The sequence below is a fragment of the Rana temporaria genome, chromosome 4 (genome assembly GCF_905171775.1).
Source record: "Rana temporaria chromosome 4, aRanTem1.1, whole genome shotgun sequence".
Taxonomy (NCBI): domain Eukaryota; kingdom Metazoa; phylum Chordata; class Amphibia; order Anura; family Ranidae; genus Rana; species Rana temporaria.
In genome coordinates this window covers 39,319,654-39,373,380 of record NC_053492.1, presented here as the reverse complement: position 1 = coordinate 39,373,380, position 53,727 = coordinate 39,319,654, and the positions used below count along the sequence as shown (strand labels likewise).

General features: G+C 42.0%; 1 protein-coding gene across 1 annotated transcript; it reads left to right on the top strand.

Annotated features, from left to right (window-relative positions):
• Positions 1-11,037: 11,037 nt before the first annotated feature.
• Positions 11,038-52,273, top strand: LOC120936142 (cytochrome P450 2B1-like). The gene is made up of 9 exons (XM_040348280.1): positions 11,038-11,511; positions 33,540-33,699; positions 36,420-36,569; positions 38,501-38,661; positions 40,836-41,012; positions 43,621-43,762; positions 45,255-45,439; positions 51,695-51,836; positions 51,977-52,273. The coding sequence occupies exons 1-9, from the start codon at positions 11,275-11,277 to the stop codon at positions 52,153-52,155; spliced, it is 1,533 nt and encodes a 510-aa protein (XP_040204214.1). The 5' UTR covers positions 11,038-11,274; the 3' UTR covers positions 52,156-52,273.
• Positions 52,274-53,727: the final 1,454 nt, after the last annotated feature.

The following is a 53,727-nucleotide window of genomic DNA, read 5'->3' as shown; positions in this document are numbered from 1 at the left end:
CGCGAATCTGGACCTCAATGCGCATGTGCAGAACTTTGGTCAGCGCAATCAGTGAGATAGGTAAAAGGCCAAGCGTACTTAGTTTGAAGATCGCCCTGTGTCTAAATAGCCCCAGTCAAACACACTTCAATTGCAAAAGTATTTCCCTGTGTTCCCTTCCTAAAGCAAGTTGCTTCTGCTTTGAACGTTTGTCAGTGTTTGTTGGTAAGATTGTTTTGTGAGAAAAGTGTTTGTGGAGTTGGAGGTTATAGTTGGTGTTTGTTTTTGATAATTTGTTTTTTGTTTTGATTGTTTGCCTGTTTGTTTTTCCTATTAGTATTTTTTTGGTTTTGTTTATATTTTTTGTTTTCCTTTTTTGCCTGTTTGTTTTCGAATTAATAGTAGCTGTCTGTCTATTTTTTATTTTGGCTTGTTTGTATTTTCTTTGGTGTGTGTGTGTATTGTTGTTTGTTTGTTGGCTGAGTTCCCTGTTGCTGGGTGTTGTCTGTCATGGCTCCCAAGCGCAGGAAGCTAAATTTTTCACCGGCAGAGAAGCATATACTTGCTCAGGGCGTCATTAAATTTGGGCGATTTCTCCATGGCCCTGAGAGCCACACCACCACCCCGGCCAGGAGGAAGGAGATCCTTCAAAAGATCACCGATCGGATCAATGCGGCGGGGGGGGGGGAGACCAGGACCATCGCTGGAGTTCAAAAAAAAATGACTTGAGGAGCGTGTCCCGGAACAAGCTGGCAACGCTGCATGCCCATACCAGGGGCACTGGAGGAGGGGGACCCTGCCCAGTCAGGATGAGTGAGGAGGAATGGGCAGTGGCCCAGTGTTTCCACCCACAGCAGGTGGTGGGCCTGCCTGGCTTTGACAATGATCCTCTTATGAGGACAGGTAATTTTTTGGAATTTCTATCTGGTGATTAGCATGTGTGGGTGGGGGAAGGGAAGATGTGCCAAGTGTATGGATCCAACAACCTGTGATTGTTTTGTGTCCTCCCCAGATGGCCAGGAGGTGGCAGCCCCATCAGCCCAGGAGGTGCCAGCCCCATCAGCCCAGGAGGTGCCAGCCCCATCAGCCCAGGAGGTGCCAGCCCCATCAGCCCAGGAGGTGGCAGCCCCATCAGGTCAGGAGGTTGCAGGCCCATCAGCCCAGGAGGTGGCAGCCCCATCAGGTCAGGAGGTTGCTGGCCCATCAGGTCAGGAGGTTGCAGGCCCATCAGGGCAGGCTGCTGCACCACCCCCAAGACAGGCTCATGCAGAGTCCCAAGAAGGGCAGGATTCGCCATGGGAGGGGAGTGCCCACAACTCCCCTAATTTGGATGTTGAGTGGGAGGAGGATGAGGGGGAGGAAGATGACAATATTCTGATTGGGCAGGAAATAATGATGGGCCAAGATATGACTTTTGAATCATCCCCTGAGGGAACCCCACAGGCGCCCAGAAGTCAGGCCACCATCATGGGTCGCCCCTTCCAACCCTCCTCCAACATGCAGCAGCACCCATGGCTCACTCCAACTCCTCCTCCAAGGCCACAAGCCTCAGGGGCAAGTAGGATGCCGACCCCTGAAAACAGGGGGGGGTTGGTGCGTCTGCCGGTCAGTCTGTTGAGGGACAATGTCCGGCAGACCCGCAGTCTGTCTGCAATATAAAAAACTATCAGCAAGGTGGAGCGCAGCCTGGGTGCAATGAGGGAGTCACTGGGTGACGTGGCCACCAACTCCGTGGGGGTCATCACCTGTTTGTGGGACCTGAGGAACGCCACAACAGGTGTGGCCCAGGAGGTGACTGCCCTCACCCAGGCTGTGCAGGCCAATACCCGGGCTGTGCAGGCCAATACGGCTGCCATAACTTCCTGTCTGACAAGGATAGCCGTTGCCTTGGAGGGAAGGCCAGCAGGAGGACAGACACCAGGGGAGGCTGCTTCCTCCCCTGTACAGTCCCCCCGCCCTCAAAATACTCCCTCCCCTGCACAGTCCCCCCCCCTGAAAATACTCCCTCCCCTGCACAGTCCCCCCCCCCTGAAAATACTCCCTCCCCTGCACAGACCCCCCCCCGTGAAGATCCCCCAGTTGGCCGTGGCCGTCCCCGTGGCCGTCCCCGTGCCCGTCCCCGTGACCGTGCCCGTGCCCGTGGGCAGCCCAGAAGGAGCACTCGGCAACATCCTTAAGTTGCAGGGGTACTTTTTTTTTTTTTTTTTTTTTACACTGTACTTATGATTTGGTATATGTGTGTGAATGATGTGTGAATGTGGGGGGATGGCATTCCTGAAAACATAAGGGTGTCACCCTCAGTTTTGGTGGAGTAGGGATCCCCAGGACCAGGGAGAAGTCATCCTAGGTTCCTGAATGGTGTATGAATGCACAGTGACATAATTGGAGCCGTGGCGGGGCGTTACTGCTCCCAAGTACCAAAGGGGGGGGGGTACTTGGATCTAATCCAATTCTATGTGCATGTGATGTGTCTGTGCTAGGGACCACAGTGACGTGCATTCATGCATTCTCATTGTGAGATAATTAATGTGCGTTTTGTAAATCAAAATAAACATTCTGTTTGGCATATAAGTAATGTGCATTTATTTAGCAAAATAAAGATTTAAAGGTCACATAATCTCTGTGATTTGGTCTTGGCAAATCAAAAACAAAAATTGTATTAGGATGCATTTACTGGGCAAAGATGCCTTCAGACAGTTGTGTCCTGATAGCCTGGCCCTCAGCAGACCGGGTAGAGGGGTTTGGGGGGGGGGGTTGCCTGGGTGGGGGGTTAGGTCATGAGATATCTCCACATGCATGCCCCTTCTTAATGCAAAATTGTGCAGTATGCAACATGCACCAATAATTTTGCACACAAAGTCTGGGGAATACAATAGTGTACCCCCAGTCTTGTCCAGGCATCTGAATCGTGACTTTAGCATGCCAAAAGTCCGCTCAACTATAGCCCGGGTCTGGACGTGCACCTCATTGTATTTTCGTTCTCCGGGTGTTTGGGGGTTCCGAAAGGGGGTCATCAGGTGGGGTCCCAATGCATATCCTGAGTCACCTGTAAGGGAAAAGACAGGAGAATATTAGTCATGCATGTGCCCCTTGTGATGTCTCCATCATGGGGGGGGCATACCTGACACCAATGTCACTCACCAATCAGCCAGCTGTCTCCATACACGTTCATCTCCAAGTCTCTGTAGATCTTGGTCTGCCTTAGTATGAAACTATCATGGCACGAGCCGGGAAACTTGGCACAAACGTGCCAGATGAGGCCATGTGCATCGACAATCATCTGGACATTGATTGAATGCCAGCCTTTCCTGTTTCTGAACAGGTGTTCAGTATCATGGGGGGGCTGGAGTGCCACATGGGTGCAGTCAATCGCCCCGATGATCTTAGGAAAGCCAGCAATATTATAAAAGTCTGTCATTGCTTGCACACGCTGGTCCTCCTGGGTGGGCATGACAAACTGATGGCTCATGCGCCGCAGTATGGCAGGGACCACCTGATGTAGGCATTTACTCATGGTTGACTGCACCATCCCAGCCACACCTCCAGATGCTCGCTGGAAGGAGCCACTCGCTAGAAAATGCAGTGTTGCCATAACTTTTTCCAGAGGTGTCAGGGCATGGGAACGTAGGGTTGGGGCGATTAGATCCTCATGAAGGAGTTGGGTAATCTCCAGGATGGCCTCCCTATCAAATCGGTAGTTGCCAATGACCTCATAAACTGGCATTTGCCAAATATCACGGCGTGGCCGATAAACACGCGCCTGTGCCCTCATCCTCCTCCTCTGTGCCCTCCTCCTCCTTTGTGCCTGTAAGGCAGCAAGTGCCGTCAAAATCATTGCTGGTCCTGGCATTTTTCAACAACAAACTTCACAACTAGAGCTGTAACTCCCTTCTGCAAACCCTTCCACAGCATGTGTAAAATTAGGGCTGGTTTTATAATGTGGAAATTTAGTCAGAAAAACTAACAGGTGCGCACAGGGCGGAAAATACGGCACACACACTTAATTCTGAGAATCGCCCTAACTCCCTCATTTGCATCTTTGCCTATCAAAAACAGCGGCGAGCCTAGCGTAATTTGCGCCCGGGAATGCGCAGGTGTAACTACTTTAAGTACGGCTGAAAATACGGAAATCTTTGCTTAAGTCATTTTGACGATCGCGCGCAAATATACGCGCCGTGTAAAATTAGAAAAATGGAGTTAAGTCTGCGTATCTCTTTTGAGAATTTGGCCCTAAGTGCTTGTGGGCTTCACAATGCCCACAAGCAAAATGACAACGGTGTGGACATAGATTTATAAACTATCTTTTTTGAATAACTATGTGGAGCGGCGGCGGATTGTAAAATAGTAAGTGACCGGATTTATATTATAAAAACGCATAATGAAAGGACATACATTTAACAATGCTAATTGTGGTTGGAACCCCGCTTTAAAAATTTAGAACATGCTCTAAATTTTCACGTAGTTTTTAATGTTGTAAAAAATGGTCGTGTGTGGGCTTTAACGACATGAAAAAAACGTGCATGCTCAGAAGCAAGTTATGAGATGGGAGCGCTCGTTCTGGTAAAACTAGCATTCGTAATGGAGATAGCACATCCATCACGCTGTAACAGACTGAAAAGCGCGAATCGTCTCTCACCAAAGTTTTACTAACACAAAATCAGCAAAAGCAGCCCCAAGGGTGGCGCCATCCGAATGGTACTTCCCCTTTATAGTGCCGTTGTACGTGTTGTACGTCACCGCGTACAACACGTACTCGAGCATTTTTTTTTCACGATCGTGTGTAGGCAAGGCCAGCTTAACAATAATCGGGTTGAAAAAAACGTTGTTTTTTCTAGACCATTAAAAACAGTCGTGTGTACGCGGCATAAGGGTTTACAACCACTTTAAATATCCTTGGAGGATTCAATGTAATTTTTTTATGTGTGCTCTGTAATCTACTTTGTGGTCTTATGCATAGAATAAAGTGTTTTCGTTTGATAACCCCAGACTGAAGTCCAGTTTTATATCTAAACTCTGTGGGCCAGATTCTCAAAGGCGTTACGACGGCGCAACACCATTAGCGCCGTCGTAACTCCTCATCTGGCCCCAGGTATCTATGCGACTGATTCTTAGAATCAGTTGCGCATAGATACCCATTAGATCTGACATGCGTAAGGCTGTTACGCTGTCAGATCTTAAAAGTAATTTTTTTTCCCGCCGCTAGGTGTCGCATCGTCGTTTTCCCCGTCGTCTATGCAAATGAGGTAAGTACGCGAGATTCCCGAACCTACGCGCCTCCGACGCTGAGAATTTACGTTGTTTCCGTAGCGTACGCGACGCGTAAGGTTGCCCCTGCTATTAGCAGGGGCAACCAATGTTAACTATGGCCGTCGTTCCCGCGTCGAAGTTTAAAAAAAATACGTCGTTTGCGTAAGACGTCCGTGAATGGCGCTGGACGCCATTTACGTAAACCTCTAAGCAAATGACGTCGGGGCGACGTCATTTAGCGCAATGCACGTTGGGTAATTTACCCGACGGAGCATGCGCAGTAAGCTCGGCGTGGGAGCGCGCCTAATTTAAATGGTGCCCGCCCCATTTGAATTGGGCGGGCTTGTGCCGAGCGAATTAACGATACACCGCCGCAAGTTTACAGGTAAGTGTTCTGAGAATCAGGATGTAAACCTGTAAACCTGCGGCGGTGTAGCGTACAGCACATACATTACGCTGCCCAGGAGCAACGTTAATGTATGAGAATCTGGCCCTGTGTCTGCTTTAGATTCTTATCAGACCTGCATTCACAATCTCATTTACATGTGAAAAGGGCTGCTCATTGCAGTCCAGGAGCCAGCGAATAAAAAAAGTTCTAAGGGCCAAATGTCGAGCAACATCGGGCGGTTAAAAAAAACAAAACATTTAGTCTGTGTGTATGCTAGCCGGCCCGACAAAAAAACTGACAGCTCTGGTCAGAGCTGCTGTACTAACAATCCAATGTTAGTATATCAATCTCCCCTGCTGTTCTCTTGCGTTCTGACAATGCTGATCGGGAGCCGGTTGGCTGCTGGTTTTCCAGCATGCTCGTTCAACAGAAGCCAGCCAAATTTCTGACGGATCAGTTGACATACACACGGGCCAAATGTTGGCCAGTATTTAATGAGCCAGTCGATGTGGTCTGACATTTGGCCTGTGTGTACTAGGCTTTATATAGGCTCAAAACTACCGGGGTTCTGGGGGTACCTAATTTGTGGAACTACTACTTGGCTTCCAGATTAACCCAATGGCACATATCCTCTAACCCAGTTCCCTGGCTTAATTTTGAACGTGCTTCTATTATCCCTTACTATCTCCAAGATCTGTTGTGATCAAACTTCTTACGCCCTTCCAAATTTAAATGACTTCATTTAGTTGTTACCCACTGTTTACTCGTATGGACCTGCTAAAGCCATATTTACCAGTGGTCTTTCCCTGACTTCCTTCCCCTGTTCCTTTCCTGGGCGACCCTCATTTCCCCCCAACCTTCCAGTCCAGAAATGTATTTTATTACTGGATCCACTTGAGTATACAACGATAAGAACTTTCCAAATGGATTTGGGTTTCGTCCTCTTAGGCCCCGTACACACGAGGAGACATGCCCGATGAAAACGGTCCGCGGACCGTTTTCATCGGACATGTCTCCTGGGAGCTTTTGGTCTGATGTGTGTACACACCATCAGACCAAAAAAATCCCCGCGGACAGAGAACGCAGTGGCGTAGAAGACACCGACATTCTCAAACACGGAAGTGCAATGCTTCCAGGCATGCGTCGAATCAATTTGAGGCATGCGCGGGATTTCGGGACACTGGTTACACGTCATAACCAGCGGACATGTCCGATTAGGTGTACTAACCATCGGACATGTCCGAAGGACATGTTTCCAGCGGACACGTTTCTTAGCTTGCTAAGAAACTTTTGTCTGCTGGAAACCTGTCCACTAGGCCGTACACACGGTCGGACATGTCCGCGGAAACTGGTCTGCGGACCAGTTTCAGCAGACATGTTCGACCGTGTGTACGCAGCCTTAGATTTCTTGGGACAGCATTCCACCCTGCTCTTCTTAGATAGATACATATAATTATTAAAAGAGAAATATGGGATTTTTTTTATTGCAGAATCATACTTACCTAGGTTGATGCAGCATTGGTCTGATGCTTCATCTGTCCCCGGCTTGAATACTGAGAACCAACCGATCAAACACAGCGACCCAACGCAAAATGGTAATCTTCCTTAAAAATGTTGATATTTTTTAGGGGGGATTTTTTTGTTAAAATGTGATTACACTTTGGTCAAAGAAAACATTTAGTGTCTTTACTGGAGTTTTATACGTTTTATCTTTCCAAGGAAACCCCCCCCCCCCTTTTTAACAATCACACCTTTTTCAGGTCATCAGTTTTCAAAAGCACCTATATTTTTAAAAGTGGTTGTAAAGGTTTCGTGTTTTTTCACCTTAATGCATCCTATGCATGTTCAGGGCAAGAGGATGTTCGGACCACTCTGTGCAAAATAAACTGCGCAGTGGAGGTAAGTATGATATGTTTGTTATTTGAAAAAAAAAAAAACTGAACCTTTTAGTACCACTTTAAGGATGAAGCACATGAAGGGCAAAATTAGAACCAAAATATGTGATGATCACCTGGAGAATTCATTGAGAATTGCTACTACGTCCATCCAACCAGATATTGATGCATTAATTTATTCAAAACCGTGTCCAATATTGCGTTTCTTTTATGTTGCACTTTTTAGACTTTTATAATAAAAAAATATTACAAAAAAAAATAAAAATTATTACTTGGATATGTACATTATCTATATCAGTGATCTGCCCGATTTTCTGCTCATCAGTTATCATTAATGTTGATGAATTTTACGTGTGGCCCAAGACAATTCCTCTTCCATTCAAGTGGCCCAGGAAGGTCAAAAGGCTGGACACCCCCGCTGTTAGACATTGTATGGTGAGTGTTTATTGTAACGGGGGAGGAAAGGTTGTGTAGCCTGTGGCTTTGGGGAGTCGAATATCAACAGATTCTGTTAATATACAGCTTCACCCAGGTATACTAAGCAGGATAACAGAGAGGAACTACTAAGAGAAGACCAACCAGTTTCCAGACCACTGCTTGTGAAGGTTAGAACATCTATAATTGTTGCTTTTATTTACGTATGTATGTCTTTTCTATTTAACTTGTACAAAGTTTTTGTACTTTTTTTAACTTTTTTTATTAGGAATTTCACAAACAAAAGATATCACTTTTCTATATAGTCACTTTCCTTTACGATGCATTTTTCTCAGCATTGTACCAACTTTTTAATGTCATGAGCAAAACTCCTTCTGCCCTCACAGCTTCCAACAAAAATATAAAAAAGTGCGGAAACTTTTTGAAGACCCCTCATAGATATCTAATACTGTCCAATGCATATGTACTATGACTTTCGTTGTCTAGAACAGCCTCTCTAAACCAGGGAGGAACCCTTGAAATAACTTTCCAACCTCAGGGATCTCTTGCTAAGGTCTACAGCCCCACAGCACAATATTGTGAAGGTCTCTGGGGCTAATGCTCCTTCCATTTGTGGTCACTGGGAATAACCCCCCCCCCCCATAGATGGCTAAAAATAGCATTGGTGTCAATGGTTACTATCCTGAGAGGTAGAAGTTGCTCACTGCTCAAGGAACTCCTAGAATTCTCTTGAGGAACCCTAGGATTTCACCAAACCCTGATTGAGAAACGTTGACCTAGAAGATGGCTCTATTCAGCTATGGAGAGTTCTGATATTTGGGTAAAGTTTTGTTAGTAGAAGTGTTTTTTTTTTTTTGTTCCATCTTAAGTTACTTAGTATTGTAAATTTGTAATGGGGATAAGGGAGGAGATGGCTGGAAAAACCGGTTATGCAGGAAAAGCCTGTAGTGTTGAAGGCTACACAGGACATGAGTTTTATAAGGGAAATCAAAGCTGGATCTGGGAACAGATGTCTTACAACTGCAAAAAAAATAATGGGAGGGTGTTTTTAGTAAATAAAAGGTGTTGTGCTCTTTGTTAATACCACCCTGTCCTGGAATGTCTGTCTGTAACTGTAAATAACATAGCAAGCATTTTAGAAAGTAGCAGAACCCCAAGGAAACCTGGTATTTATTATATAGATACATTGTATAATGCCGCGTACACACGGTCGTTTTTTGTGATGAAAAAAAACGACTTTTTAAAAAACGTCATTTAAAATGATCGTGTGTGGGCAAAACTTAGTTTTATGTCTTCAAAAAACGACAAAAAAAACATTCGAACTGTAGTGCATGTTCATATCTCAGTACTATAAATAACATATTACATTTTTCACTCCAGCAGTATATAATGGGGTATTTCACGTAGGGCGCGCAATGATACGGCGGCGCAGCGTATCGTATTTACGCTACGCCGCCGTAACTTACAGGAGCAAGTGCTGTATTCACAAAGCACTTGCTCCGTAAGTCGGGGCGACGTAGTGTAAATGGGGCTGGCGTATGCGCATGCGCCGTCCGTGTACATATCCCAGTGTGCATTGCTTCCAAGTACGGCGCAACGACGTATTGGTTTTGACGTGAACGTAAATTACGTCCAGCCCTATTCGCGAACTACTTACGCAAACGACGTAAAAAATTCAAATTTCGAAGCGGGAACGACATCCATACTTAACATTGGCTGCGCCTCCTAATAGCAGGAACAACCTTAAGCCGAAAAAGCCTAACGTAAACGACGTAAATACATTGCGACGGGCGTATGTACGTTTGTGAATCGGCGTATCTAGGTAATTAGCATATTCTACGCCGACAACAACGGAAGCGCCCCTAGCGGCCAACGTAATATTGCACACAATTCTACGCCGCCGCAATCAAGTTACGTCGGTGGAGGAAGCCTATTTTTTAAGCGTATCTGCCTTTGAGAATCGGCATAACGATACGCGGGCGCGGATTTCAAATTACGGCGGCGTATCTGGAGATACGCCGCCGTAAAAGGTACGCGAATCTACACCAATGAGTTTGGAAATTGTAGACAGATGCTCAAATAATGCATTACAATTTAACTACATCCATTAGATTTTAGATGACTAAAATGAGTAAAACATTTTAGTCGACTAAAATGTCCTGGAGATTTAGTAGACTAAAAAAGACTAAAACTAAAAATTGCAGAAGACTAAAATGGGACTAAAACTAAAATGCCATTTTAGTCCTAAGACTACACACGATCATTTTTCGGGTTCTAAAAAATTACGTTTTTTTTAATGTCATTAAAAACGATGGTGTGTGGGCTTCAGAGCATTTTTCAGGTTCTGAAAAACGGGCAAATTTTTTTTGAACATGCTCTATTTTTTTTCACAACGTTTTTAACGTTGTTGTTTTTAAGGTTGTAAAAAATGGTCGTGTGTGGGCTTTAACGACGTGAAAAATCTGCGCATTCTCAGAAGCAAGTTATGAGAGGGGAGCGCTCGTTCTGGTAAAACTACCGTTCGTAATGGAGATAGCACATTCATCACGCTGTAACAGACAGAAAAGCGCGAATTGTCTTTTAGCCCTGGTTCACACTGGGTACGATTTGAGATGCGATTTGACATGTCAAATCGCATCTCAAATCGGCGGCAATTGTCGGCAATGGCACTGTCCTAATCAGTGCGACGCCGCATCTGCGATTTCAAAAAGTAGTTCCTGTACTACTTTTTGCGATTTCGGGCCGCGATTTACATTAAATTGCGGCCGAAATCGCGGCAAAATCGCAGGGAAATCGCATTTTACCGCGATTTTGAATTCGCAGCAGTGTGAACCTAGGCTCACTAACACAAAATCAGCAAAATCAGCCTCAAGGGTGGCGCCATCCGCATGGAACTTCCCCTTTATAGTGCCGTTGTACGTGTTGTACGTCACCGCGCTTTGCTAGAGCATTTTTTTTTCCACGATCCTGTGTAGGCAAGGCCGTTTAATGATCAAGTTGAAAAAAACATATTTTTTTCTAGAGCCTGAAAAACGTAATTTTTTAGAACCCGAAAAAAAGATTGTGTGTACGCGGCATAAGACTAAAACTAAATCGAAATTTGCTGCCAAAATAAACACTGATGACCGCGCACTTTCCAGTTCCAGTAGCGCAGTGCTGAATAGCAAAAAATGGAAGGGGTAAAACCTTCTGGAGCTCAAGTGGTTAATGGGACACAAATAGCCTTATAAACATGGGAGCTTCAAAGATTTTGTCGCTTTAACCTAATTTTTTGTTGAGTGAGCTTGAAAAGGCAAACAAGTAAACAGTTGTTGTCAATTCCAAGGTGCAATGCTTCATGTTAACTCTCTCTGTTGTTTCCCGATTTCCTCTAGAATTGAAGACACATCTGCCATGGATCTTGTGACAATTATTCTGTCCATCATACTCATCCTGCTTTTAGTCAAAATCTATTATGACCAAAAACCACAATATGATGACAACTACCCTCCAGGGCCAAAGCCTCTACCATTCATTGGAAACTTACATTTGATCCTCTTCCGAAAACGTCACTGTGTCTTTATGAAGGTAATTAAGCACTTATTCTGCTGTTTTTGTAAAACTTATGAAACTTTTTTAAAAGACTAGTGAAAATAAATAGCAAACTTGGTTTTGTTAAGAGGTATTAATAAAAATTTAAATATATTGAGTGTGGTGGAAGCAACTGACAATACAAGAGTTTGCACGCAAACCAGATATATTTTAATCCAGATCAGTGGTGTTGAACAGGGAATACTATGGCCATTATACAGTAAATGGCACAATAGATCAGTCACCAAATGTTCAGTATAAGTACTATGCTATACAAAGATGCTTGGGACACACCCCATGTAGAAGTTGGTGGGCAGGTAAACCCTGAACTGTCCATACTCCGCTATCCCACTGAATACCATCTTCTGTCTTAACAGGAGAACCACTTCAAATGGGCTTGATCTATCTAGGACTCCCCAAATACCAAATCACCCATCTGCAAGTCGTTCAAAATACGGCCGCTCGACTAGTGACTGGGAAAAAACCATGGGAATCAATCTCACCTTCACTGAGATCCCTTCATTGGTTGCCAGTAAAAGACAGAATCACTTTCAAGGCACTCTGTCTAATACATAAGTGTATTCAAGGCAACGCCCCCCAATATCTATGCGAAAAAATAAAAGCCCATAACCCCAATCGCATTCTGCGATCCACTAATCAAAACCTCCTCCAGATACCCAAAGCAAGATACAAGTCCAAAGGAGATCGAAGATTTGCAGTCCAGGGACCTCGCCTGTGGAATGCACTACCAACCACCATCCGACTGGAGTCAGACCACTTGGCCTTCAGGAGAAAGATTAAAACTAGGGCTGTTACTGATCAAAATGTTTCTGTTCGATTAATCGTTTTTTTTTTTTTAATCGATTAATCGACCAATTTCGATTAATTATAATGCACATACAGATCCAACTACTTTTAACTGATCTCCTTGCAGGCTGATTCCCAGCACAGCTACCAACCACTGGGAAAATGGATAGCAGGATACACAAAACACACAAAGGCAGCGCTCGATGGGAATAGCATTAAAACTTTTATAGTCTTCAAGTAGGAAACAAAATAAATATTGCACTAGAGATAAAATCGATGTAGCTACATAAACTGTAAAAATGGTGCGAGTAATAATAAACGGTACCAAAAGCAGTCATAAAAACATGTAGCTAAGTATGATATTGGTATAAAAAAATGTGTACAACGATACCACTGCTGAATCCAGATGAGGAGAGGTTAACATCAGTCCGTCGGCATGTAGATGTCCCATGAACGGAACTATCACAACTCTCAGTGGATGGTTGTAGAATCCCAGGTTGATAGAGGGAAGTGATAGATGGAAGTGTAACAGCCCTTGCGTGTGGCAGATAGGAAGGTCCCGCTGGCATGCAGATATATCAAGGCATAGCAAAGGAGCCCTTCAGATGGACACGGCAAGCCCCGCCGGTGTCCTTGACGTTACTGGATCTCCGACGGAACTCCCTGAAGGCCCAGAAGCCGGCGGGGAGGTGAGTACCAATCAAAAGAAATTTAACTGATCAAAAAGATTTTGATCGATCAAAAAAATTAAAGATTATTCGATTAATTAAAAGTTAATTTGCACAGCCCTAATTAAAACCCATCTCTTCTGAGGTCAAGGGGTTCCCTACCCATGAAATGGATACAGCGCCCAGAGGCGATTCAGTTTGCATGCGTTGAGCTTTACAAGTTTCTCACTCACTCACTCACTCACTCACTCACTCACTCACTCATTGGTTCCTTGAAGGCCCTCTTAGCCTGTCATTTTGGATTCAATGCCCCACACCCATTCCAAATTAACTACAACTGCTAGAGCCTCTTCCCTGATCTCTAGTACCTGCTGCAAAAAGGGGGTGATGGAGCAGAGGGTTGGGGATCAACACTTCAGTTGTAGACTGGATAACACAAAAGCCTTATGCCGCGTACACACTATCGGGTTTCTCGGCGGTGAAAACACTGCCGAGAAACCCGACGGGAAAACCGAGGACCGGCTTGGTGCCTTTTCCTCATGTACACGGCCGGTCGAGAAAACCAGCCGTGTGTATGCTCCACCGCAGTATTTCCCTATGGGAAAACTGCAGAGGAAAAAACGCTGCGATTCGCAACGAGAAAAATTAAAACATGTTCTAAATTTTCTCGTCGTGATTCTCTGTGGTTTTCTCGTCTGGAAAACTGCTGGAGAGCCTACACACGGCCGGTTTTCTTGTCCAAGAGAAAACATGACAGTTTTCCCGACGAGAAAACTGATCGTGTGTACGCGGCATTACAGTATTGCTCAGGCACTGTTCTGTACCCAGTCAAATTATAGAGCGACATGGCTATCTTCTTTCTGAAAGTTGCATAGAGAGTACAGATTGCCATAATACAGCTCACTGACCCCCTACAGGTGTTCTGAGAAATTAATTAAACTCCGTACAACACATCTGACTTATCATTTAGCGGGTTCTTATCAATGGTCCAAGAAACAAACAAACAACCAATCTTACTGCCAAGTACAGTCCAAACATTAACTACTTCCCACCCGGTCACTGTACATATTCGACCAGGTGGGAACTCTCTCCTTCTGAGTGGACGTTCAGGAACATCCCTCAGATGGAGGGGGATCACGTTTGCGCATGCCCACGCAGCGGCACGATCCCGATGCGCTCATGTCACCCGGACACGGCGCATCTCCGATCAGCAGGAGGGCTCTGTGATTGACCCTCCTGATCACATGATGGCCGCGTCCAATCACAGCCATCATGTGATGTAAATAGAGAGCCGGTTGCTAGGTGATCGGCTCTCCTCTCCTCACACAGAAGTTGTCGGTGAGGAGAGCAGATCACTGCAGACGACTGGTGATCAGTGAGTATGAGCTGTTTTATATAGCTTTGTACTCACTGATCACCAGTCTAGTGTCCCCACAGTGTAAACACATATGTTCCCAAAACAGATGTCCCCCACATATGTAACAGTAAAATCACATGTCCCAATGATCTTCTGCACACATATGTCCGTGATCACCTGCGCACATATGTACATGATCATCTGTGTACATCAGTCCGTGATCACACAAACCAATTATTATACAAGTAACAGGATTTTTTTTTACCAAAAACATGTAGCAGAATACATGTTGCCTTAAATTTATAACAAAATTAGATTTTCATTGGATTTCTTTTCAAATAGAAAGAAGAAAAATATATTTTTTCCAAATTTCCGCAATTTTTTTGCTTATATCGCAAAAAATAAAAACGGAGTCATGAATAAATACCACCAAAATAAAGCTCTATTTGTGTGAACAAAATTATAACAATTTAATTTGGGTACTGTGTAGCATGACAGCGCAATTATCTTTGAAATTGCGAGAGCGCTGAAAGCTGAAAATTGGTCTGGGAAGGAAGAGGGCGAAACTGTCCAGTAATGATGTGGTTAAAGACAGATGGCATCAATCTCTTCCGCTACTACTCTTTTGTCCTGTTTTGCCAGTTCAGTTATTATTGCTATTTGTACACAGGATTTATAGGGCACCATCAGTTTGCACAGCAAAATGAAGACAGGTAATAAAGTTACAATACAATTCAACACAGGAGGAATCAGAGGGCCCTACTCATTAGGCCTTGTACAGACGACCGGATCTATCCGCTGGGATTGATCCGCGGATCAGTTCCAGCAGATAGATCCGGTCGCCTGTACGTCCGAGCGGACATTTCCCGGCGGATAAAAATCCAGCCGACGGATTCCCAGCGGATAAAATTTTTGTAGCATGCTACAAAATCTATCCGCTGGAATCCAGTCCAGCGGACTGATCCGGTCGTCTGTACAGACTCACCGGATCAGTCCATCCGCTCCCCTCCCTCGCATGCGTCGTAATGATTCGACGCATGCGTGGAAGTATTTACCTTCCAGCGTCGCCGCGTCATCGTCACGGCGGCGGCGCGACACCTCACTGCAGATGTATTCCTCGCGGATTTCGATCTGATGGTGTGTACAGCCATCAGATCCAAATCCGCCAGAGGATTTATCCGCTGGAAACGGTCCGGCGGACCGTTTCCAGCGGATATCCTCTCGTGTGTACGGGGCCTTAGAGCTTACAATCTAAAAACGAAGGTCAAGTGATATAAAATAATTTAATAGACAAAAAGACAGCACTTCTGAATCCCCTTTTCTCTTTTATGGAGAAGACAGCACTTAATCTTGCATGTATACAAATACCTAGCTCCAGTGGCGGCTGGTGCTCAAAATTTGTGGGGGGGTGCAAACAAATGAAAAAAAAACCATCAATTGCAGCCTCACTGTGCCCATCAATTGCCGCCACTGTGTCCATCAATTGCCACCACTGTTCCCATCAAACGCAGCCACTGTGCCATAAAATTGTCACCACTGTGCCATAATATTTTCGTCACTGTGCCATGCCAACAAACGCAGTCACTGTGCCATGCCATGCCATCAAACGCAGCCACTGTGCCCATCAATTGTCACCGCTGTGCCTTGCCATCAAACGCAGCTACTGTGCCATCAATTTTTGCCACTGTGCCCATCATTTGTCGCCACTGTGCCATGCCATCAATTGTCGCCACTGTGCCATGCCATTGTCGCCACTGTGCCATGCCAAACGCAGCCACTGTGCCATCAATTGTCGCCACTGTGCCATGCCATTGTCGCCACTTTGCCCATCAATTTAAAACAAGGGGGGAACTAATGCGCAAACCAGCCTAACCCGGGAAAAAATATATATAGTGGTACAAATAAATTAAAAGTTACAATCAAGCAGCAGCCACAACTAATAGTGCTCACGCACTGACAGCATATGATAGACAGGGGGATGTAGTGGCGCTTGCAAATACTAAAAACCGACAATAATTTAAAACAATAAAATATTCTAAACAATGATTCCTAAAGTATGAGAGTGAGTCCGTCCTCTACTGGGGTAAAAATGTGTAACACTCGAGGTCTATGTCCAAAGAATACCATCCAACATCAATAATTAGATGTGGACGAACACAGGAGGAGGGAGGAGTCTAGAGATGGCGCAGTCAGTGTGGAGGAGTAGCTAGACGGGATGCCTGCTCCCCAGCCACGCTCCGAGATCACGCTGAAATGATCAAGAACCTGACCCCCCGCTCCCTCCGCTCCACATCCACTAGGGCGCACGGTCCCCCCCCCCCCCCCCCGCTACCTACCTCCCTCCTCGGACTTAGCTTCCCGCTGGCTGGAGCGGACCTGTACGGGTATCCTCCGTCTGTGCATCTGTCACGTGGGCGATCACGTGGCGGCTTCCCCGTCTCCCTCGACTCTCCCGGCTGACTAGGCCTGTCGCGGCGCTGCATCTGCCTTGTCTCCCCTGATTGTCCGGGCTGACAGGCAGCGTGCCTGCTCCTCGGTGTAGCTTCTCCCTGGTCTGCCCGGGTCCCTGGAGCGTGCGAGCGGATGCGCCGTGCAGGCGTGTCGAGCGGCTCTGGGAGGGGGGCTCGGTGGGGGGGGAGTCACGGAGTGCTGGGTGGCTATCTGGCTCTGTGGCCCTGAAGTCCAGGCAAAGGGGGTACAAGCCTAGATTAACCCCAAGAGGATCCAGTCTGCGCCAGGCATCTTTTATCACTTCACAAGCTACAATAGTAGGTGGGGAAAACCCTGGAACATATTACAGCAGTGGGTAAGCTCCTCTCATGCAGACAATTATTGGACTGGTGAGTACATCCCACAGTGCACTCTAACCATCGAAGTGGTGAGTACAAACGCCTTATTTTTTTTCTCAACTAAGAAAATTGAATTAAATAAATGGGACACCCCTCTCCGAGGAGACTGATAAATGATTGGGACTGATTTTAAAACAAGGAAAAAAAAAAAGGTGATACAAGAGATATTAGATCAGCACTGTCTTTTTGGGTCTCTGTATGGAGGTTGGCAACCTCATAGTTTCTCTGGAGGTTCCCTTTTTTGGATACTTTCTTTGTTTTTTTTCTTATGGAGATTAATTGATGTACAAGACATACGGAAATCGTTGTGCACTGTATCTGATAGACTGACACTGTGGTCGGATAGAAGAAGGGAGTAATCGACTACAGAGCCAGGAAAACCCATAGAAGGAGGTCCTAGAGATACACGGTGTCGGAGACGGGCAGGAGAGGGGAGGCCAGTACATGAGCCGGTGCCCCAAATAGCTCTAAGTCAAAGCCAAAGAGAAGCCAAAAGAGAAGAAACATTATAACAACTTTAGACTGTGATATAAGAAACATTAAAAAGTTTCCTTTTTCTTGTGCAGTACACACCTATCACACGTGTAAACGGTTCTCTTTCAGAACCTCTCTAAAGGTGACGTAGTTACAATTCAGGCGCAAGGATGACTACAAGAGGAAGAAATAGTAAAGGGTGGGCAATCCCAAAGGTACCCCGTTTAAGTCAAAGGCCAGGCCCAATGTGTAAATTTGTGACACAAGGGATATACGGGGATAACCAGCACATAGAAAAACCATCGACTGGACAGAGCAGGCCAAGCAGAAAAAGAAAAGAAAAAAGATAGAAAAAAGGGCCAGCTTACACCTTGGCGGACTCAGAAACACTTGCAGATCTCTCCTTAGAGAGCAGAACAGACCAAGATAGTGAAACAGATAAAGAAACAGATTTAGATCAGAGAAATAAGGGAGAAACGCAGGATATGACACTTTTGCCAACTAAAAGAGAAATGGAAGGAATGTTCGCTGCTTTAGAAAGATCTCTTAAAACGCAAATGGAAAAAAATGGAGAGAAATATGGGCATATATTGGAAAGAGTGGAAGAAGTGAGAAAAAAGTTGACCACAATGTAACCTCACTTAAAAGCTAGAAGATGAAATAAAAGCATTAAAAATAAACCAACGAGAACAGGCGTATAAATTAGAAGATCAAGAGAACAGGGACAGAAGAAAGAACATTAGAATACGCGGAGTTTCCAGAAACGACACAGGTTGAGACTCCCAGAAATAATAAGAAAAATCTGTAACCCAATATTAGAGAGAGAAACAACTTCCCCGCTCAGAATAGAACGAGCACACAGGATAAGACGTCCTAGGGAGAGAGTACAGGACTACCCAAGAGACCATTATTGTGCGTTTTGAAAGCTGGGAAGAGAAAAACAGCTATGGAGAAAACTGAGAGGGAAGCCGCCGTTAGAATATGATCAACATATTATTCAAATTTATCAAGATTTGTCACAAGAGACGTTTAAACGAAGAAGAAGCTTAAAACCATTGTTAGGTGTCTTGCAGGAGCACGATATCAGTATAACTGGGGATTCCCAGCGTGGCCTAATAGGCAGGAAAAATGGTGTTTCTGCAAGACTGAGGTTTCTGGAGGAAACACCAGAATTTGTCAAAGTTTAGCATTCCCAACACCAAAGATTATGAGTGTGACCGGTAGAGGAGGGGGGGAATGGTGGGGGGGGTCGTAGGTGGGGGGAGAGAGGGGGAGGGTCAAGATAGTAAAATACGAGTGGAACCCGGTGAGAGAGGAGACCCAGAGAGTGCTTCTTCACCAGTTCCCCAGTATAGGGGGATAGGAGACCGGGCTAAAACAGAACTCCACCTCAGCCCGAGGAGCAAAAGAGCGCCAGGAGCGCCAAATTGAAAAAAAGCTCTAAATATGACCAGAAGGTCAGGGATTGAGTGGGGGGGGGGGGGGGAGGGAGAGAAGCCCAATAGAAGAACAAGGGCAAGGTACAAAATGGAAGGGAGGGGGGGAGGGAGAAGGGAGGGAGGGAGGTGACTGGGCGGGAAGGGAGAGGGAAGATTAGAGAGGGGGGGAAAGGGACTCAGATCTGTGTGTCATGCAGCAGGAAAGAACATATATACCCAAGACAGAGGGAAAAAAAAAAAAAAAATATGACAAACATAACATTTTTAACATATAATGTAAGAGGTCTCAGCTGCCCCGAAAAAAGGCATATGGGTACTAAGAGAAGTTGAAAGGTATTCCGCTGAAATAGTTTTCCTGCAAGAGACACACATAACGCTGGACTCTAATGTCAGATTGTATTTCTCGGGCAGTTCCTAGTTGGTACTACGGGGACTCCCCAAAGAAGAGAGCAAAAGGGTCGCCATAGGAATAGGGAAGAATACTCCTTTACAGTAGAAGATAGGAAAGTAGACCCGGAAGGTCGTTATTTGTTCCTAAAGGAGTACTCCAAGGGAAAAAATACACGTGGCAAATATTTACTGCCCAAACAGCCAACCACATAATATCTGAGGGGGATTTTGAATGCCTTAATGGACTTTAAATTAGGACATGTAATACTAGCAGGAGACTTTAATCTCTCAATGGACTATCAACTAGATAGTACATCCGGAGCTCAGAGGCGAAATATTAAACAGCTTAGAATATTGAAAAAAAAAATGCATAGCTTCTATTTAATAGATCCCTGGAGGATTACATATCCAAATAAAAGAGACTATACTTACTATTCCTCCGTGCACGAACATACTCAAGACTGGACTATATATTGGTAGACCATGAGTTATTGGAAGAGGTAGTTAAAACTTCGATAGGGATATCTACAATCTCAGATCACGCTCCTGTAATAGCGGAAATTAGATTCAAAGAAATAGAGCAAAGAAAAGGATCATGGAACCTAAATGAAGAACTTATAGAGGATATAGAGGTAAACAACATAGTGAGAACGGAATTGGATCAATATTTCACCCTTAACAACACACCTGAAGTAAGGGTAGCTACCGTTTGGGAGGCCCATAAGGCATACATCAGAGGGAAATTAATCTCAATAGGAGCAGGGAAAAAAAAGATAAGGAAACTAAACATGAAAAAATTAACAACTGAGCTATTTGAACTTGAGCAAACACATAAAGAACGAGGAGAAAATGAAATATATCATGAAATTATTGTAAAGAGGACCCAGCTTAGAGATCTGATGAAGGTTGAAACAAGAGACATATTCAAAAATGTTAGAAAAGAGAGGTATAAATGGGGGAACAAACCAGGGAAACACTTAGCCAAAATATCCAGGGAAAAAAAAAAAAAAAACTACATCGAAAAAATAAAGAATCAAGACGGCCTTATGAAATATAAGACGTCTGAAATAGCGGAATCCTTTCGGACTTTCTATAGTTCATTATATTCGATAAGAACCAAGGAAACACAAGAGCAAGAAAAGATGAGAAAAAGGAAAATCAGGGAATACTTAGAAGAAACAAAATTACCTAAAATTTCTCAAAACGACATTAAATCCCTAGAGGGCCCCAATAACTCAAGAAGAGGTACATAGAGCCTTCAGGGAAACCCCGTGCGGGAAAAGTCCAGGCCCCGATGGCTTGCCGATCAAATATTATAAAATATTTAGCGAACTTCTGGTCCCAGAGATGTGTAACTATTTTAACAAAATAGGAGAGGAAGAAGAAATAAGAAAAGAATCTCTTTTGGCAAATATTTCTATCATCCATAAAACGGGAAAAGATGGAACGTTGTGTTCCTCCTATCGTCCAATAGCACTGTTAAACGCAGATCTGAAAGTATACGCGAAAATATTAGCAACCAGGATAAAAGGTTTAATGCCGCAATTAATAAACTCAGATCAGGCGGGCTTTGTAGCAGGCAGAGAAGGAAGAGACAATAGTATAAGGACCCTGTTACTGTTACAACAAGACCCAAAAAAGAAACCCCCAGTCGTACTCATGTCTTTAGACGCCGAAAAAGCATTTGACAGAGTCGACTGGGGGTTTATGATGGAAACTTTACAAAAAATAGGCCTGGGCCCAAGGTTCATGAAATGGGTAAAAAACCTGTACAGCCACCCGACGGCAAGGGTGAAGGTCAATGGGAGTGTGTCATCTGTGTTCAACATGGAAAACGGAACCAGACAAGGGTGCCCGCCTCTCACCTCTCTTATATGTAATAGCCTTGGAACCGTTGTTAGCAAAAATCCGGGAAAATCCGGGGATAGGAGGGGTGAGAGTGGGAGATGAAGAAACACAAGGTGGCGGCGTATGCGGATGACATACTCCTATATCTGACCAAGCCTAGAGTATCCCTCCCTAATGTTATAAAGGAAATAAAAAGATATGGAGAACTTTCAAATTTTAAAATAAACCTGATAAAAACGGTAATCTTGAATCTGGGGATAGAAAAAAAATAAGCAGAAGAACTACAGAAAGAGTTTCCATTTACATGGGAAAAAGAAGCTATAACGTACTTGGGTATAAAAATTACATCTAAAGTGGAAAAACTATACTCGGCCAATTTTGTCCCTTTAATTAATGACATTAACCAAGACTTGAAAAACTTAGCAAAAAAACATATCTCCTGGATAGGCAAGATTAACGCGTTTAAAATGATGATTTTACCAAAGATAACATACAAACTTCAAATGCTCCCAATAAAAATACCGCAAAGCTTCTTTAAAGTAATCAAAACAGTAATTTTGAAATATATATGGGCAGGTAAAAAGGCTAGACTAAGCTATTCATTGTTGAGCATGAAAAAAAAAGGAGGGGGGTTGGGGCTCCCCGACATAAAAAGATATTATTTTGCTGTAAACCTAGCCAGGCTGGTAGAATGGACAAACGCACATACACAAAAAAAATGGGGTACGTATGGAAGAAATATTAAGTGGGACACTATTAAAAAGAAATGTATGGATACCACCGGAACATGAGGGAAATGAGCACGAATACACACAACATAACAAGGAACGTATTTAGGATATGGGACACAATATTGAGACGGGAAAAATGGGAGTATAACTCCCCATTAATCCCATTAGCAGGCACAAATTTTTTCCCACCAGGGTAACGGAACACGTTTTGGAAAACACTTAGGGGAGAAAAAATTAAAAGATATTGTTACACGGGGAAAAATTAAACTTAGACAAGAGATAAAAATAGGGGAAGGGGAACAAAGCATGAGTGAATGGGAGTATATGCAGTTAAAACATTTCGTGAGCACACTACCACAACCAATTAGGGAAGATAAGACACTATACCCAATAGAAAAAATATGCAGCATGGACAAGCCCCTGATACACGGTATATCAAAGGTATACGGGATACTAACAGAACTTGAGACCCAGGAAGCATTGCCTTTTTTGGGAAAATGGGAGAGCGACATTGGTAAAAAAATTGATAAAACACAAATGATAGGTGCAGTTTATAACCATGCTGCGGATATTACCACCATAGAAGCAAACTATAAATGTATGGTGCGATGGCACATGACCCCATCAAGAATGAATAAGATCCACCCTAGAAATTCAGAGCTATGTTGGAGAAACTGTAAACAAAAAGGAACAACGATACATATATGGTGGGACTGCCCGAGAATGCAGGAATTTTGGAAAGAAATTTTGAAATACATCGTAGAAATAACAGGAGAAACGATTCTATGTAGCCCGCTGACCTGTTTGTTTCACGGAACTGAAAAAACAAAAAAACAATATGGAACAACTCTGGTCCCAGTGTTGTTTAAACGCAGCTAAGGCTCTGATCCCTAAAAATTGGTTACACCCAAAGAGGCCATCAATTAAAGAATGGATAGAAAGGGGTGGAATATATAGAAGAGATGGAGTATCTTGCATGCAGAGGAGTCAGGAGAAGAGGACAAAAACAGGATGGTTTGGGAAAAGTGGAAAGTGTTCAAATCCACAGAGAAGTTCGTCCAGGGAATGATAGAAACAGAGAGCTGAGAGATCGCGGAGAGGATTGCATGGCACACAGATCCGGGGGGGGGGGGGGGGGGGAGGGAAAAGGGGGGGAGAAAAAAGGGGGGGGGAAAAAAAAAAAAAAAAAAAAAAAAAAAAAAAAAAAAAAAGAGGGATTAATTAATATAAGCTAATTATGATACGCTATCAAAGAATGTAGTCAGATTCGTCAAGCGGGAAAATATTAACTTAACAGCTTAAAAATGTAAAATTCGTAATGTCAAAAAAAACAAAAAAAAAAAAAACAAAACCCACGAATGATGCGAAGCCGCAAGAGAGATGCTAAGGGCGGGCGAACCGTGAGCTAGCCTCTCGGCTATATGTGAGCAGAGTCTGACGTGAAAAAAAAAAAAAAAAAAAAAAAAAAATAAAAAAATAATTAGATGTGGAAGGAACTGCGAGTGAATAAATAATGAAATCCAATGGATAAAAGTGCCTGACTGGCCGCACAGTGTACATGGGATAATAATCCTTTTTTAAAAAATATGTGTCATAAATCCTTAAAGTGCTTGATGAAAAACAAGTGCAAAGTGCTAATAATTAAAACAATAATAGCAGTGAATGAAAGCTCCAGCTCTCCTGGAAAGTAGTGGTTAATTACTAATTAGCAAACACATGCAGGAAAAAGCAACAACTGAAAAGAAGTCCAAAAATGCAAGTGTCCTAAAAACCTAAACGGTTCAATCATAAAACTGTTGTTTTTCTGTGCAATGAAAAAGATATAATAATATAATAATAAAATAAAAAATAAAATATAAAATAAAAAAATAAAAAAATCATAAATAATAGTCCAAAAACAGATAGTACAATATCACTGCAGGATTAGTGATAGTGAATAAAACTATATCCAGTGCACAATCAAGTGATAATGAAAATATTAAAAATAAAGTCCAAAGTGCAAAGTGCATCTGTGCTCCATTCAACAATTCAGATGATCAGTGGTTAATTCAGTGAAGACTTGTTACATTGTGCTCATTCAATGAAGACTTGTTACATTGTGCTCATATGTCTGTGAATCAAACCAGCCCGATTTTCCTCAGTGTGGGGATTATTTTTACCAGCCTCTTACCTTCTTGAGGCTTTTACCAAGCCTGTAACAGGAGCTGCTCTGCAGTCACATAAATACAATCCAGGATCCAAAGACGGCTCACACTCCTCCCCATTCAGGCTCTCAAAAAGAAACACAGGAATGCCTCCATAGCATAAAACCACAGGATATCAGTTTAATAAAGAAAAACAAATACACTCACAAACATTGCTGTGTTAAACAGCGTGTGTACAATCGAGTGTCACCGCTCTGCGGCCGCAAAGCAGGTGACTTCACCAGCAAGCCCTCTGTGTCCTCCTCACGCGTATCGCGACAGCCCTACGTCGCTTAATCATAGGATAGAGGGCAGCTGGTGTGGACATGATTTTTATAGCGCCGGCATCACAAGTAAAGAGCTATGCAATTAGATAGCAATCATAAAATAAAAGTACATCTACATCATTGCGATCAATCTAGACATATAGTGTTTCTACAGTGATGTTAGATAAAATATGAATATATATAAAAAAACACATAATTCAGACACAGCGATCCTCTGAGTTAAGTGCTCCCTCTAGTGGTAGAGAAGGAATAGTATAAGTAAGATATAGGTGGACTGTTAAATGTCGCCACCTGCTGGAAATGTAAGGTGCATATTTCAAATGCCCAGCCATCCACCTCATTGTCGTGCTGAACATTTAGATTAATCCAATTATATTCAGAGAGACAGAACATAATAAGAAAAAAGGCAGTGCGGAACCCAGGTAGGCAATCTTCTACTAATTTATGAAATAATTCATAAGTGTAAAAACCCTGATCAAGGCTAAAATATATGTGGTGGGGAGATATAAAGCCACAATAAAATAAAATTAAAATGAATAATCCAATGTAAAAAACCCCTTATGTGGCAATATTAACCATAAAGTGACTCATATGTATAAAACAATGGCCAAGGCTAATAAATATATGGTAAAAAATTCCAGAGCCACAATAAGAAATATAATAAGGAATAAATGTTAAAAATGTCAATATAAAATGGCAATAAAAAGGAAAATCCAATACTGTAAGACCAATACATGGTTGCGCTAATCAAATAACCAGGACCAGTAAATAAGTACGGTGATGTAACCCTAAAACCACAGCAGTACCTATTTAAAATTATTGGTAAAATAATTATAAAATCACTAGTAAAAGAATCAGGCAAATAGGTAGTTAAAAGTTGGATATAAAACAATTCAAATCAAACTCGACATTGTGCCCCTGTGGCGTGAGGTGCATAACTCGTGTATCCAACGAGATTCTGCCTGACTAATTTTCTGCACTTTATTGTCTCCTCTCCAATGCGGTTTGTATTTCTCTATACCCACACCATCAATGACGAGGGGTCTCTATTGTGGCACTGGTCATAGTGGCGGGATAGACTATGCTTGGGGAACCCATTGATTATGTTTTGTGTGTGTTCCCGAAGTCTTTTCCGCAATTTCCTTTTTGTTCTGCCCACATATTGAATCTTGCATGGACATTCCAACAAGTACACTACCCCCTCCGTCTCACAGGAGATAAATTCTTTGATTTATATTGTTTCCCTGTAAAACAGGAATTGAAAGTCTCTTTCTTCTTTTTGCTCTCTTTGGTGCGTTTGCAAGTAAAGCATTTTTTACACGGATAGTACCCTTTCTCATTAAAAAATGAAAAACTTTTTTCTCTGGTGGATCTAGTACGTTTTTAGCAATAATATCTCTCAGCGTTGGGGCCCTCCTATATGTGAATAGGGGTTTTTCAGGAAGTACCTGTGCCAAATGTCGGTCGGCCTTCACAATATGCCAATATTTTTTTACAGATCGCCTCTATTTGCTTGTGTTGTACACTATAATCCATTATTAATGGTATTTTTCCAGTGAAGGAGCTGTTTCTCACAGAGTCCTGGATCAGCGTGTCTCTATCCAAAGTGACTACATCTTTGATTTTTTTCTCAATAAAATCTGGTTTGTAACCTTTTTCTATAAATCTTTTGCCAATAAAATCAGCCTGTTCCAGGAATACGTTGGTTTTCGTACAGTTTCTCCTCAATCTCAAGAGCTGACCCTTCGGTATATTCTCTAACCAGGGATTGTGGTGGCAGCTGTCCAGAGGCAGATAACTATTTCTGTCCACAGTTTTAAAATGAGTTTGAGTTACTAGTTTCGTCCCTTCTTTAGTAATCTCAAGGTCCAGAAAGTTGATTTTTTCATCACTCAGCTCCCAGGTTAATTTAATATTCTTGTCATTTGAGTTAAGATAAAAACCGAAGTCAATAAGACTCTCCTTATCCCCATCCCATATAATTAAAATATCATCAATAAAACGCCTGTATAAAAGTAACTGCTGTGGTTTCCTATTATATAAAACCTCTGCTTCCCACTCTGCCATGTAGAGATTCGCAACACTTGGTGCATATTTTGCGCCCATGGCAATTCCACAAATTTGCTTGTAATACTCATGCCCGTACCAAAAATAATTATGATCCAAACTATATTCCAAACAAATAGAGATAAACTTTTTTTGTGCATTTTTTAAGTCACTTAAAGTGTTCAGTGCCCAATTGGTGGCCTGTACTGCTTCCTTGTGGTTGATGATTGTGTAAAGTGATGATACATCTGCAGTAGCCAAATACACTGTATTTCCATCTAGTGAGATAGTATCTAATAGCTGAATCAAGTGTTTTGTGTCTCGGAGATAGGATTCAGTTTTTTTCACTAAGGGTTGTAGGAACCAGTCTATGTATTCTCCTATTCTCGCACCTACGGAATTTATTCCATTCACAATGGGTCTTCCTGGAGGTTCATCTCTTGATTTGTGTATTTTTGGGAGTGTGTACAGAACTGGGATTTTGCATCCTACAGGTTGTAAATATTTCGCTTCTTTCTTGTTTAGTAGGTCTTTCTTGGTCCCTCTTTCTACAAGTTTCGCTAGATCATCTTTATACCGGATTATGGGGTTCCCTGGCAGTTTTAAATATGTTGTGTTATCACTCAATTGGCGATCAATCTCCTTTTTGTAGGCCACTTTGGACTGGACAACAATAGCCCCCCCCTTATCGGCTGGTCTTACAACTACATCATTTCTTTCTTCTAATTTTCGTATGCCATTCTTAATGTCCCCTGGATCAGATATTCTCTTGATTTTCATGTCATACAAGTCTTTTAGTACCATCCGTCTGAAGGCTTCAATATGTCCATCATTACTTATGGGCGGCTTGAAAACTGATTTATTTCTAAGATTACTGTATACAACATCTGTTTCTTCAGTAATATTTCTGGTTATACCTTCTCCAGGTTTATTCATCATATATTTCTTTATGTGGAGACTTCTTGCAAATTTATTAATGTCCACATATGCATCAAACTTATTGAAGTTTTTCTTTGGGGCATATTTCAGGCCTTGTATGACATGAAAATCAAGAAAATCAAGAGAATATCTGATCCAGGGGACATTAAGAATGGCATACGAAAATTAGAAGAAAGAAATGATGTAGTTGTAAGACCAGCCGATAAGGGGGGGGCTATTGTTGTCCAGTCCAAAGTGGCCTACAAAAAGGAGATTGATCGCCAATTGAGTGATAACACAACATATTTAAAACTGCCAGGGAACCCCATAATCCGGTATAAAGATGATCTAGCGAAACTTGTAGAAAGAGGGACCAAGAAAGACCTACTAAACAAGAAAGAAGCGAAATATTGACAACCTGTAGGATGCAAAATCCCAGTTCTGTACACACTCCCAAAAATACACAAATCAAGAGATGAACCTCCAGGAAGACCCATTGTGAATGGAATAAATTCCGTAGGTGCGAGAATAGGAGAATACATAGACTGGTTCCTACAACCCTTAGTGAAAAAAAACCGAATCCTATCTCCGAGACACAAAACACTTGATTCAGCTATTAGATACTATCTCACTAGATGGAAATACAGTGTATTTGGCTACTGCAGATGTATCATCACTTTACACAATCATCAACCACAAGGAAGCAGTACAGGCCACCAATTGGGCACTGAACACTTTAAGTGACTTAAAAAATGCACAAAAAAAGTTTATCTCTATTTGTTTGGAATATAGTTTGGATCATAATTATTTTTGGTACGGGCATGAGTATTACAAGCAAATTTGTGGAATTGCCATGGGCGCAAAATATGCACCAAGTGTTGCGAATCTCTACATGGCAGAGTGGGAAGCAGAGGTTTTATATAATAGGAAACCACAGCAGTTACTTTTATACAGGCGTTTTATTGATGATATTTTAATTATATGGGATGGGGATAAGGAGAGTCTTATTGACTTCGGTTTTTATCTTAACTCAAATGACAAGAATATTAAATTAACCTGGGAGCTGAGTGATGAAAAAATCAACTTTCTGGACCTTGAGATTACTAAAGAAGGGACGAAACTAGTAACTCAAACTCATTTTAAAACTGTGGACAGAAATAGTTATCTGCCTCTGGACAGCTGCCACCACAATCCCTGGTTAGAGAATATACCGAAGGGTCAGCTCTTGAGATTGAGGAGAAACTGTACGAAAACCAACGTATTCCTGGAACAGGCTGATTTTATTGGCAAAAGATTTATAGAAAAAGGTTACAAACCAGATTTTATTGAGAAAAAAATCAAAGATGTAGTCACTTTGGATAGAGACACGCTGATCCAGGACTCTGTGAGAAACAGCTCCTTCACTGGAAAAATACCATTAATAATGGATTATAGTGTACAACACAAGCAAATAGAGGCGATCTGTAAAAAATATTGGCATATTGTGAAGGCCGACCGACATTTGGCACAGGTACTTCCTGAAAAACCCCTATTCACATATAGGAGGGCCCCAACGCTGAGAGATATTATTGCTAAAAACGTACTAGATCCACCAGAGAAAAAAAGTTTTTCATTTTTTAATGAGAAAGGGTACTATCCGTGTAAAAAATGCTTTACTTGCAAACGCACCAAAGAGAGCAAAAAGAAGAAAGAGACTTTCAATTCCTGTTTTACAGGGAAACAATATAAAATCAAAGAATTTATCTCCTGTGAGACGGAGGGGGTAGTGTACTTGTTGGAATGTCCATGCAAGATTCAATATGTGGGCAGAACAAAAAGGAAATTGCGGAAAAGACTTCGGGAACACACACAAAACATAATCAATGGGTTCCCCAAGCATAGTCTATCCCGCCACTATGACCAGTGCCACAATAGAGACCCCTCGTCATTGATGGTGTGGGGGATAGAGAAATACAAACCGCATTGGAGAGGAGACAATAAAGTGCAGAAAATTAGTCAGGCAGAATCTCGTTGGATACACGAGTTATGCACCCTCACGCCACAGGGGCACAATGTCGAGTTTGATTTGAATTGTTTTATATCCAACTTTTAACTACCTATTTGCCTGATTCTTTTACTAGTGATTTTATAATTATTTTACCAATAATTTTAAATAGGTACTGCTGTGGTTTTAGGGTTACATCACCGTACTTATTTACTGGTCCTGGTTATTTGATTAGCGCAACCATGTATTGGTCTTACAGTATTGGATTTTCCTTTTTATTGCCATTTTATATTGACATTTTTAACATTTATTCCTTATTATATTTCTTATTGTGGCTCTGGAATTTTTTACCATATATTTATTAGCCTTGGCCATTGTTTTATACATATGAGTCACTTTATGGTTAATATTGCCACATAAGGGGTTTTTTACATTGGATTATTCATTTTAATTTTATTTTATTGTGGCTTTATATCTCCCCACCACATATATTTTAGCCTTGATCAGGGTTTTTACACTTATGAATTATTTCATAAATTAGTAGAAGATTGCCTACCTGGGTTCCGCACTGCCTTTTTTCTTATTATGTTCTGTCTCTCTGAATATAATTGGATTAATCTAAATGTTCAGCACGACAATGAGGTGGATGGCTGGGCATTTGAAATATGCACCTTACATTTCCAGCAGGTGGCGACATTTAACAGTCCACCTATATCTTACTTATACTATTCCTTCCTCCTACCACTAGAGGGAGCACTTAACTCAGAGGATCGCTGTGTCTGAATTATGTGTTTTTTTATATATATTCATATTTTATCTAACATCACTGTAGAAACACTATATGTCTAGATTGATCGCAATGATGTAGATGTACTTTTATTTTATGATTGCTATCTAATTGCATAGCTCTTTACTTGTGATGCCGGCGCTATAAAAATCATGTCCACACCAGCTGCCCTCTATCCTATGATTAAGCGACGTAGGGCTGTCGCGATACGCGTGAGGAGGACACAGAGGGCTTGCTGGTGAAGTCACCTGCTTTGCGGCCGCAGAGCGGTGACACTCGATTGTACACACGCTGTTTAACACAGCAATGTTTGTGAGTGTATTTGTTTTTCTTTATTAAACTGATATCCTGTGGTTTTATGCTATGGAGGCATTCCTGTGTTTCTTTTTGAGAGCCTGAATGGGGAGGAGTGTGAGCCGTCTTTGGATCCTGGATTGTATTTATGTGACTGCAGAGCAGCTCCTGTTACAGGCTTGGTAAAAGCCTCAAGAAGGTAAGAGGCTGGTAAAAATAATCCCCACACTGAGGAAAATCGGGCTGGTTTGATTCACAGACATATGAGCACAATGTAACAAGTCTTCATTGAATGAGCACAATGTAACAAGTCTTCACTGAATTAACCACTGATCATCTGAATTGTTGAATGGAGCACAGATGCACTTTGCACTTTGGACTTTATTTTTAATATTTTCATTATCACTTGATTGTGCACTGGATATAGTTTTATTCACTATCACTAATCCTGCAGTGATATTGTACTATCTGTTTTTGGACTATTATTTATGATTTTTTTATTTTTTTATTTTATATTTTATTTTTTATTTTATTATTATATTATTATATCTTTTTCATTGCACAGAAAAACAACAGTTTTATGATTGAACCGTTTAGGTTTTTAGGACACTTGCATTTTTGGACTTCTTTTCAGTTGTTGCTTTTTCCTGCATGTGTTTGCTAATTAGTAATTAACCACTACTTTCCAGGAGAGCTGGAGCTTTCATTCACTGCTATTATTGTTTTAATTATTAGCACTTTGCACTTGTTTTTCATCAAGCACTTTAAGGATTTATGACACATATTTTTTAAAAAAGGATTATTATCCCATGTACACTGTGCGGCCAGTCAGGCACTTTTATCCATTGGATTTCATTATTTATTCACTCGCAGTTCCTTCCACATCTAATTATTGATGTTGGATGGTATTCTTTGGGCATAGACCTCGAGTGTTACACATTTTTACCCCAGTAGAGGACGGACTCACTCTCATACTTTAGGAATCATTGTTTAGAATATTTTATTGTTTTAAATTATTGTCGGTTTTTAGTATTTGCAAGCGCCACTACATTTGCCCATCAATTGTCGCCACTGTGCCATGCCAAATGCAGCCACTGTGCCATCAATTGTCGCCACCGTGTCATGCCATTGTCGCCACTGTGCCCATCAATTGTTGCCACTGTGCCATGCCAAACACAGCCACTATGCCATCAATTGTTGCCACTGTGCCATGCCATTTTCGCCACTGTGCCCATCAATTGTCGCCACTGTGCCATGCCATTTTCGCCAATGTGCCATGCCATTGTCGCCACTGTGCCCATCAATCACTGTGCCCATCAGTTGTCGCCACTGTGCCATTCCATTGTCGCCACTGTGCCCATCAATTGCCGCCAGTTTTCCCCTAAAATGCCGCCAGATTGTCCCCCCCCGCCTGGCACTTACCTTTCTCGGTCGGCCATCCTCAGGTCCTCCTTCACGATCCCTCGAAGTAGTCCCGCCCTCGATGTCGCTTCAGCCAATCAGCTTACCGGTAACCAAAACCGGTGAACCTGATTGGCTGAGACGCCTATCAGTGTTAACCAGGGAATGCACACCCCGTGCGTCCCCTGGTTAACTATTTGGAAGCCAATTACAGCCCTCAGGCTCAGGCTCAATACCTTCAAGCTTCACCTCTGGTGACCGGCTGGGTTCCTAGCTTGGCACACAAGGCTGCTCAACAAGCGTCACCTGACTTGATCACTGCCTGAAGTGTCCCGATTCTCCACCATGCCCGCTCGGAATACTGCTTTGGTACTTGCTTCAGTTACTCAGTGTGGTCCCTGGTAAAGATGATTTGCCCCTTAGTGGTGACAGCTTCCCTTCTACCTCCGACCACGACAGGTTCTCCGGCCAGCAGAACCGTCACTTTTGGTTGGACCGCAAGCCGCAGTCCCAACCCTGCACTGCCCTTTTACTTCTGGATAGGCCCTAAAATGGCCTGGCAGCCAAATGCTTTCAAGATAGGCCCAGACACACGTCCACCCAGATGGCAGTCCGGGTGGCACAGAACCATATGTGTGTGCAGCCTGTTGCATTAGGGTGTGCACCTGAAAGCTCAAAAACACGGTACAGAACTCTCACTGTGTTCATTCAGAAAGTGAAGGGGCCAGTAAATGACATTACCCCTTCCCCCACTCATCCTGAAATATCGTCTATGTATGCCCACTGCAGTATCCAATGGAAGATGTAGGAAGCCAGACATGCTGTGGGAGGGGACACCGGGCAGCAGGGGGACTCTGCACTGCAGGGAGTGATTAGGGTGTGCCTGGGCACACCTGGCACACCCTGTGCGCACGCCTATGCACAGAACACAGATCACCTGACCTCTCCCGAATATATAGGTTCTCCCAGCAGGCCAAACGGATTAAAAAAAAACCCTGCCCATTGGCTGAGATAACCCATATACCCATAACCTGACCTTGGGATGCCCACCTCATATCTAGTACCACCAAGTTCCCGGCCACCTAGTGATAGAAGAGGAAATGTGCAACAAGGCTAAATCAATACATCTCTATCAATTGACCATGATGACTAAATTTGTGAGGAGCTCCCTGATTAAAACCCAGGGTGCTACAGTTTAAAAGCTGCAGTGTGCAGGATCCCTTGCTTTTTCAACTGTTTTGATTATCCTAACTGCAAAGTATAGAGACACTGGCCTCTAAAAATTATTGTTTGAAGAGGAGGTAAAAAGAAATCAAAAACATTCAACCCAAAAACTATAGGTAAATGGCTATCTTAAAAAGAAGCTATTACCTTCTATCAAAATTCTAATCCTTATCCAACCATATTGGATTGGGCTAATCTAAGGGCTGTTGGTCATGTAGACACAAACACGCATTCCAAAGATGACCTGAAATTTCTCTGTAGGTACCTAACATGCACATGTCATATATCCCATGATGTTTCTCAATATATGATTAATTTTTGTTGTATCATTTTTATAGCTGTCTGAGGAGTACGGCACCGTGTTTAGCATCAAGCTGGGTCCAGCGAAGATGGTTATCTTATGTGGGTTTGACACCATTAAAGAAGCCCTTATCAACCATGCTGAAGAGTTTTCTGAGAGACCACATGTCTTAACGTCTAGGACATCACTTTCAGATGGTAAATCACAGAATGTTCTTTAAAAAGCCCTACAGTTTAAAATAGGCAGATGGTGCATGTTACATGTTAGAAAGAGCTCCATTCAGGATATAAATATCTTGAATAAAAAAGTTACATTATGCTAGATAATTATTTAAAGCTTAACTCAAGCCCCAACTTTTCATTTAGATTTGGACAGTATTGAGACGGATTTCAGCCTTTGTCAGGTTTTATCTTCCATAAATTAGGTTCCTGCACAGTCTTTCATATTTGTCAGGACCTGGTTCACCTGTTGGTGGCACTAAGCTTCCCAGAGAGGTAGGTTGTAGTTCTGAAGTCTACCAGTGGGTGTCTCCCAGCAGCTTCTAGTAATCAGTCTCCACCTGATGCTGGCTGCTGGGAGGTTATTTAGGTCCTTCTCTGCCATTACATTTTGTGTCATTGTTTTGTCTGTTCTGGCCTCTGCTCCTCTCGTACCTGATTCCAATACTAGTTCCCTCTTCCCACCTGTTTCCTGCATCTCCATTCTTTCCAGTTTATATAGTATATTGTATATAGTCAGTTTTTAGTTAGGCTTCCTGTTATTTAGTTGGGCATTTGGGTTATATGGTTGTGGTTCACTTGTATTTTTAGGTTTGCTGGTGTGTGGATGTCTTTTTGGTTTACTATTAATTTCCTAGGGGTAGATTTCCTCTCACTTCCTGTGGTCTCCCTCTGTTCATAAGTACCTGTCATTTATAACTCTAATGTTCGTAATTTGGGGACTTCCTGCATTTGTTTCTTGCTGGGAGATTTCCATTGCTTCCTGATTTCAAGAGTTATACCTAAACACAACTCCAATCAGATCATGAGAACTATTTTAGTGACAAAGGATTTGTATTTCTGTCCAGTCCTGATATTTTTATAGAGGCTGTCTTAAAGAGGCACCCTGTATACGTCTTTACCATACTGGGAGGGAGGGGGGGTAAGAATGCGGGATAGCAAGACCCATACAGACCCCTAGTTGGAAAGAAAGGCAATACAAAAATAAGAAGAATAAAAAACGTTATTAGTAGTGTTAACATTATAATATCAATAAAGGTGTTCCCATAAGCAAAGAGAATGCCAATACTGTATGTTTTTACACGGAAAAAAAAGAAGGCAAAAAACAAACATAGCAAAGAAAATTTAATAAATTAGGAACAAGAATGGGGGAGAACATATCCTCCATAATGGTGAGACTAGGGATCGTTCGTCGAAATACGAACAAAACGGGTCGTTCACGCCAAATTTGAGTTACGTTTCACAGACCATAATTCACTGCGGCATCGCTGGCTGATGATTGGCCAAGCATGCACTATGACCCACATGCTTGGCCAATCACAGCTTGCAAAAAGCGGAGAGCCATAATTGGCCAAAGCCAGGGTGGCTTTGGCCAATTATGGCTCAGGGGGTTAAGTACACGCCCCACACTATAAAAGGCCGCCTGCAGGTCGGCCTTGTGTAGTGTGTTGCGGTGGTTAAGAGAGGACAGAGAGAGTGTCATTTTTTGCAGGTAGATAGAGCAGGCAGGCAGGCAGGCTAGTCAGTTAATGTTACAGTGTGTAGAGGATATATATACATCCCAGGTGTTGTACATATATTTATACACTGTATAGTTTAGCTAGATCAGTTCTTTCTAATTTACTGGCAGGCAGGTGATTGTGCTAGCTGCAGTATTCTTACGTGGTTTATTGCCTGTGTCCTCTGTAGTTTGCACCTAAAGCTACTTGGTGTGTACTGGCCGTGTGCTCTGTAGTTTGCACCTAAAGATTCAGGAGCAGTGATTTTAATGATGCTTAAATAAAAAAATAAAAAAATGAAAAATTCCTTTAAATATTGTACCTGCTGGGTGTCTGTAGTATGTCTGTAAAAACGTCTTTGAGAACCCGGGTCTTGCCCGAGGGAAAATGTATCAATGGAAAACTTAAATTTTTTTTTCCATTGATACATGTTCCCTGCGGCAAGACCCGGGTTCTCAAAGACGTTTTCACAGGCATACTATAGACACCCAGCAGGTACAATATTTAAAGGATTTTTTTTTTTTTTTTTTAAGCATCATTAAAATCACTGCTCCTGGAAAAACGACAGTTTTTAAAACTTTTTTTCCATTGATACATGTTCCCTGGGGCAAGACCCAGGTTCTCAAAGACGTTTTACAACAATAACTTGCATATTAGGCTTTAAAATGAGCACTTTTGAATTTGAACGTTCGAGTCCCATAGACGTCAATGGGGTTATAAATGTTCGCGCAAACGTTCGGTCCGTTCGAAGGTTCTGGTGCAAACTGAACGGGGGGTGTTCGGCTCATCCCTAGGTGAGACCAATTCAATCTGTTTCCTGAGAAAAAAAACATTTAAGAAAGTAATGGTATCATATAAACCAGTGGTAAAAATTACCCTTAATCTATAGATCCATTTCTGTTATAATTGAAGGAGGGACGTGTTCTAATCCCCCTTCATTATGGGTATGGGTATTCAATCTAATGTTGTAAATTTGACTTTGTGAAACCTGTACTTGTAAACTTGAGCACATGTCTGCCAACTGGGAGCTATAAATTACCTATCCTCATGCTGTGAATGCCACCTTGTGCATCACAACACGGAATCAGTGCCCCACCCGGAAACTGGGGCTTGAAATAAAGGATAATTTGTGACTTGAAAAGTAATTAACTAAAAATTGATCAGCCTAGATAAACAATTAAAAATGTAAATTCTTTTCAGGTATAGTCTTTGCCCATGGAGAGAACTGGAAGGTAATAAGAAAGTTTACACTTTCAGCACTACGGGAGCTTGGAATGGGAAAGAGATCTATAGAAAACAAAATTCAAGAGGAAGCACAATGTTTAATACAAGCAATTAAATCATACAAAGGTGAGTTTTTTTTAGTTTTAATAATATTTTAGAGACTAGCATGTTCACTGGTCCCTTGTTACCCAAGTGAAGTCCCAGCCGTAACCTGTAAGGCTTCACTGACTATTCCCCCAATTAAGAGACTTCTGCTCATTTCCTGTTATGCCAGTAAGAAAGGAAATTAGGGGAAGGGTTTCCAACAGGTAAAGAGCAACCAAGGCAGATTTTATTTTGTTTTTTAGTTTGTATAATAGAGCAAGGAAGAAATGGACCTCTAAGTTTTGTAGAGGTAGGTTCTGTAGTTTAGTTCTAGATTTTTTTTAAGTGTAATTTAAAATAATGTTTACATTTTTTTTGGATAGCATAGTGAAGGGTTGACACCCTTGTAAAATTTGTTTTTCTGTTTATTCCCCTGTTCAGAATATTTCACCTCACTTTCTGTCATTGAATTTGAAAATCATTGTACTAACAAGGACAGGTGATAAAGCTTCAGCGGAGTCACTTTGTTCCCATTATAACTCTTGTGCCGCGTACAGATGATCGGACATTCTGACAACGTGTTGGCGCAAACTTGTCTTGCATACACACGGTCACACAAATGTTGTCAGAAATTGCGAACGTACAACAGGTACGACGAGCCGGGAGAAATTAAGTTCAATAGCCAGTGCGGGTCTTCTGCTTGATTCTGAGCATGTGTGGAATTTTGTGCGTTGAATTGTGTACACACACTCGGAATTTCCGACAGCAAGTTTTGCTGTCGGAAAATTTGAGAACCAGCTCTCAAATTTTTGTTGTTGGAAATTCCGACAGCAAATGTCTGATGGAGCCTACACACGGTCGGAATTTCCGACAACAAGCTCCCATCGAACATTTGTTGTCGGAAATTCCGACCATGTGTACGCGGTACAACAGGAGTGAATTTCCCTTCCTAGGGGTAGATTTCCTCTCACTTTCTGTGGTCTCCCTCTGTTCATAAGTACCTGTCATTCATAACTCGAATGTTCATAACTTGGGGACTGCCTGCATCTGTTTCTTGCTGGGAGATTTCCATTGCTTCCTAATTTTGAGACTTATACCTAAACACAACTCCAATCAGATCATGAGAACTGTTTTAGTGACAAAGGATTTGTATTTCTGTCCAGTCCTGAGATTTTTACAGCTCTGCCTCATAGGGGTGGGGACCTGATTTTTCTATGCTCCACTTTCATTTTCCTGTGGGGAAGTTCAGTTAAAAAATGAATATAGTTGTAGAGAACAGAACTTGTATTAATGTAGTATCCATTAATTTACAACAAACCTGGCAGGAAGGCACCCAACTGGGAACACTCATGGCATGTAGCAGAGTAGGTCTCAGTTGCACCAACAGCTTCTGTCTTGAGGGACGGCATTCAGCCTAGCCAGTCCCAACCCAAATGGGGAGGTTTGCAGAAGGATGGTGTGTCCCTGTCTTTTCCCTACTCATCTGGAACGTCTACCTGCTGATAATCACTGTCTCTGTATTACCCACATGCAAAATGTGCACCAGGCCTGGGGTGGGGGGTTTTAAATAGGCTCTGCCTGATCCAAGATGGCTGTTAGAGTCACATGAGGCAGTAGCATCCAATCGGATAGCTTCCCCAGTGACCCAAAAATCCATAGAGGAACCACATTCATCTTGACTTCCTCTCCCCCTGCAAGGCTGCTGCAGTTGAGTGCCACCTGCAGTGGAGAAAGTAAACTGCTGGAAGTAGCCTATGTTGGATGATAGTACACTACTTAGTCTAGATTGCATTTGGAACCAACAGAAGATGTTTTTTTCAGGCATTTTCACTTACAAATCCCTAGGCCAGTTATTCAGGTGGCGTTTTTTTGACCACTACCCAAATATAATGCCGCTGTTTAAAAGAAAAAAATAGTTGTCTGAATTTTTTTATTAACCTTGTAATTTTAAATCTTTTTTTTCTCTATTTTAGGGGAACCCTTTGAAAATATGACTATCATCAATGCTGCAGTAGCCAACATAATTGTGTTTTTTTTATTGGATGACAGATTTGAATATGATGATCCAACCCTACTGAAGCTCATACATCATATTCATGTAACTGTCAGAAACATTGGCAGTTTTATGAACAGAGTAAGTGAAGAGTAAGTCAGTCAAAAAGGGTTTGAGCATTATCTCCCGATTATTATTTTTTTAACATACATTATTGGGGTACCTATAAACAAAAAAGGGCAGTCAGAGGTGCTTGAACCATTAGCCTGCCTTCCAGCACCTCAATATCTTTTTGGGACTGTGCAGCCTATTTTAATTTCCTAAAAGGGGTTGTAAAGGTGCAATTTTTATTTTCTAAATAGGTTCCTTTAAAGGGGTTGTAAATTTTTTTGGTAATTTTTTTTCCCTAAATAGCTTCCTTTACCTTAGTGCAGTCCTCCTTCACTTACCTCATCCTTCCATTTTGCTTTTAAATGTCCTTATTTCTTCTGAGAAATCCTCACTTCCTGGCCCAGATTCACGTAGAATCGCGGCGGCATAACGTATGGTAGATACGTTACACTGCCGCAAGTTTTCATCGCAAGTGCCTGATTCTCAAAGCACTTGCATGAAAACTTACGCTGGCGGCCTCCGGCGTAAGCCCGCATAATTTAAAGGGGCGTGTGCCATTTAAATTAGGCGCGCTGATAGAGAAAGGAGCTGTGTGTTAGTGGGCATTCTGACTCTCCGGTTGTCCAAGGGAGGGGGCGAGCACGACACTCCACACCAGGGAGAATGCATTGCATTACTGTGTAGAGTTACAGACAGAAGAACAGGAAGTGAGGACTTCTCAGAAGAAATAAGGACATTTAAAAGCAAAGGTAAGTGAAGGAGATCTGCACTAAGGTAAAGAAAGCAATTTAGGGAAAAAAATGGTACCTTTACAACCCCTTTAAGCTAGCGCATTGTTGGTTCACTTACCTTTTCCTTCGATTTCCCTTCTAAATGTTTTTTTTTCTTTGTCTGAATTTCTCACTTCCTGTTCCTCCTCAGTAAGCTTGCCCCCATCATCTGAGACGTTCTGGCTAGGGGTTTAGTCAGCGTGCTCGCCCCCTCCCCTGGGACTTCATCCCTGCGGGGAGACGCTGTGAACCTTCACACTCCCCCACAGGGATGTAGTCCCAAGGGAGGGGCGAGCACGCTGACTAAACCCCCAGCCAGAACGGCTCGGATGATGGTGGCAAGCTTTGGTGCTTTGATATACAAGTGCTTTGGATTACAAGCATGTTTTTGGAACAAATTATGCTTGCAAACCAAGGTATTTACTGTATAGTAATGACGGTTCATTTTTAGGATTTCTGAAGGTAACAAAGGGATCTGGCTCGATAAAACGTAATAAGCAATGGCCCCTGATAGTATTCATCCCAGAGTTCTAAGAGAACTGTGAGGTTTAGTTGTTGGACTATTAACGGGTCTTTTTAATAAATCTCTTCTAACAGGAGAAGTTCCCCACGACTGGTGGACAGCTAATATCTGAGCCGCCGTAACTTACCTGGCTTTGGTTTGAATCCTGAAAGAATTTGCGCTGTAAGTTACGGCGGCGTAGTGTATCTCTTGCGGCGTAAGGGCGCGGAATTCAAATGCGGCGAGTAGGGGGCGTGTTTCATTTAAATGAAGCGCGTCCCCGTGCCGAACGAACTGCGCATGCCCCGTCCGTCAAAACTCCCAGGGTGCATTGCTCCAAATGACGTCGCAAGGACCTCATTGGTTTTGACGTGAACATAAATGGCATCCAGCACCATTCACGGACGACTTACGCAAACAAAATTAAATTTTAAAAAATCTATGCGGGAACGACGGCCATACTTAACATTGCGTACGCCACCAGATAGCAGCTTTAACTATACGCCGAAAAAAGCCGAACGGAAATGACGTAAAAGAATGCGACGGCCGCTCGTACGTTCGTGGATCGTCGGAAATAGCTAATTTGCATACTCGACGCGGATTACGACGGGAACGCCACCCAGCGGACGCCGAAGAATTGCATCTAAGATCCGAAGGCGTACGAAGACGTACGCCTGTCGGATCTAACCCAGATGACGTCGTATCTTGTTTTGAGGATTCAAAACAAAGATACGACGCAGGAATTTTGAAAGTACGCCGGCGTATCAATAGATACGCCGGTGTTCTTTCTTTGTGGATCTGCCCCTTCATGTCATTGTTTTTGGGTGACAAGTAAGGCCCCGGACTGACCAATCCTTCAGTCATGTGCATGTAGTAGTATACAATTAAATGAATTGCATTTTAAGAATCAAAATATTTTTTTCTCCTCCAAGCTTTATCGCATGTTTCCAAGACTAGTAGGCTTACTTCCTGGCCGCCATCTGAAAGACGTGGAAAACATGGAAGACATGCACGCTTTGATAAATAAGGTATTTACAGAACAGAGGAGTACCGTGGACATAAATGACCCAAAGAACCTTATTGATGCATTTCGGGCAAAACAACAAAAGGTACGATTGTTTTCTCAATTACTGTTATTAGTAATTTAATAATTAAATACATCTAAGACTTGGATTGGTTTATTTCTTTCACAAACAGCGCTCATCATTGCTCGGATCTCCAGTCAAATATATGACTAACTTGCAATTGGCTAAGTTTTTGTTTAAATCATAAACTGACAATTGAGCATAAGTGAAAATAAATTATATTTTCCTTCAGCAGCTTAATGTAAATACATCATTTAACTTTTTTATTCCTTGTCAAATTTGTTTATTGAAATTTAACAAAATCAGAAGACAAGTTCAAAAGCAATACAGGAAAATAATATGTTAGGAATCGGATACAATAGAAGATTATATTCCCTTAATGTAACTGAAAATGAAATGTCTCATATCTTAATCAAAGGATTAGTGACTCCAAAAGACAATTTCCTATATTATTTAAGAGAGAATAAACCCAAACATAAACACATAATTTTACTTTTTAATGTTAAAGGGTTTTTTTTTTTTTTTTTTTTATCACAGTCTGCCTTTCACTGTTTAATGCCAGCTCAGAATGCCTATTTTTTGGTATGGCTTTATTTGACTGTACAGCACTGGAACAGAGATAGCTGTGCTGCCCGCCAGCCTGAGGCTCCATGCACACTAGCATCTTTGTTTGTTATAATATTTTGTGTAATATTTTGTAAATAAGCAACTTCTCTCCTTCACTAATGGGCACTGATGAGGCGGTACTGATGGGCACTGATGAGGTGGCACTAATAGGTGTCACTGATATAGGGAATTCCTAGGCAGCACTGATATTGGACACTCATAGGCGGCACTGATATGGGACATTCATAGGCATGACTGATATAGGACACTCATAGGTGGCACTGATATGGGGCACTCTTAGACGGCACTGATATGGGGCACTCATAGGCAGCACTGATATGGGGCACTCATAGGCATGACTGATATAGGACACTCATAGACTCATAGGACACTGATATGGTGCACTCATAGGCGACAATGATATGTGGCACTTATAGGGGTGACTGATATGGGCACTCATAGCTGGCATTCATATGGGGCACTCATAGGTGTGACTGATATGGGGCACTTACAGGCGGCACTGATATGGGGCACTCATAGGCGTGACTGATATAGGACACACATAGGCGGCACTGATATGGGGCACTCATAGGTGGCACTGATATGTGGCACTCATAGGTGGCATTGATGGGATAAGACTTGTCTCCCAACAAAGGGAAAGACGTCCACAGCAAAAGGAACCACCGAACAAAACCAATTGTTCAAAATAGGATTGCCAGAAAAGACAAAGCAAAATGTCCCAGGATTTCAAAGATTTTCAACGGGTTTCCTCTTTTTAATGGAATAGTTGCCATTTTTCCCTTTCTCCATTCTTTTTAGGTTATTTGCCCCTTGTTTATCTTGACGTTTGTGTTCGTTGAAATCCTGGGACATTTTGCTTTGTCTTTTCTGGCAATCCTATTTTGAACAATTGGTTTTGTTTCGGTGGTTCCTTTTGCTGTGGACGTCTTTCCCTTTCTTGGGGGACTCGAGAGGGGGTTTCATATGAGGGGATTGCTTCTTCTTGTTCTGGGACAGTTGCATGTGCATGTAAGTTTATACTCCCAAAGTCTAACCATTCAGGGATTTATACTAAAGTATGGTTTTTATTAGGTTGGTTACCTAGTACTAATAAAAAACATACTTTGGTGTAAATCACTGAATGGTGATTGCCCCGCAGGAAGTATCTTATTTAGTATTTCCTTCAGGAAAAGCCATTGTGCCCCATATTTTGTTTTATAAATCATGTGTCGTATGTGTATGTATTTAATGTGAACTATTAAAAATGTGTTATATATTTTTTTATACGTGCCTACAAAGTCAATTTTTCCCAATTACAAAATTCTCAGATCAGCCAATAGCAGGTGTTATCCTTCTGTCTGCTGACTATGGGTCACAGGAGTGCACTTAGTTCTACAGGAGAAGTAGGGCTAAAAGAGCTTTGGCCCTACTTCTCCTTTAATAAATCCCTTAGGCTGGGTTCACTCTATCTTGGCATGCGGCTCACAGCAGGGGTCCGGTATGTCCCCGTTCACCATTTCATGTCCGATATCAGCCCAAATTTTGGGCTGAATTCAGACCTGAAATGGACCAAAAGACACACAGGACCCCTGTGTAAATTCACACTTGAGGCGCAGCAGAGATATGTGAACCGGCTCCATAGCCGAGGAACCCACATTCAATTTGCAATAGTGTGAACCCAGCCTTAAAATAAAGCTTAATAAATGGGTTAATTTTTCAAGAACTCCAAGGAGTCTTTTGACTCCTTTCATCATCCTCTGCATCCCTTTCCCCTACAGTTTTAATGCTGAACTTAACCACAAAAATCTGAACATACAAAGAAACAAAATAAAGAGAATCACCATAATTTGTAAGTGTTGAGGTTTCTTGATGCCCCTGCTAATCCTGCTGCCCTAGGCACTGGCCAGTAAGGGCTTTCTTGGTAACTACAGCCCTAACTAGGACAGTGAGATGAGATATTGACTTTAATATAGGATACTGATTTTTTTTTTCCATTCATGTTCCATCCCCCTTTTTTGTTGTGCAGGCAAAACCAGATCACATTTCATACTTCGACAATGAATCATTAACCATGCTGGTGAGCGATCTTTTTGGTGCTGGAATGGAGTCAACATCTGCCACCCTGCGATGGGGCCTCCTACTAATGATCAAACACCCAGAAATACAACGTAAGAATAAAAATTCAAGACATGCTAAATTATAATATTTTTGTTTCTAGCAACATGTGAATGTTTTACCCCTGATTTTACAAATTCTGTGGTTTAAAGGAAACCTGTCTTGAGAAAATGATAGAGGCAGCAATCGCCAACCATTCCTTCTGAAATGACTCTGAGCTTTGGCTTCAATGTTTCCTGAGTCAATAACCTGAAACAAGTATAGCGATGGAAATATAGAACACTTTTCTGATATTCTTTTAAAGCTGAACTCCAGTTACAAAAGCTTTTATTGTCATACTGTATATTTCTTAATAACCACAAAAGATACGTCCAATTTTTGTGTACCAATTGTCTTTGGAACCCAGGTATTACCTTGTAAATGTAACTGTGACATCATCACTGTGCTGTAAATAGTCTGTACAGACAGCAGAGCTGTGGGAGGGAACCAGCAGGTCCCACCCACTACAGGCTGCCTGCAGAAACCACAGGAAGGGGCGGAGTTAAGACCAGTCACCCTGTACAAAGAGATAGAGAGAGAGAGAGCAGCGGTGACTGGTCTTCATTACAGAAAATAAAAACTTCCCATGATCAACAACCCCAGAGTAGCATAATGTCACTATGGGAACACTGAACCACTCTGACAAGAGTATGTTAACATAAAAAAAATCTATTAAAAAAAGTAAAGTTAAAAATTTAATAAGATATTTGTTTTACATACTGTCACCAGTCAGTAGGTCTTGATCTCCACCACACCAGTCATATGATGATTCTGTACTCCCATCTGTACAGCCATTGGAAAGGTTCTCCGGTGTGTTGCACATGGTCCCGGTGGCCTGGTTGCTCTGCGTCCAGTTTTTGGACTTTGATATGCCTTTATTATTCACTGGTTTGTGAGTATATTTCCTTTTTTTTTATTTCAGTAAATACCACTTGGGTAATGCGCAAGGTTGGTGTGCCCTCTTTTTGTTGTTTTACGATGATTCTGTACTGCACTGGTGACAGCATGTTAAAAAAAATCTTATTTTTCCAAAAAATGTACCAAAAATTACTTAAAAAAACTTGCCATGCTTCTTACTAAATACCTTGGACTGTCTACTTTCCAAAAATTCGTTCAGGAACTACAATTCCCGTCATGTCTGTGAATGTCAGTGTGTTACAATGCTTCATGGGATGTGTAGTTCTACAACAGCTGGATGGCCGTAGTTTGAGGATCCCTGCTGTATACAGTGTGTGTGTATATATGTGTATATATATATATATATATATATATATATATATATATATATATATATATATACATATATATATATATACAGTGTGTATATATGTGTTCATGTGCATACATATATATATATATATATATATATATATATAAGAATTATATATATATATATATATATATATATATATATATATATATATATATATATATATATATATAATTCTTTAATGTGAACAGTTTTTCAGTGCTAACTATACATTTTGCTGACATTTTTTTTGACAGAAAAAGTTCAAAATGAGATTTACAGAGTGATCGGATCAACTGAACCCCAAACTGAGCACAGGAAGCAGCTGCCCTATACCGATGCCGTCATTCATGAAATCCAGAGGTTTGCTGATGTTGTACCACTGAATGTCCCACATGAAACTACTAATGAAGTCATGATTAGAGGGCACTACATTCCACTAGTAAGTATAAAATACACGGTGTACAGTACTGAAAAGGCATGGGACCCGGTGTCCAGGAAAATTGATTGTGGGAATCCAGGTGAATGACAGATGTTCATGGTTATGTATTTAGATCAGTTCCAAATCTTGCTTGGATATTGAGCTCAGCAGGCTGAGGACTGTATAGGATATACAATATTGGATAAAAAGTCAAGGTCAGGACAAATCAGAATTGTCAGCCACATTATAGTGAAACAAGTCAGTTCAAAAAATGTCATTGCACGCGTTGAGCTTCTCATAGTGTGCATTTGTAACAGCAGAAAGTCAGAGAAAACCTGCCTCATTTTCTGTCTGTAGGACATTCAGCTTCATCTAGCCTTCTTTATTCTTTATTCTTTACTGTCCCTTTCATTTTTTAGAATTCAGTTTTTTCAATCATGGAGGCTCAGCATCACAAGTAGGTGTCATCTGTGGTGGTCTGCATGCAAATGCAGTCTGCCTAGGAATGCCCACTTCTCCTGACCGACATCCACCCACTGGATTTCTGGCAGGAGCAACAGTATGCTCCTTCTTAGATATTGTACAGTAAATGGGCATTGTCACTGTAGAACAGGTAGTGTATTACAAACATGGATAGAATTTACCAGCAATTTAAAATGTTTGATTTTTTTCTTTGTAAAGGTCACTTTTAATAGAGTGCATACTGCAGCAAGAATTAAAAATAAAATTGTCAGTTTTCCATGACATGCATATCATATTCCTTAAGTCTGGTGTAGATTTTAAACAAAACAATGCTTGAGGAAATCTGTACCAGACCCTTAACTTGGGCAAGCAGCCTGGATGGCAGGAAAAGTATGGGGGTTGTGTGAACATGTGCACCCCCTCCCCGAATCATAACAACCCATGTACCATCAATATGAGGGGTTCTTTACTAGTGGGGACTCCCTTGGCAAAGCACCTTATTGATTGATGTTGCTGAAGGACAAAGTTGGGGGGACTAGAGGTCACAAGCCTCAGGACTTTAAAGGTGTCGCGTAAGAACAATGAAAACACTGATGGAGTAAACATAGAAAAACTTTATTGCAAAGATAGTTAAAAAACATGAGACAATGTGACATTCAATTCATACATCAATTGCTCCCTTATTGTTTCATTTGAACAGACTGTACCACTTTCTCTACATGTTTCGCTCGCGGAGCTTCTTCAGGAGCTCACGTTCTGACGTCTATTAAACTATGGGTAACAGAAAAATGAAGTTAAAGCTCATGTTAAAGGTTAAAATATTATAACATTACAAATTGGCATAAATATCAATAATTATGCAAATGTATAGACAATTGTAGTAGATAAATCCAAAATCTAGGTCATAGAAACATAGTTTTATGAAAATATGGCTGTGTGGTGTGAACCTTACCAAAAATGCTCAGTAATTTGTACATCACTGAAAAATCGAAGTTAAAGTTGCACAGATTCCGTGAGCACAGGGAGATATCCTGCCAACCTGGTAATGATCCTCTTAAGGCTTGTAGAAGAAGACAGAAAGAGTAGAAGTGCTGTTTTGTTTGTGAACAGGGAAAACAACATAAAATGAAATACACCAATTAATAAGTTTGGTAAAGATAATGAGGAAGGGAGGCTGAACCAATCAGCATTTATGAAGAAAATACAAAAGACTGTACCTTCAATGCGTATAAACATGGAATCAATTAAGTATAAAGATGTTCCTCTCGATGAGATGGCACAGAGCTCGCCCCTAAATATTAGGTTAGCATAAGGAGTATATATAGTCCAAGGAATCGCAGGGTAGAAAGTTGGTAATCCCGATCCCTGACAGGCAAATCCCCGATTTGGAGATCCTGCATGGGAGCATAGAAAATAAATATATCAGTAGGGTATAGCAGCCACAAAAAACACATAAGTCTGGTAGTGGCCTAAAAATTATATAAATGCATAAGAAAAGGGATTGTCCTTACCAGAAAACAGAAGTATTGAAGTTCAGATTGGGGGGAGAGATGTGGTCTCATCCCTCTCCTCCGTTGGACTGGCAGAAGATTACGGCGAGTATCACCGTTTAAGTCCTCAGCCAGCGCGGCAGCGTCTGACGTCACTGCTGTGCCGTGGACGTAAAGAAAGAGGCACTGCGCATGCGCCCAAAAAAATCGAATGCCCACATTAGAGCTGTTAATGGTGGGAAAGGAACCATGGTGACACGGATATGATGTTCAGGGAAAAGGAACCATGCCAATCAATCTTGGACACCAGGAAAGGGGGCTGGAAAAACAGACACAAAAGGAACTTCGAGAAACAATGCGGTAAACAACTTCAAATAGGGGCTCACATGGATCGGAATATTGATTGAAAACAAACAATGTGCGCCAGGAGTGTTCGTACAAGCAAACAGAGAATGATCCATACAGCACCATAAAAGGAGGAAGGGGGGTCCAAAATCAATTCAATTAATAAACGTATTTAGATATATATAAAGTGTGCACACAGAAAGAGGGGAGGGGGGGTCCAAAATCAATTAAATTAATAAACTTATTTATATATATATAAAGGCTTGACATTCACACATCATGATGTACACCATCCGGAAGAGTCACACATCGCGATGCATAGATGTAGCGACAAAAAATACATTTATAGCAGGGCCTGGTCCCTTTTCCCCTCGCAGACTTTGTGGAGGTAGGAGCATAGTGGCTGTGCACCATGTTATCCCTAAGTGATTTGGATCTTTTATATGTTACCTCCGGTTAATCTTTTAGGTGTTTTGAAACAGTGGGTCTCCCATGAGGAGGTACCAATGTTTCTGCAATAGATCTCGCATCTGCTGGTGCTGTCCTGAGAAGCGAGTGATAAGTCTTACTCCTTTCATTGGGTTTTGATTTTTTTTTAACCATGAATCAAAGATGACCGATCTTGGTTCTTGGCTTTGGCAAAGGCCTTTTGAGGCACTTTTTACTGTAGCCTCATTGTATGAGTCTATTCTGCAAAGCTTTAGCCTCTAGCTCAAAATGTGCATTTTCACTGCAATTTTTCCTAAGCCTCAAATACTGCCCATAGGGCACACTGGCTATTAGAGGAGCTGGGTGGGAACTAGTGGCATGTACTAGGGAATTCCCTGCAGATGATTTACAGTATAGGGTCGTTCCGTTCATCCCCCTGTGAGTTTATATAGATCTGTATGTCCAAAAAAGTTAATTTGTGTTGACTTTTTTCAATGGTAAAGTTGGGGTTGTAATGATTTGGCCTGAGACTATCAAAAAAGAGAAGCAGATCTTGTTGGCTTCCTGTCCAAATGAAAAAAATGTTGTCGATATATTGCCTCCAAATGGGTATCTGTTCAACAAACTTCTGCACGTCCTCTCGAAAAAAGAGGTCACGCTCCCACCCCTCAGATACATGTTGGCATAGCTGGGGGCACACCTGGTCCCCGTAGCTACTCCCTGTATCTGGAGGTAGTGGGAGCATCCAAAAAGAAAGATGTTGTTGGTTAGAATGAACTGCAGTAGATTTAAGATGAAGCCATTATAAGCTCCAGGAGCTTCGCTGCTTTCAAAGATGAAGCCCTCCACAACTTCAACCCCCATGGTGTGGGGGATGGAGTTTTAGAGGGCCTCCACTTTGAGTGCTACCAGCCAGGCACCCTCAGGGACCGAAAGTCCATCAAGTGCCCTAATGAGATCACTGGTGTCCTGGATGTAGGACACAAGGCCCTCGTCATAGGGTCTCAAGAAATCGTCAACCAATTGGCTAGCTGTCTCGGTGAGGCAGCCATTCCCTAAAACTATAGGGTGGGCCAGGGGGGTTAGTGGATTTTGGGAAGGGCATACAGAATAGGTGTTTTTGGGAATGGAATATTAAGAAATTCCCATGTAGATTTGTTAATCAAACCTTGATGGTAGGCGGAGCCTATAAAAATGTCTATACCGACCATGTAATTCACATGGCTTTCAGGTATCTTTTTATACAAGTCATGATTCTGCAGGAGCTTCATGACCATCAACTCATACTGATGACTTTCCATGACAACAAGGTTGCCACCCTTGTTGGATGTCGGATGAGCTTTCATTTCATTTTTCTGTTACCCATAGTTTAATAGACACCACAACCTAACTCCTGAAGAAGCTCTGTCGAGCAAACATGTAGAGAAAGTGGTACAGTCTGTTCAAATGTAACAATAAGGGAGCAATTGATGTATGAATTGAATGTCACATTGTCTCATGTTTTTTAGCTATCTTTCTAATAAAGTTTTTCTATGTTTACTTCAGTCCATCAGTGACTCTTACACGACACCTGTAAGGTCTCGAGGCTTGTGACCTCTAGTTCCCCCCCCCCCCCAACTTTGTCTCCCCTTTTGGGATGTGGTGTTTAATTTTTGATTCCTCATTCTTATTTTTGCTTTAACTGATGTTGATGAAGGGTAGGGCCCTTTCCTCACAACCCTGGCCAGTGGTTGTGGGGGAGTCTGGGTGGGGGGCTTTTTGGAATTTTGGAAGCCAAAAACAAATAAGAGCAAATTAACGAGTATCTATACCCAAAAGAAAAAAAAGGAATCTATTGCAGCTTAGAAGTCCTTTTTCAGGGTTCCTTATTTTCATTTACAGATACTGCCAGTACCAAACTTTCTGTCTTAGGGTGAACACACACAAACACTGTACTGTATGTATGGAGTAGTAGAATTTTCACTGTGGGCTGCGTTCCTTAAAGTGGAAGTAAACTCCACTTTTTAAAGAGGAAGTAAACCCACTTGTAAAAAAAAAGAAGCACATAGCATACTAGCTCATTATGTAATACTCACCTCAGATCAAAGCCCCCGCAGCCGTCCTCGTTCACCACTCGGGCGGCCGACATCTCTCTCTGGTGTTACTTCCGGGTATCGCGGCTCCGGTGCTGTGATTGGCCGGGAGCCGCTAGTCACGACACAGTGTCCTTTAGGAGCGGCACAATCGCTGTTACTAAAGTGCACCCTTGATTTTTGTAAAATAACTCCTAAACCGTAGAGGTTTAGGAGATATTTCAAGCACCTTACTCTAGGCTTACCTGTAGGTTAAAGTGGTTGTAAAGGGTTTACAAATACTTTAACTTGTACCTACAGATAATAATATAATAATGCTTAAGTGTAGGTAAAGTAAATATTTCCTAAACTTGCATGGTCTTGAAAATATTCACACGGGATGCAGATGGTGACATCTCAGGCGCACGCTCTCTGAAGGGACAGCATACCCATTCCGTACCTTAAGAGCTCAGTGCGGGGGTGATACAATCGCAGCCCGGCCATTCATACAGTCAGAGGCCATGAAACCCAGAATGAAGCCCAGGGAAAGATTGAAGCCCAGTCAACAGGGGGTTTTGTTCTTAGGTAAGTATTGCGATACATACTAGCACATTACGCATTGCAGCTGATTAATTTTTTCCCCATTTACTGCCGCTTTAACACCCCCCCATTTTCTCTTAATACCATGGAGCTCTTAGAGACAGCTGGGGAGAATGTAGCCGACAACAGTCAGGTAGAGAACACCAAAAGTTATCAACTAACCTGATAATACAACACCACTATAAATGGTATTTTAAAAAGACCCCATTGTTAGGGGGTCACATACCCTTAATCTTAAAACCTCTAAACGCAGTCACCGCTGATTGGCTAGAGCGGATGGATTGAGAGCAGTGCAGCCATTGGCTGGCGCTGCTGTCAATCACATCCAATTACGTGGCTCGCCGAGGGGCGGGCCGAGTGATACAGCGAGCGGCTATGGCTGTATCACGGTAGCACGCCCGCAATTACTCACCACCATGCGAGCTCTCGCATGACTGTGGTCAGTAATTGTGGGGAGGACCAGAGACAGCCGCCGAGGGACCCCAAAAGACGTGGATCGGGGACACTCTGTGCAAAATGAACTGCACAGTGGAGGTAAGTATAACATTTGTTATTTTAAAGGAAAAAAAATCCTTTAATAACCCTTTAATGACCAAAGAGTGGTGGAAAATCCAACATTTTTGAGTTGCCACCTTAAGGGTAGAGGGGTAATATCTCCATAGCGTCAACTGTATAAGAGGGTGCCAATTAGTTATTTTCCTCCTATTCCTCTTTTTTTTTTTTAGAGAGACAATGGTTAAACCTGCTGTTTTTTGGGGGGCTTGTTTACTGTCGGTATTAGTAGGAAACACGTTATCAATCCAAAATATGAAAAGCATGTAAAATGGTTTGCCTCAAAAAATATAGTACATATATAAGTACAAACAATTATAACCTCTTTTATTTATTTTTTTCCACAGGGGACCATAGTCTTCCCAATGCTGACCTCTGCCCTTAGAGATAAAGATTACTTTGAAAAACCATATGAGTTTTATCCGGAACATTTCCTGGATTCAGAAGGAAATTTTAAGAAGAATGAGGCATTCATACCTTTCTCACTAGGTAATAATCTTTTGGTAGCAGGTGATTGATGTGTCATGTCAGTAATCAGTAAGATACATTCACACAGTTCAGAGAAGGCTACACTTATTCACAAATATTAGCACTGAAGTAAGTTTTAATGTTTTTCCTTCCTTCACCAGGTAAGAGAAGCTGTGCTGGAGAAAACTTGGCAAAGATGGAGATCTTCTTATTTTTTACATCACTGCTGCAAAACTTCACCTTCCAGGCCCCCCCTCGTGCTAAGTTGAACTTCACCCCTGCATCAGGGTTCACCAATGCTCCCTTACCACAAAAGATCTGTGCTATACCTCGCAGCTAGAACAAAGCCAAGCCAACCGGTGACCATGGTTGACACACATCGGTTTTATTTTTCACAGCAAAGATGGATTTTCATTTCAAGATTTTACAAGTTTTTTTTTTTTTCTACTGTTTTTTTTTTTTTTACTAGATTACAGAATGTAAGAAAAATGTGTACATATGGTGTTTGTTATTTATTATTACATGTAAAATATATTAAGCATTTACAAATGTATGTAATTTGTAATTGTATGTATTTATGAATAAAGTGAAATCTTGCAAAAAAAAAAAAGAAATGAGATCTAACAATGGAGAATAGATGATTGATAGCTCTGCCCCCTCCATTCATAGATCATTTTCTATTCAAAGAAGCTGTAGTTCATGAAAGACTGCAAGAATGTGTCTCTCTGTAGGTGTTTGAAGTCAGCAATGAATTTAACTCTATACTAGGTAAAAAAAACTGAAATGTGTTCTTGAAAATGTATGCATGCTGACAGTGGGGTAGGTATAGCCATAGCAGTTTACATGGTTGCTATGGGGCTGTTAAGACAATTTTAACATAGAAAATCGGTATACCAGTGTAGTTGGGGAATGCACCAATCCAAAACAAATGTAAAAAAAAATCCATATAGTCGGGAGCAGTGATCTTTTAGAGCCGGTTCACACTGGGGAGACTTGGGATCCGACTTGAAGTCGCCTCAAGTTGTCCCAAGTCGCGCTGTCGAGAAAAACAATGCAAGTGAATGGGAGCGGTGTTAATACACACGACTCGAGTCGCTCCGACCTCAAAAGAAGTTCCTGTACTACTTCAATCCGACTTGTAGGCGATTTGTACCCATTGATTTCAATGGAAGTCGCCTCCAAGTCTGATCCAAGTCTGATCACTGTTTTAACTGAAGCGAATTTCCAGGAAGATAACATACATTTCTCAGGCAAACCTCTCCCTCCCCTCCCTCCCCTAGAGCTGATTGTTGTTGTTTGATTGGCCACTGGAAAGTCTCCTGTCCTTGAGACGACTTCAAGTCGTGTTGTAAATCGCCCCAGATCGCCCTGTGGTTCATTCTCAAGTCGTGTCGGAGTCGCCTCTGAAAGTCGTGCTGGAAGTCGTGTCGCCCTAGTGTGAACCGACTCTAAAAGTACTGACATTTACAAAGGAAAAATGTTTTTAAATTACCGGCAAACAACATTTTCCCTCTGGCTTCTATAAAGCAATCCAAAGGTCCCCCAAAAGATCCTACAGCAAGAAAGAAAAAGAGATGCAAAAAATCAAAACAAAAATGTGTAGGGATCCCTTTGGCGGAGCACCTTGTCCTGTGGCTGTGGGGGTCTGTGGTATGGTGGCTTATCAGAATCTGGAAGCCTCCTTTAAAAATAGGGTTTCCCCGAGATACCATCCTCTCCTTACAGGAACAAGTAAGGGATACCTAGTACCCATACAAAAGCCAAAAAGTGAAATATAGAAATAAAGACACCTACACATTTGACAAGTGTAGGAAACTCATGCTTACTCTTGTGCAGCTAATGCTCTCGCACATGTTCCACCATACAGATTATCTTGGGCAAGTAATCAACATGTCCAATCCCAGAAATGGGG

Bases quoted from the DNA above. Each gene is read 5' to 3' on its own strand.
- LOC120936142 (XM_040348280.1), top strand. From the start codon at position 11,275: ATGCTTCATGTTAACTCTCTCTGTTGTTTCCCGATTTCCTCTAGAATT. The intron at 33,700-36,419 runs GTAAATCACAGA...AATTCTTTTCAG, and splicing joins TAGGACATCACTTTCAGATG to GTATAGTCTTTGCCCATGGA. The intron at 38,662-40,835 runs GTAAGTGAAGAG...TTCTCCTCCAAG, and splicing joins TTGGCAGTTTTATGAACAGA to CTTTATCGCATGTTTCCAAG.